This window comes from Gossypium arboreum, chromosome 12 (genome assembly GCF_025698485.1).
Source record: "Gossypium arboreum isolate Shixiya-1 chromosome 12, ASM2569848v2, whole genome shotgun sequence".
NCBI classification, from domain to species: Eukaryota; Viridiplantae; Streptophyta; class Magnoliopsida; order Malvales; family Malvaceae; genus Gossypium; species Gossypium arboreum.
Window position 1 is genome coordinate 3,692,633 of NC_069081.1, and position 58,986 is coordinate 3,751,618.

At 30.3% G+C, this 58,986-nt stretch overlaps 2 protein-coding genes and 2 long non-coding RNA genes across 5 annotated transcripts; 1 reads left to right on the top strand and 3 right to left on the bottom strand.

The window, feature by feature from the left end:
• Positions 1-780: 780 nt before the first annotated feature.
• LOC108479605 (uncharacterized) lies at positions 781-6,540 on the bottom strand. Of its 2 annotated transcripts, none has more exons than XR_008276010.1 (5): positions 6,293-6,540; positions 5,888-6,059; positions 5,263-5,775; positions 5,037-5,114; positions 781-1,203 (listed from the first exon to the last, which is right to left on the bottom strand). It is a non-coding gene; the product is annotated as an uncharacterized LOC108479605 (long non-coding RNA). The 2 variants fall into 2 exon arrangements; XR_001870484.2 differs by having other exon boundaries at positions 781-1,170; positions 6,293-6,539.
• On the top strand, positions 4,934-5,714 carry LOC128285552 (uncharacterized). Its single transcript, XR_008276011.1, has 2 exons — positions 4,934-5,182; positions 5,280-5,714. It is a non-coding gene; the product is annotated as an uncharacterized LOC128285552 (long non-coding RNA).
• Positions 6,541-8,116: 1,576 nt separating the features above from the next.
• On the bottom strand, positions 8,117-11,896 carry LOC108477810 (la-related protein 6C-like). Its single transcript, XM_053023527.1, has 10 exons — positions 11,369-11,896; positions 11,210-11,291; positions 11,026-11,120; positions 10,865-10,936; positions 10,717-10,796; positions 10,561-10,639; positions 10,426-10,473; positions 8,963-9,031; positions 8,750-8,878; positions 8,117-8,679 (listed from the first exon to the last, which is right to left on the bottom strand). Exons 1-10 carry the CDS (start codon positions 11,762-11,764, stop codon positions 8,458-8,460), a joined length of 1,272 nt encoding a protein of 423 aa, XP_052879487.1. The 5' UTR covers positions 11,765-11,896; the 3' UTR covers positions 8,117-8,457.
• An 8,425-nt stretch (positions 11,897-20,321) lies between these two features.
• On the bottom strand, positions 20,322-23,206 carry LOC108476954 (transcription factor HHO6-like). Its single transcript, XM_017779340.2, has 5 exons — positions 22,507-23,206; positions 22,001-22,263; positions 21,505-21,892; positions 21,053-21,129; positions 20,322-20,893 (listed from the first exon to the last, which is right to left on the bottom strand). Exons 1-5 carry the CDS (start codon positions 22,718-22,720, stop codon positions 20,606-20,608), a joined length of 1,230 nt encoding a protein of 409 aa, XP_017634829.1. The 5' UTR covers positions 22,721-23,206; the 3' UTR covers positions 20,322-20,605.
• Positions 23,207-58,986: the final 35,780 nt, after the last annotated feature.

Sequence of the window (58,986 nt, forward strand, 5' to 3'; positions counted from 1 at the left end):
ATTGAAGTTCGAAAATAGAATTAAACTAATTGGTCATTCGAATCCATTGGATATGGAAATTAAATATATTTTTCATAAATTCTCTTATGGTAAAGTTGTCATAACTTTAATGTAATTAGAATTAGATTGAGAACATTATTTAATTAAAAATAATTTAATAAATACTATTTATTTTGGAAAACAGAAAAACATGTATTGGATTAGATTAAATAATAAAATGTTAGGTTAAAAATCTAAGACGCACATATAATTAACCTCAATACAGGAGATGTCCAAAATTCCCTCATAATACATACAAAGGGTAGTAACCATAGTATATTTAACTAAGGTGTGTTGCCCCCTTCTCTTAGTTAAACTAGGAGACTAGTTTTTCAATCAAATAAGTATTATTTGTGCTCTACTAATTTAACTAGAATTCTCCTATCTCTCCTTATAAATAGATGACACCAGTAGAGTTAAAAACACACAACTTTTGAGATATTGTTATTTTTTCCTGAAAATAGTGAAATTTATTTTTTAAGTATAAATTATACTTTCTGTGAATAATAGTTCTACCAATTTCTATTGACAAAGAATTACTTTCCTACTAAAACTAAAAATTATTTTTGATTCTATGTTTGATCCATGATCGCTTGAGCCCATACTCGAAACGATTCGTGATACGAGAATAGTGAAGAAGGTCGTTCAATTGAAAGCCAAGAATGTCTAGGATCCATCTCGCTCGAAGCACAAGTACTTTTCAAGAAAAATTTATTACTATAAATATTACAAACCGACTCATTTTTCAAAATTTTAAATTTCCATTGTAATAGAAAACCATTTTTAAACTGGATTTTTTCCAACAATCTCTACCGACAGTGTACCAAATAATTTCTCATATAATTTTTATTATACTTTTACATATTCTATAATTATATATAAAAAACCCTAAATCTAATTTTCAGTGTCAGTCACGAATTCATTACTTATTTATTATTGCTGCTAAAACTTCTAAGAATAGAAAACCACAAAAAATCATGAGTTTAAGGTGAAATTGTGCTTTAGTTTGCCGCCTCTGGCACATTTCTGTCTGCCGCCTCTGGCAAGAAGTTTTAGGTTTTCTGTTGTTTCGCTTGGCTTTTTGTGATTTATATAGTCAGCGCATCTTGTATATCAGTAGTCTTCTGCATTCTAAAGTAAGAAAGCATAGTGTGAGATTTACTTCTGCAATTACGAAAAACGAACTGGATCAACTTTCAATTAATGAAGAAGAAGATGAAGTTATTCAAATACAACCAGATCTTAACAGAGAAAGAATGGGGGAGATTTTTCAACTTGTGGACTATTTTTTGACTGTCAGTATTATTCACTTTCCAGCAATGAAGAGTACTATGGTGAATCTGTGACATCCGGGTCGGGGCGTTCAAATCCGAGATCTGGGAAAGAAAAGGTATTTGTTCCAATTTTTTTCATAAAATGGATCTAGAAAGAGTTATCAAGGGTTCTCCTTTGACCTTTAATAATCATTTGCTGCTTCTTTATAAATTGAATTGGGGAGAGGATCCACTACAAGTACCCTTAGTTATGACTCCGTTTTGGGTACAGATATATTATATACCTATTTGTTTATTTTCTGAGAGTTTAGTGGTGCAAATGGAGAATTTTTTAGGGGCTTTTTTTGGAATATGATGGGTCAAATCTGGGTAAGAAAAATAGGAATTTCATGAGGATTAGAGTTTAAATTGATGTAAGGTATCCTTCAAAAAGAAAAACAGATTTCGTTCTAAGAGAGACAGTCGTATGTTAATTTTAAATATGAATGGTTATCATTATTTTGTTTTTTCTGTAGAAGATTGGGTCATGGCGACTCCTTTTGTGAAGCAAAGATGACACTCGGAGTAGAAGTAGCTGAAATGAGATGAGATTTATCTTTACAAGCTCAGTCTCGAAGAGCTTTAGTTATGACTAGCATATGGTTACAGGAGGATGGGGATGGAATAACAGGTGGAATTGGTGAAAATAATAGAGAAAGCAAGAGTGAGAAATGGACAATGGAAAATAAAAAAAGATGCGTTAAGATAGTGGATCCAATTCTTAGCTTCAACTTAGAAGGGGGATCATCAAGTTCTAGTCAATGGCTGAAAACTGTATTGACAAATCAGATTCATAATTTTATGGACCATGATTTGGAGGACACAACATTAATAAGTGAAGAGGGGAAGAAAAAATCTAGAGGAGAAATCGATGATTTTTCAGAAAATGATGAAATTAGCAAGATACTGTCCAGAAATAAGAGAATGTGGGAACAATATTACCTATCATCGGTAGTTGCCAGAAGGCAAGCCGACCGAGCGCAATGAAAATCTTAAGTTGGAATGTCTGTGGTCTGGGTAGACCACGGACAATACAGAGACTTCAGCACTCACTGAAGATCTTTAATCCCTAAAAGTCTTCTTTATGGAGACTAAACTTTGCAAAAAATAGATGGACAGAGTTGGAAAGAGCTGTGGTTTTGCAAATAGTATTAAAGTTAGTTCAGAAGGTACTAGAGGAGGATTGTGTTTGAGATGGAGAAACGATATTGATGTAAACCTTCAAAGTTTTTCCAAAAGTCATATTAATGTGATTGTGGAAGATACATATATTAAGGACAAGTGACGATTTACGGATTTCTATGGAACCCTATATGCTCAAGATAGAGAAGATTCTTGGGCTGTTCTAAAGAATCTTTATCAAGTTGAAGATATTCTTTGGTCTGTATGCGAAGACTTTAATGAAATTATGTATGGGTTCGAAAAAAAGGGTGGTCTGCCTAAAGATGAAAGAAGAATGGAATTGTTTCAAAAAGCATTAGAGGAATGTCAATTAAATGATGTAAGGTTCCCTGGCAGGTGGTTTACATGGGAGAGAGGAAATTTACCTGAAACAAATATACAAGAACGACTTAATAGGGGGTGGCCAATGTGAAATGGATGCTAATGTTTCTTAACATAAAAGTTCAACACCTGGTTCATTCTTTTTTTGATCATTGTCATCTCTTGGTTGTCACGAATAAAGAAAAGAATAGGCAAAAAGGAGATAATTTTAAATTCAAAGCCTGGTGGACATTAGAAGACTATTTTCATAAAGACGTCAAATATTTATGAGGACCGACAACAGGAGATTTATTGCAAAAGTTAGATTTCTTGAGAAAATGATTGAAAAGATGGGTTGGGCAATACGAAAGCATGGAAAATGGAGAAATGAGGTATTAACAACAAAACTATCAAAATTAGTAGAAGTTGAAAGGGATGATATGAATTTGGCTGAGATGATTGACACAAAAATTCAGCTTAACTTTGAGAACGAAAAGGATGAATACTACTGGGAACAGAGGGCTCGATTGAACTGGTTGAAATATGGTGATAGGAACACAGCTTTTTTTCATAGCCACGCAACACAAAGACGGAGGAGAAATCAGAATAACAAGTTACAAAATGAAAGTGGAAGGGAAACAAAAGATGTTCAAGAAATGAAGGGTATTGCACGGGCTTATTTTGAGAATTTATTCATAGCAGGGAAGACTACATTTAACAAGCATTTATTTTCAGGCATTAATCATTGTATTTTTGATGAAGATAATAGAAAGCTTGTAGCGCCATATAATGGACAGGAAATTCGAGGGGCTCTGTTCAAAATGAGTTCTACAAAGGCATCAGGGGAAGATCGGATTTGCAGCCCTATTTTATCAAAGATGTTAGGATATCATTGGGAATGATGTCGTTTCTTCTTTCCTACATCTTTTGAATGGAGATATGGAGGTTAGTTCAATAAACTCAACACATATTGTGCTTATCCCAAAAATCACCAGCCCTTCTAATATGACTCATTTTTACCGATTAGTTTATGCAATGTTCTTTATGAAATACTAGCAAAGGCTATAGCAAACAGATTTAGAGGAGTTATTGATAAATGTATTGATGAAGCACAGAGTGCTTTTGTGCAAGGAAAACTTATAACTGATAATGTACTGGTGGCCTATGAAATTTTGCACTTGCTGAAGCAGAAGAAAGTGGGGAAAAAGAGATACATGGCAGTCAAGTTAGGTATGAGTAAGGCTTAGGATAGAGTAGAATAGAATTTTGTTAGGGAAATTATGGGTCGAATGGGATTCACTCAAAAATAGATTGATTCTATTATGAAGTACATGTTTACTGTTTCTTATTCGGCTATGGTTAATGGTAATATTGGAGAAATTTTTTATCCAACAAGGGGACTTAGGCAAGGTGATCCATTAAGCCCGTTTTTATTCCTGATATGTGGGGAATGTCTATCATTCCTAATGAGACTGCAAATTAGAGAAGAATAAGGTTAGTAGAAGTGGCCCAAAGGTGTCTCATTTATTATTTGCTGATGATTGCATATTGTTTGGAGAGGCAACAGGAAGGGGAGTCTGTACAATCAAGCAGATTTTACGGGAGTATAGAAACGGTTCAAGTCAGCGTGTAAACTTTGATAAATCAGCTGTTTTTTTTTTAGTAGAAACACCCCAGAGGAAGATAGACAGTTAGTGGTTAATCAGCTAGGAGTTCGAAGTTCAAATGACTTGGAACGGTACTTAGGGCTACCGAGTCTAGTTGGTAGAAGGAAAAAAGAATCTTTTCAAATTTTGAAAGACAAACTTAAACAACGTATCGGCAATTGGAGTATCAGATTACTGTCTCAAGGTGGAAAAGAGGTATTCATTAAAGCTGTTTTACAAGCTATACTAACGTACTCAATGGCCTGTTTTTTATTACCAAAATCATTATGTGAAGAAATGGAAGGTATTATTGCTAAATTTTGGTGGCAAAAGGGGCATGGGAAAAAGGGAATTCATTGGTGTTCTTGGAAAAATATATGTTTTTTAAAAGAAAATAGAGGTTTGGGTTTTCAGAATTTTTGCCAATTTAATGTTGCGTTATTAGCCAAGCAGGGATGGCGTCTTATTAAAAATCTGAATTCCTTATTAGCCAGAGTTCTCAAAGTAAAATATTTTCCGTAATCAAACTTTCTAAATGCACAGTTGGGATCTTTACCTTCATTTACCTAGAAGAGCATCTGGGCAGCAAAGGGGCTCATTCATGATGGTCTTTGCTGGAGAGTTGAACGAAGGACTGAGATATCCATATGGACAGATTGTTGGATTCCAAGGAGTGCAGCAATTGGTTGGCAACACAGAGAGGTAAATGGTGAAGTACAATTAGTTTCAGATTTAGTTAATAGTACAAATTGAACTTGGAAACGAAAATTGTTCAGTAATACCTTTCAACTGGACATAGTCCAAAAGATCTTGCAGATCCCTTTGGCAGAAGCAGACCATGCAGACTTCCAAGTGTGGAAAGAAAAACCTTAAGGGGATTTCTCAGTAAGAAGTGCCTATAAACTATTACAATATAACAGCTTGTATACTAATAGCTATTTATTACAACCCAAAACTAAAAATTTCCATCGAAAATTATGGGATTTACAGCTACCATCAAAAATTACAATAACAATATGGCGAATCTCTTGGAACTATTTCCTTTCATTAGCTAACCTAAGTTATAAGAAAGTGACCGCCAACGATAGATGTTCTCGGTGCAGTCTCAGAGAAGAAGATAGCAACCATATCTTTAGACAATGCCCTGCAATCAGTGAAATATGGCAAAGCATCAACCTCTCTTGGGCTATAATTCATATGAATCAAATTTTCTGGGAATGGTTAACCTGGGTTTTCGAAATGAGTACAAAAGAACAGTGTCAGATCTTTTGCTGCGCTCCATGGTTTATATGGAACTCCCGGAACCAATATGTCCATGAAAGGAAAAACATTTCAGTTAGGGATATGGCACAGAAAATCAGTAGATACATAGCAGAATTGAAAGGGGTCCAAGAGAAAAAAACTCACCTCTATTATCGAAAGAGCTCATGGTCAAACAGGGGTGATGGAGGGTATTACAGTTCAGTTTGATGCAGCCTTCGACAAGAGAAATTCCAGATCGGCCTCAGGTTTAGTAGTTCGGGACCAGATGGGTGCTTTAAAAGCCTCAAAGACAGTTCTTCATGAAAATATTCCCTCCCTGTTTGCAGCAGAAGCCCATGCAAGATTAGATGCTATCAAGTTAGTAATAGAAATAGGGTTAAAAACAAGAAGAATAAAGGAAGACTCGAAAACAGTCATTAAAAAAATGCCAATCGACAGACTAAAAGAACCAATGTTCAAAAGGTTACTTTCGAGTTCATCCGTAGATTGGAGAATGTTCAAGCCCATAACCTAGCAAAAAAAGCTTTAGAAAAAAGAGAAGAATCATACCTGGTGGGGAAAATGATGATCCATAGAGCAATAGATCTGGAAGGAAGATGGAGAGAAAATCCGGATTGAAATCGTCTTGGGATGGAGAAGTGAGTAGTTAAAGATAACAAGTACATTGAAATCTTTGGGAAAGGTTATCTCTAAACAGGCGCAACTGATGGACATGAAAAGACGATGGAAGTAATAAATGGCCGGCCTGTTTGATTTGACTGGGAATTATCTTTTAGGTTTCCTTTTTTGTTTAATTTCTCTTTTGTTTAATAATCAATTTCTTGTTTGTTTTCACGAACGGGCTTAGCATAAAAAACAATAGGTATGCCCATTATAGTTTATTGTTTTTTTTAGTTATACGATTCTGAGCCCAAAAAAAATTTTTGGGTATTTGTTTTTTTAAATAATAAAAGCCAATGTGTTCTTTTATTATTATTATTGTTGTTGTTGTTTGTTGTTTGTTGTTGTTGCTGTTGTTGTTAAAACTTCTAAAATTTTAGTTATCAACCTTTCCTAGTTGGGTTTTTTTTTGATGTAATTGCACATTAAGGGTTGTAAAATACAAATAATTTAACATATGATTATGTTCAATGAAAATTGAGAGTGATTAATTCAAGGTTTAATTAGATTTTAATAAACATTTATAATTTGTAGATTTTACAAATTATTTTTAGATCAATATATTAATGAAGATTTGAAGTATAATTAAAAATTGTAAAATTGTCAAATAGTGTCTAAAAACCGTAAAATAAAGATAATTTTATCTAATTAAAGTTGAAAAGTTTAAATTCAAAGACAATTTTGTCTAAATAAAATCCAAAAGCTTAAAGCCTAAAAAGAATATGGAAACCTAGAACTTGAACCGAATTGATTTAGTATGATTCGATAATAATTAGTTTCTTATATCCATCGGTTCAATTTTGTTTGCAAAATTGAACAACTAAATACACTGGTTCGGTTAAAAATTGAAAAACTAAAACAATCTTATCCTAAATATTATTCAAATAACTGATCAAAGAGTACAATTTTTATTTTTAAAATTTACAAGTAAAATTATAATTACAAATAATACATATTTGAATTAATTATAATTAGAATCTTCTTGAGTACAATTAAATTAATATCGTAATATATGCAAAACCAAACTAGAATAGTTCTAAAGACTACAGTCAGATTAATAATCGTAATACATGCGGAACTAAACTAGAATAATTCTAGAGAAGATTTACACATAATGAAATTTAAGTTAAAATAATCTAAAAACAACGTACATGATTTACAAAAGGTGAGAGTCGAAATTGATATATCAATATCCTGGAGCCTTAGCTTTTGCTAACATTACCCCTAATTGGCAACTTTATATTTGAAAATAACATATTTTTTTTAAAATAACATTTAATAACTTTATATTTGAAAGGTAAAATCTATAACCCTTTGTATTTCTAATATATTTTATAAGAAACGAATGTTAAAATTACACTTGAAGTTTGATGGAATACGTAAAGTGCAGAGATACTCAGGGCCAAAAAATTTTCTATTGAAAAATTTTAAATTGAATTATTTTTTTTAAGAGTTAAAAGAGAAATTTAACTATTTGAAGTGAAGGATTAAAACTCGAATCTATCTTTGAATTTATCATATGAAAATTTGATTTTAATTTTGATTTGCTGACAAGAGTATTATGTTATAAGCATAAGAATTTAAATTCGATTTCAAATAATTATATCATACTGCCGTAATTAACATTAGATAGGCTTAGAAAAAGATAGAAACAGATTATATATAATCTTTCAATTATTCAACAAATTAGAAACAGAAAACTGAAAAATGGTGTTCCACTGCCTGGAGGAAACTGCTACTAGATTGCTTAAAAAAAGTAATACTAAACCTACATTACCCTCACCCTATATTTTCTGTATCCGTGTACGGTATATACCCATAAATGGTCCTCCAAATATAAACATATACATGTTGGACACATACACGAACCAAATACTAATGACGTGGAGTCAGAGTAACATAGAACTAAACCAAACCATACAACTTGAACTATTGGTAACATATTATAGACCAGACTATGCATCGTTGCTACTTAAATCATGTCCTGTTTTCAGGAGATACGGAGCCATTCAAAATACTATAGTTGGAGAAGAGAAGAAAGAATGTGTCATCCATTACTTCACAGAGGAAGTCAATGGCTTGCCTCGCCCCATGGTGAAACCCTTGGTTCCATCTGGCATTCTGGGGCCCTTAGAAATCTGTTTTGCAGATGCTTCACACTGGGATGCGTTGCTAGATTGAGGAGATAATGCATGCTTGTTGTTTTGAACACGCCCACGCCCTTTTCCTCGCCCTTTGGCCCTTCCTTTTTTGGATCCCGTTGCAGTATCCTCGGACTACCAATAGCAGCCAAATATCAATTCTCTAATGCTAAACGGTTGAATAAACATTCTTTAATGTGCTTACATTGTTCTCAGTTGATTCAGTAGTATTGTTTGGCTGAGAAGAATCGTCAGAGGTTTCATTAAGTAATGAATCATCCTCGTCCAGTATCCCATCGAATTCTGATTTTCTAGTTTTCAGAACAGATTTGGGCTGCATTTTTTTTGTTTCAATATAAATGCTTAAAGATCATAAAGTAAAAAAGCACAAATATTAAGAAAATGTAGTTTAGTATACCGTGAGTCCAAGCAGCAACCTTACTCTCAGACCCTTTCTCCAATTCCTTTCATCATTTAACTTCTCAACCTGAACCAATATATATATATATATATATATATATAAGCAACACTAACTACAATCTTATTTCAAGTATATGAACAAGTAACTACTAGGATTTGCAACGGGACAGGACAACTAGTCAATTTCTCGGGAAAGGACAGCCTTTATCTAAAATTGCTCTTAACCTAATCCTCCAAATCTATATACCTAGTAAGGTGCTTTTGGTGACATGCTTTTCTTTTCTTTTACATTTTCGAAAAATGGTTAAATTTTAGTTTTGATCCATTTATTATGTCTAAATTTGATACTTAATTTATATACTTTATTTTTAACATAATTTAATCATATATTTTTATAATATTATTAATACCATTAATTTTTTAATCAAAATATTACTTGATTCTATATCATTTAAATACCTTAACGCAACATTTAGTACGATGGAAAATAGTTGCTTTTCTTGAGAATTTAATTAGTTAGAAAGTGATTTCAACATTTGGTATATCAAATTTTATTTACTTTCCTTAGAATCTAACTTTCCCTTAAGAATTACTTTCCTATAAACATGACAACATGGTTTTCATGATAAAAGGTAGAAATGTTATTTTCTCACGTAGATGGGAAAGTTAGAAAATTATTAAGACAAAATTAACCTTATTTTATATTGGTTTAAGATATTAATCTATTAAAAACATTTAAAAAAAGTTATTATGTTCTTCCTTTGTCCTCCTACTTAATTCTCTTTATTACTTCAACTAATTCTTCGCAAGTATTATATATACAAGTTTTTAAATTTATTCCCAAATAAGTTTTATATATACACAATTTTATATATGCATTATTATATTTAGAAAATATATGTAAGATAAATTTGAAATAATTTTATTTTCAATTAACAATATAATTTAAAATTTAAAATTTATTATTAAATATTTAATTAACACCAAATGCTACATAAGAGTCTACAGATGGCTTTGTATATTTTTAGGTTTATGTTGTTTTTTATACAAGACAATGGTTAAATTTCAATGTTGGTCCCTAGATTATGTTGAAACTTAAGATTTAACCTATATACTTTGTTCTAGATATAATTTAGTCTCTTTACTTTTATAATATTATCAGTAAATCTAAATAGTTAATATTTTAATTATTTCAATCAAAATGCTAACTACAATTTTCTTAAGAACATAAAAAAATTATGAATCATAATGAGTTAAAGTGGGTATTTTAAGAAAAAAATTCTAATTAATTTTTTAATGTTATTTTTATTGTTACATCAACTAGTATTTTTCTTTTTAATTTTCAAAATGTAAAAATAGATTTTGATAAAGTATATATTTTTGAAAATTGGAGAAGGAGAATAGATTATGGTGATAGCATTGGACTAAGAAGGTGTTGATTTTAGCAGTGCAATAACTTACCGCTTTCTCAGCGATGTGAGGTGAATCATACTCCACAAGTGCATGTAGCTTAAAGACAAGGGAAAGAGAAAAGGAATGAACAAGGGATAAATATTGTGTAACCCATCTTTTAAACCCCATCTTCATACTTCATACCTTGTTACGGTTAAAAAAATCGGTTTTAGATTTGGAAGAATTGGATTCCTGGGGATGACATATTCGGATATTCTTCACACTGTATCATCATACCATTAGTATCTGCTGCAATACAACATACTACAAAACTGAAATAGAAATGTGATTAGAAACAACCTCCCTACTACATTAAAAATTTTGTCCAGGTTCTGATGAGAATGATCTTCAGGCAAATTCTCTACAATAACAGTACGAGCCTGCAAGCAAAAATAAGTTAATCCACTTGAGTAATTTAAGAAAATCTAAAGTCCCCCATATATTTTACCTGCACTTCCTCTCTGTCCTTTTCAGTGAAAGGGTGTTTACGTCTAACCTTCTTACCATCTGCACTCACAACCTTTCAGGCACATAAAAAGAAAAAGACTATTACATCAATGAAACTCAAGCTTTTCTGTCTGAAAAGAACAATGAGACTGAACAAATTACAAGCTTTGTAGAGGACCGAAGTGCTTGAGCCAGCAACTGGTTGGCATTGACGAGGGACTTGATTTTCTTTGTGGAAGCAATAAAAGATATGGGCACTAGAAAAATAGCCATTACATTTTAGTGGAAATTTGTTTTACATTGAAAACAAGAACAAACTGTTGGCAAGCACCAGAAATTTGTTTACCATATCCTTCAGGATCTTTACTTATTTGCTTTGACAATGATTCATTTGCTAGAAGGCTCATGTCACTTAACTGGTACTCCACCTGTTTTATACACACAAATCCCATCATGCTTGAACTTGATGAATCAAAAGATTAGACAAGGAAATCAGAAATGGGACCTGTTTGATGATCTTGATGCGGAGATCATCTGTGAGCACATTCTTGGAAGAACAATGGGGTATGGAGATATTAGGATTAGAGATCAAACAAGCAGCACGTTCTTGATCACCAACTAAGAACCAATCAGAGGAGCCAGCCGCAGCAGCAGCACCACCAAGGTAGTGGAAACAAGGGTAATAATAACCCGAAATGGGGATTTGGGTATGCGATCTGGGCACGAACTCCTGTGCATGCGCATTGAATTTGAAAGAAACACCGTTGTTGCTACCACCACCATTACTACTACTGCTGCAGCTGGTATTTGTTGTTACAGATGTTACCATGGCACCTTTGGCTTCAAACTTTTCTTGGGGTTCTTCAGGTTTTTCCTCGGCTTCAGCTTGTGCTTGTGCCATTGCTATTTGTTACTTTTTGATCTCAGGCTTTTCTATTTGGTTTGGGTTAATGTGTGTGAAACATGGATTTGATGTGTTGTCTCTCATTGTCTCCTGAAGTTTAGTAACTGTAAGTTTGATATGGGAATGAAATCCACCACGTTTGGCGCCCACTTACGGATAGAGAGAGGATTTCTTACAAATTACCGTTCTTTTAGTTGTTTGACCGTTTTTTCAAGGTTTAGAGTTTGCCACCACCACCCCCATCCCCTCTTTCTTTTCTCTCCCACTTTTTTCTTTTCCTTTCTTAATTTGCCATATGCCTAAATTATTAACTACTCCTTCAACTCTTTTACTTTTTTAATTAAATCCTGAATGAGGGATTACGGATTTACTTAAGTTAGAATTTTAATTTCTTTTTATGTCTAATAAATATAGGACTTAATTATATAAAATGATCAACTTCAAGCATAATTTATTATTTTAATCTAATCTAAATTTATCACGGTCTTGTCATCAATTCAAATTGGTATCGAGTTAATTTGTGATACCATCTCAATCAACAACATTATTAATATAATACTAGAAACTCTACCACGCACATATGCATTTAGAACACATATTTGTGTTTAAAAATGATATACAATAAATAATAAAATGTATGATTTGAAACCAATTAATAATAATACATGAAACATGTACTATATTAAAAATAAAAAATTAGATTAAATTGTAAGTAAAATAAAATTTAAAACACATGAATACATCGAATGAAGATTGCCAAATGAATATAATTATTTATCACAGTGTTGTCATCAATCCTAAATTAGAGTCGAGTTAATTTGTAACACCATCTCAATTAACAATATTATTAATATATACAATTAATGGAGGTAATCAAAGTATCCTCAAATCAAATAATTTAAATTAAATGCGAAGGGATATTAAAGTAATTTTCCTAACTGAGTTGGGACTAAGTTGATGGGTAAAGGTCTGTATAAATAATATAGATATACAATTGATGAAAGTAGTAAAATGTGATAATAAAATTTAAATGTATATTCTTAAGTGATAAATTGAAGGTTGCTAACCTAATTAGCATGGGTTCAAATCTTATTATACGTATATTTTATTATTTTTAAAATAAAATTAAAAAATTAAAGTACCCTTAAATAATATAATTTATTTTAAATGTGAAGGAACTCAATTAATGGGTGACATTAATTCAGTAAAAAGCTTTATAAATAGTAAATATAAATAATATATACAATAGATGGAAGTAATAAAATATGCATATTAAAACTTTAATGTACAAAAATAGCAAAATAGAACTTTTGTTATGTGATAAAATGAAGGTTTTGCTAACCCTAAAAGAAGAAATCCGAATTTGGCAGGGAGAAGGCAAAATGGGCTTAACAAAGGGCAGCCCAACTTAAGCCTGCAAAGATGGCTTTAATCCATACCAATATTATAATATTAGGGGTTGAAGTAGATTTAGACCCTTCATATTAGTTAAAGAGGTTAAATACTAGATTATGAAATGGGGAGGAGAAAAAGTAAAACATATATATTTAAAAGGGTATACTTGATGGTATAATTTTTTTAAATTTTATGAATAGGGTTAAAAGTTCGTCACATTATTTATAAAGTTTAAAAACTCTAACTGATAGTATACCAAGAAGTTTCTTGTGCTAAAAATGTAACTATACACACAAATTTCAAGTAGAAAGTTGATTTAAAAATTCAAAATCAAATTTATTGATAATTGTGAATAAAAAAATTATAACCTCTAGAAACTTCTTGAATATAAAGAAAATATCATTTGATTCTTCTATTCGATTTGACTTTAATCCAAGGGTTGTCTGATTTTATCTTGGATTGATGTGGATTGCTTCAAGTGTTGTGTTAACTTGCTCTTGAAATAGGTTTGGACATCCTTTCTTTAATTAATTTGGATCGAAAGGTTGTTTTCTTCATAAACAACTTTTGGCATCTTCTCTATGGTTGAATTGGATCGAAAGACAACTTTTCTTCAAAATGACTATGGTGTTCATCAGAATTTTTTTAAAATTCTTCAACTTCTTTAAAGAATTCTAAAGAGATCTTCTGAGCTTCTTGAACTTGTGAATATTTTGAATGGCGAGAAAGGCTTCTTGAACTTATGAATATATTGAATAGTAAGAAAAGATTGTATGAAACTGTGATCCTAAATCATCCCTATGCCTTTCCAATAGAAGAATGACAAATTAGATTTTTCCTCTTGATTTTCAGCTTTTCCGATAAGGATGATGTGGAATCTAGTTTCATACAATCCATTCTCATTGAATAGCTTGGGATGACCCCTTTTCATGGAGCCAATCACATGAATAAGACAGAGTTCTAATAGAATTTAAATGTTTCATTTGATTATTCTACAAGAACTTAAACTTTTTTATTTATTATTTGTCTTTTATTAATTTAATTAATTAAAGATAAAATAATCATTTGATATTATCAATTAATTAGTTTATTTTAATTAGTAATAATACAAAATTTTTAATATATATCTTTTAATTAATTTAAATTAATTAAAAAGTAATTATGACATAGATATGATGTCATCACTTTCACCACGATAATTTTGACTTGACACATGACACTTTGCAACAAGCATTTCTAAATCATCATTCTAATGGCCTCAACCTTATTACTAGAAATTGAGAAAAAAAAAGTTCAAAATCTTTTTATTTAATTTTCAATTACTATCAATAAAGTGAAAAGTGAGACACAAATAATTGACTCTTTGCAATGAAGTCCATGCATGAGTAATTAAGCAAACTCTCAAACAATAACTCCTCAGAAATTGTTTAAATTTACCCCTTTCATCTAAATACGATTGATGAACATCCCTCATCACAACAATTTTTTTTCATAATAATTACATTTAGCCTTTCTTAAACCCCCATCGGTGACAATCTTAGTGAAATGAGATGATTTTTCTTTTTTCACCATTCTCATTTGTTTGGCTTGAAGCTTCACTTGTCAAATTTTCAAAATATGTTGAAGTAGGTGTAACACTATCCTCAACAAATATTAGTTCACTAGATAGCTACAAACATAAATTTGATATAACAAATTAATCAACATAGCATTCAAAATTCAAAATTACAATGGTAAAATAATAATTTTAATTTGAAGTTGACATTTTTTTTAGAGACAACAAAAAGGGGGGAAGTACCTATTTACTTATACAAAAATATATAGTTCAAATTTAGAGTTTTTAAAATATTAATTAATATATATGTATATCATTATCAAGAAATTGATATATTTGTTGGAAAAGGAATTAGTTTATGATAACTGTTGAAGTGAAGTTCAAAAAGAGATTGAGAGATTTGTGATATCCCAAAATAAAGATGAAAAAAGAAATAAAGTTGTTGAGTTGAAAATCAAAAGAATGTTCTCATAATATATATTGGGCCCATCTAATGCATTCATCTATTTATAATATATTATTATTAATTTCTATTAATCAATTAATTATTCAATTTTGAATTGAATTAATCAAAAATCAAAATTTTAAAAATCTTTAATCGATCCTAATCAAATTAGATTCAGTAGATTTATATATAGGTCAATATGTTATAAATAGGTCAATATATTATATAAGCCAGTCAATTAGTAACTCTGATGAATTGGCTCGCCAATTTGAATGGCATCATTTCTCCAATATTACTACTAAGTCGCAACAAATGGTCCAATACGACGATGCCAGAGTAAACAACTAACAATTCCAAGTGGTCGATCTAATAATGCACAATCCAAAAGCTAGTATCCTTGTAAGACAATAAGGAAAAATGGTTGCTATAATTGGGAAGAGCCCTACGAGGTTAATAGATAAATAGGGTATAGTGCATTTTGGATACCTAACCTATCCCTAAGACATGGAATGTCAAACATATGAACAAGTATTACGTATAATCTCAACAACCAACTAGGCAAGTAAGAATATGAATGATAATATCTTTTTTGTAAAAATCTAAAATGTTTCTAAAAAAGTCACCAAACTGGACAATCTCAATTCTAATGGCCTTTTGTGGGCCTCAATTTTTACTTAAAGAACCCTTATAAAGCCCTAAAAAGCCTACAGGATAAGCTTTTCAAGAGCCCTAATGTTTGGAAAAACTTTTTAAGGCTCCAATGCCCCAATCAAACGAGGCCTCTTAAGGCCCCAATGCCTTTTTTGGTGTAGGCCTTCTGAGGGTCTGAATGTCACACTCGAAGAAGCTTCTTAAGGCTTTAATGCACCATTAGATAAGGCCTTTTAATGCCTCAACTCACTAATAAATGACTATTAGTAATTGGGGCTCAATAAAGCCTCTTAATAATCCAATGCCTTAATAGGCAAGGCTTCAATGTCGACTATAACATAGGCCTTTTGAAAGCCTTAATGCCATACTTGGAAAAATATCTTAAGGCTTTAATGCCCCCATCAAATAAGGTCTCTTAAGGGCCAAAATCATTATTAAACGATTATCGACAAAACAGTTTTTCAAAGTTTCAATGACCTTCTAAGGGCCATAATACCATGCTTAGCATAGCCTCTTAAGGCTATAATACCCCCATCAAATGAGGCATTTTAAAGCCTCAAATACGGCCTTCCAAAGTGTAACACCCAACCGATAGGTCAGACGACTAGCCCTTCAAGATTTCAACTATTAGCGTTTGCAAAATAACTTAATAATCATTCAACAGTTCCATAATGTGTTGCCGTGAAATAAAAAAACAAACTTTTGATAATATTAATCTTTTATAAAAACCTATCAATTTAGCCTTGTGTCTAATTACAATTCGAACTAAGTTTAAAGAGTTCTTATCCATATACAAAAACATGAGTTTAAGCCTACAAGTTGCCCCGATATCTACACATGTTACAAAACGAAAGATGACATGCTCATGCTAGACTTTGAAGACTCTGGCTTAGTTCCATTTCTCCTATGAACAACAATTTAGAATACATAAAACAGAGGAGAGAAACATGGTAAGTTCATAAAGAACTTAGTGAGTTCTATAAGAAGAATACTTCCCTTTTTGTTTCAAAATTAAGATTTCGCCACAAATTTCGCTTAGACAAAACTTGTGCATTCATATTTTGCAGCTTATGCTTAGGCTTGAACAACACAGAGGCACAATACATAATGTATGAGAATTCATCCTGTGAAAGATCATGAAGCATATATTCTTTTCGTACAGAATTGTTGCATATAATCTTAGCAAAAAACCCATCAAGTGGAGAGATTCATTTGGATTAACTTGGTGGACAATCCTGCAGACTTTTACGTGCGGATTTCTAGATGCAAATTTTTATATGCGAACTCGTAAAAGAAAATTCATAGATGTAGAGAATTCATACATGTGAATTCATAGTAGAAAATTCATAGATATGGCAGACTCATACATGTGGATTCATAGATATAGTGAACTTATACATACAAATTCATAGATATGGCAAACTCATACAAATGGATTCATAGATATAGTAAACTCATACATGCTAATTCATAGATATGGCGAAATCATACATGCGGACTATGTCACGGACTTCGTATGGTGAAGTCCTACATATAACTGATGCAGGTCTCAAGGCACAATTTCACTTTGATAGAAAACTTAAAGAACAAGTCCGGTAAACTTTCATAACTTTCATACTTCATGGTCATGGACTTGCTTATGAATGTGAGGCTTTAAGCCTTAGACTCCTAACCACCTATAAACGAGTTATTGTTTATAGTAAAAATATAACACCAAAAATATAATAATTGAGAACGACGGTGCCCACAAATGCACGAGTCAAATTGTAATATAGCTTGTACAACAAAATACCTAGAAGTATTTCGAGAATCGTACCCAAGGAAATATGGAATAAATTATGAAAACTTTTTTACAATAATAAGTCTAAGTGGTAGTAATTAATCCTAAATTATAATAAACCATAAAAGAGATAATTGAAATAAAAATAAATAATTAAGAAAAATAAACAAACAAATTAAATCAATAAACTAATCAAGAAGATTAACTCGTTTCAGGGTTTGTAACTAACTTCAGATTAAGATTTTAGGGTGGATTAGCTATCGATTAACCACTTATTACCTCCTAGCCTCTAATTAACTGGTTGATTGGTTGACACTTATCTCTTGATCTCACTTTCTCAACCAGGATAAATTACGATTTACTCTGTTCGGCTTATCTCCTGTCCTCGTCTAGCCTATGGTAACTTCCTAAGGTTGTCATCCTAGCAATTTAATCACACGTAATTCATACCAAATAATCCCTCTTGGGAAACCCTAAATTCTCTATTAATCACATCCCCATCCACTTTATAAAGCTTTATTCGACAACTAAGTGGAGAGGCAATTGTTATACCCCTGCGCCACAACACTTCCCCCCCCTCGCCCTCCACATGGCACTTACACCCCCAACAAAGCAGTCATGGCAAGCGACAAATCTCTCAAAGCTATCACATTAGATTAGCATAACGGCTTGAAGCAAGATACCTAACTAAGGTGATGTTGCTCTTCGCATCTAACACGATGTGAACTGCCATCTCAATAACAACTCTCTACACCTCTCGTAGTGTAAACCACCATCATTGATCACTTAAATCTTTGTGTTGAAATACCTTTTTTTTAAGTAAAAAAAAAAATCTTGGACACCAAAGATTTGTTTATAAAATAAAACATTTCACTTTAGATTTCATTATAATTGAACTCAATGTTGTTTCCTCAAGCCTGGACAAGGTAAATAATGTTAATGATGATTACAACTCAGTAAAAAAAAAACACTATCGATTTCCTAGCTGGTTAGAATTCAAAGTAATATTCTGTTAAGCTGGTGTTCTTGGGGTTTGCTTTTTGTCACCAAATACTTCCCTTTCCAGTTAAAACTTGCATCATTATGCTTTCTCAAGGATCATAACCTATAGCTGGTCTTTCAAGGAATCTTTGATATGAATAGTTTCCCTTTGTGGGACCAAAAACAAATGCATGCATGTAATTTTGTTAAGCTTTGCCATGTGAGACTGAATTAGGTAGCTTAATGTGCATATATTCAATCCGTTGTCTTCTTCTCTAAAAAAAAATTAAGTACTATATTGTAGTACTTATTTTGTATTTCTAAATGTTATCAATTAATCCATCCCCTAACAATATATGAATATAAATGCCTTAGTTAACCCTGTTTAGAAAGGAAATTTAATGACTAACTTCCATCATTTCCATTCTCTCCTACCAAACCTATTAATACCATATATAAATTACCTGATAAATGTCTCAGATTCTTTTGGTTTTTCATTTCTAATATTGAATATGAAGTTATATATGATAGTGGAGCTCTCTTTGTAGGGTCCATTTAATTATACATTGTCGACAAGATTCTCTCTATTATTTTGGGGGTGAGAGGGACTCTTTTGTCTTGATCCTTTAGATAAACATTCCAAGTGATTGTGTTTTATAGTGGGATATGAGTGGCTTAGGTAAATAAACAAAACACCTTGGCCCTTGGGTGTTTTTGAACAGTTTGACTAATTAAGACCATGTTTTGGGGCCACACCCATATAATTACATGATCAGCTGCTTCAAACTATGCATTAATAATTTAACGCCTTTACAAATCATACATGTTTTTCACGTAATTTCTCAAAACATAAGTTAAAATTACCGTGTTGGTAACTATATAAAATAAATTACCATACAGGGTAAAAGAAATTGTTACTTTAATTTATGGCAGTCAGCACCTAATTATTGATTAAAAGCTAGGTTAATCAACAAGTAAATATATATATTTATGGCAGAAATTGAGTAATAGCTACAAGTTTTTATCGGCATGAAACTTGTGTTTGCCAAACAGTCTTGCAATTTGAGAATTTTGGTCACTTTGCAAAAAATCTGGAAGAATATGCCAACCACTTATCTTTTCAGAAGAAGAAAAAAAGTGCATTTTAGAATAATTTTGAAACATATTTTGTACGTAACCATAAGACACAAGTAAGGGAATATTAACCCTAAAATCTTATTCCCAATATAAGTTGGGATCTTCCATTTTCTCATTGTATTTACCAAATCACAGAAATTAATAAAGGTTAACAAATGTTGTCTATCCTTATAGTAATTTATATTATGAATATGAATATATAGATACATTAAAAGAAGTATGATTTACTATATATATATATATATATGTATCTTTTTAAAGGTTGATCATATGAAACAACCTAACAAAACCCCAGACTGGTGATGCAATCTCTCGTATCAAATATGAAAAGCCACCTGTGGTGGCATTTACCAAGCCTTCATCTTTCTCCTTAAGAAAACACTCTCTCAAACAAGTCTCGAGTAAAAAAAGGACAAACTTCAAAAGGACCAGACACATGAATCAATTGTCTATGGCTTAAGTTAGGATTAGGAAAGCCTTGTCAGACAAAAAGAATACTGCAAAACAAAAGCGACTTTTGACAACAAACTTCTAAAACCTCAAAACAGTATCAAACGCACTAGCACAACAGAGGTTCAATGTAATAGAGCAAGTAAAGGAGAAGCTAAGCTTTATGATATCGGAATACTGCAGTGCTCATATTTCTTCCAATGGTTAAAACATGGATGATATATAATTGGAATTCTTGTACTGGTTTCGGAAGAAAACCAAAAAAAATAAACTTGATTCGATATTGAAGGAAAGCTAATCCTGCAAAATTTTCACAGCCTCTCTCATTTCTCAACATCCTTCTCCTTTTATGTATAATATAGTAATAGTGTATTGTAATTTTTATGATCGCCAACTCCTCCCATGTATACTTTATATCTGCAAAATTCATGGTGGATAAACACTCTATACATCATCTTTCCCAGGTTTGTGAATATGGCTTTTCCAGCTATAGCTTTCAGATTTTGCATCTTCATCATCTTCCATGCTGTCACCTCCCGGATTGGAGGTCCCCCCGGTGTTTGTGGCTAGCTGGAGAGGTCCTTGAGGAGAGCCAGACTGGGAACTGCTCCCCTTCGAGGATTCTCCGTACTGATCCTGGGACATCCACAAACCACTCCCCAAAACAACAACTGATTGATTCGCGGGACTGGTTGTGGAAGCTGGAAGTCTTCTCGTGTGAAGTCGGTATTTCTGGAAAAGTCACAGGAAAATTCTCCCGTCAAATATTCATCCATAAAAAACCTTCATATAACCATTAATCCTGGAAAATATTAAGACACCAAACATTCTCTTTTTTCCTTTCATGAGATCAAACCACCAAGAAAAAAATATATAAATCTAAGAACCAACCTGCAAATGACTCTTAACTTCATCATTGGTCAAGCCATCTACTTGCATAAGTTCTCTAATCTGCTTTGGAGTGGCCACTGCAAAAAGTTTAAGAATTTTGATTCAGAAACTTTGAAGTAAAATTATCAAAGAGTGAATTGCCATGGAAAAAGAACACTTCAATCCAATGATCCCAACAGAATCATACAGATATTACTTAGCCAGATTTGAATCTATACTTTCCACCTCTAAAAATATAACCAGACTGAGAGATAAATGAACCGAAAATCGCTACAAACAAGTGCTGTTTCTAGCAAATATAATCTTCCCATTGACCAAACTTCTAAATTCTCATCTAAGATGACTAGAACAATATATAATCCAACTCAAGACAGGGAAAAGAAGATCTAAGAACAACAAAATCCAAATTGTCACAATCTAAGTACATTACCAATGGAACATCATTTGCTCACCTTGAGAGCCTCCTAATTGCTGCAAGGCATTGACAAACCGGCGATGCAACTCAGGTGACCAGCACCTCCTTTGCTTCCTAGCAGTCTGTTGTTGTTGTTGTTGCTGCTGCTGCTGGTGATGGGACAGCGGCTGTGGTACAGAGCGAAAAGTGGACTGAGCATTGGGGGCAGAAGAAGAAACTGCTCTGCTACAACTTGTCCTAGACCCCGTAGAACATGATTCCTCTTTCAGATTCTTGATTCCAGGAGTCAAAAGCGTTAATCCATGAACTGGTATCTCCTCTTTCTCTTCTTTCCTCACTGCAAAACCCAAATTCATCTTGAATGGCATAAAGGCTGTTGCTGTTCCCCTGTTTTTACATCCTTGAGATGAATCTCCGTCCTTTCTCTGTTGCAAAACAAACAAATAATATTCAATTTTTAGCACTGTTATTTCATTATAGACTACAATTCTTTAGCTTAAATGTGGTTCAATCTTCTCTTTACTTTGAGGTACCTTAGAATCTAGTTTGTGACTAATGGAACTATAATCATCATCAGTGTTCCAAAGCTGAACAGAACTCATCCAGTTTTTCTTGTCCTTATTATTATTGCAGTTGTTGTTGTTAGAATCTTTTTCTTTTTTGTTGGTGATTAAGGCACCATCTTCTTCACTTTGATTATTCTCCTTCTTGTTCTTCAATGGAATGAACTCTTCTAAAACTGGTTCAACATTTCTTGACATACATTGCACTGACTCCTCTTTTAAAGCTACAATGGCTGCAATCAAACAGAAAATCAAATTTACATTTGATAGATTAATTAGAGTCCCAAAACAACAAAAACCCAAGTTATAGAACCGATCAGAAAACCAAAAACAAAGCTAAAGACAAACGTTTTTCAATTGAAACTCGCAACCGAGAGCTGGGTTTTTTTCTTTAAAAAAAAAAAGGGAAATCAAAAGAGAACCCATTAACAAGGGGGAAAAAAGGGGTGTGATTTATATGGATTGAAGAAACGAACCATCGTTGAGAAGGAGCATGCAAAGAGGAAGTTCACGTTTAAAAGCATCGATCTTTCTCATTTCTTCTTCCAATCTTTTAACAAAAGCATCGAGTTTTGAAACCTTGTCAGGAACGTTGCCGATTAGTGAAACCTCCTTGAGAAAAGTACTGATCGTTTTGGGTACAAAAGTGGGTCTAAAATCCAAGCTCAGTTCTGGGGGAACCGAACCCATTTCTTATCCTTCTGGGTTTTCCTCTCACAAGCCTACCCTTTTGCTTCCTACGGTTTATTTTTCCTTCTGATTCCTTTATGGTATCTGTTGAAGCTGAGAGAAAAGGAGGTGAAATGAGAAAGGAAGTGGCGAGATCTATGAATGAATATATAGAGAGAGGGTAAAGGGAGCTATTTCTTAATTAAATTGCTTTATTTATATATTTCGAAATAATGAGATGTACGTGAAGAGTGAGAGAGAAGTGATTGTTGTTTGGGGAGAGAGAAAATGAAGGAAAACAAAATTTGGGTTGCTTGGAGAGGGAGTCGGGTGAGAAAAGGGAAATGGAAATTAAGAAGGCCAAGATTCTGTTTGCGGTTTTTGAGTTATAATGTCACTTTCGCGTCGTCGCATATCCTATCTCTCACTCACTCTTTTCTCCGAGTTCACTCACCTTTCTTTTTTCCTAATTCTCTCTTTTAAGCCTTTTATTTCATTTTTTGCAATATATCTATATATATAGTCTTGAAGAGGTTAATTCTAGCTTTATTCCAAATCCCAAATTTAATTTTATTTTAAAATCAATTTATCTTATATTTTCTTCAAATTAATTATATAGATATAAAAATCATGTCTAAAACTAACCATAATCTCTTTAATTTCGTGGTTTAAGTCCCATTTTAAATATCAATTTCTTTCATTATTCTAAAATTTAATTTCTATATTTAATTTGGTTAAAAATATGTTATAAGTTTGTGTATTCTTTAAAAATTTGGAATCTAATCTATATACTTTTATTTTTAGGATTTAGTCCTTTGACTTTTAGATGTAAAATTCAAGTTCAACTATTAACATTGTTAAAATTATTTTGTTAATTATAAGTTCATTACTATGTCTCTTTTTAGTTACATGCTACCAAGTGAGTTTTTTTATTTCAAAATATAACATCAATAAATTTAACAAAAAATTAACAACGTTAACAACTAGATTTGAATTTTGAAATCTAAAATGTAGAAAAACTAAATTTTAAAAATAACGGTACATGGGCTAAATTTCAAAACTATACATGAATTTTGATTTAATATGCAATTACGTATATGAACTTTAATTTGGTGCAATTATACATGTGAAACTCTAATTGTGGTTCAAATGTATACTTGAAACTTTAATTTTGATTTAATCATACATATTTAAAGAAATAAATACATCAATTTATTTTTATATTGCATAGATATGATTATTTTATATATGCAATATATAAACATAAAATGATGTTATATCAATAATTATGTTAATAATTTACAAGAATCGGATCAAATCAAAGTTCATGTATATAATTGCACATTAAACCGTAGTTCATGTATATTTTGGTATTTATCTCCGTTTTAAAACTTTTAATTTCATTTCTAATCCGTCTGTAATCATTAAACTCGGCAAGTTAAAATCATTATTTTCAAATATCAATATGCTATTCTTACATAATACTCACGAAAAGGCACACCATATTAATTAATAAATTTAAAATTATCATTTGAGGCATAACTAAAATTTTAAAATTAAAAGGTATTAAAATTAAATGATCAAATTAGAAAATAATGACTAAATCTAAAATTACACATAATTTTACATATATATTGTCGAAACCATTTTCAAATCGTGGTGTTGGAAAATGGGAATCGATTTTAAAAATGAAAACGGGAGTCGCCACCAATCTTTTTTTAGGTGTGATTGGATCACCTTTAAAACATTTTGTTTTAAAATCATTAGTTTTGGTCCACGAAGTAAAAGAACGGGTTCGAATCGGTTACGTACGAGGAAGGATTAGCACCCTCGTAACGCCCAAAAATTGGTACCTAATTGATTATCAAATATCTTTAATGTCGAAAGAAAAAAAATTTAAGATGTAGTCCTCTTTAAAATATTTTAACTTTGAAAATTGGGATTCACTAGCGTCAAAGTATTAACATTAAGTTATCCCTTTTTGAAATTCCTATCTCAAGCAAAAAACGCTATATCCAATAAGTTAGGACATATTGCTTTGAAATTCCAAGATCTTGGCTTGCATTTAGAAAACCTTTAAAAAATTTAGAAGGGTGCCTAATTATTCAATTCAACGAGAAAAGTGGCAACCCAATAAGTTAGGGCACTACTTTCTCGAAATTTCCAAACACCAAGCATCGCCTTATTTGCAAAAAAATCTTATCTCGAGGTAATAAGATGTCATATCCAAGTGAGTTAGGACACAACACCTCAAATATCGAGAGTAAGTATTTTATTTAACACTCAGATTATGATTTAAAAGAATATGTCGTTATTTAGGTTAAACGTGAGAGAAAAAAATCGAAATCCAAGAAGTTAGGGAACGATTGTCTCGGATTACCAAATACGAAATATTTACTTTAGTGAAAGAATTACTATCGGGTTGGATAAAACCTAAATTGTAATGAAACGAGATAATAAAGAATGCATAACAAATAAAAATTGATAACCATAACAGGATAAACATAAACACAAATATGAATACTAACGATAAATACGAAGGTAAGATAAATGAGTCGAATAAATAATAAGAAAGGGAAATAATGAATAAGCTAAATATTTGAAATTATTTAAAAAACTATAAATAGAATAGATGATGAAATAATAATAAAAGTAATGATATGTAAATAAAATAAATATGCTAAAAATATACAGTTATCAAATTAGTTAATATAAAATAATAACGTATAAGTAAATACAAAAATAAAGGAAAATATAATAACAATAATAGAAAAATACAACAATAATAATAGTAAAAGATATAATAACATAATAATATAATAGTAATAGTAACAATATGACGATAATAGTAAAAATAATATATTAAATAATAGTAATAAAAGTAGTGCTAATAATAATAATAATAATAATAATAATAATAATAATAATAATAATAATAATAATAATAATAATAATAATCTATTAAGTTATAATGAAAATAATGATAATGATGATATATTAGATAATAATAGTAAAATAATAAGTAACAATAATAAATTATAATAATAGTGATGATAATAACAGAATAATAGTAGTAATAATATATTAGTAATACATAATAGAGGTAGTAAAAAATATAGTAGTTATAGTAATAATAATATAAACAATAGCATATATACGTATGAAAATAATGATAGTAAAATATAATAATAGTAATAATAATAAAGGAATGAAGGTAATAATAATATTAAAATAAAGTAAACAAAAATAATACTATATATTAATATATATATACATATAATGCAAATACACACTACCATATTATAATAATAATAATAATAATAATAATAATAATATAGAAATACAAAGAGCAAATAAAATATTAAATTTAAAAACAATACTATATATAAAAGTATATACATACATATATGTACATAAAATATACACTAATATATAATAATAATAATAATAATAATAATATTATTATTATTATTATTATTATTATTAAAATGCGAAAGTAAATATGATATAATAGTAATATTAAAATGACGTAATAAAAATAATACTTATATATAGAAATGTACATACGTATATATATAATAAACATACATTAATTAATAGTAAAAACAATAGAAGTGCTAATAATATTAGTATTAGAATGAAATAAGAGATAAATGCAAACATAATAATATAAATAAGGCAAACAGAAACAAATAAAAAAAATAATAGGAAGAACATAATCGAATCTGAGAGCAATATTTTGGGGCAAATCCGTAATAAATAAAAGAAGAGGGGATTAATTCGCACATGCAAATAACCGGGAAGGACTAAAACGGACAATAGCCCTTTGACCCAAAACGCGCAGCTTTGATTCTATCCCTTATTTCTTACTACGATTGGAGTGAATATAATGAAACCCTTTGAACCTTTTTGATTGCTATTGATATACTGATTTTTTTGTTCTTGAATCTCAAAAAAAAAAAAAAATCCCCTCTTGAATCTCAAAAAAAAAAATCTCTTCTTGAATCTTAAAAAAATTTCTTCTCTCCAAAATACAATAAATTCCTCTCCAATCCCCCCACTTTTTACATTGAGATTGTGGCTTTTTATAAGCTTTTACCACTTGTTCTTCTTTTTTTTTTTTAATTTATTTGCCTTGTCCATTGTAGGCAAGTGGAGCAAAATGAGAGTGGGTGGCTAATTATGGTGGTGGAGTAGATGAGATTAGGTTTTTTCTTTTTCTGATTTTTTTTTTTGGGGGGTTGAGTTAGTGTTTTGGGCTAAGTTTTGGGTTTGTATTGGATAGTTGAGTTATGTTTATTTGGGTTTGGTTTTATTGGGCCTCGGGCAAAATTTGGGCCATACATATATAATTATATGCGACTTTAATATTATCTCACATTATTATAGTTTTACAAAATCTAAATTTAAATACTAAACTACACCTACTGAATTCTTTTATATATATATATATATATATATATATATATATATCAAAGTTTACTTGTTGCCACAAATTGATGGGCTATAAATTACAACTGTTGGAAAATAAGCTACCGTGAAACAAAATATGTTAGGATTGACTGGAAAATAAATAACAAATTAAGAAATAAAAAATTTACTGTACCATGTTAAATTACTACTTTAGAATCGAATTCGCCCTAATCAGTATAATCTTATAGTGGATGTCGTTCTCCAAGGTTAACACAATACTTCAATATTCGTACACCCGAATAAGGAAGATGGAACTCGATTATTGTTGCTCTTCTCAGGAAAATCACAATAGGATCAATTCCCAATAAAGTTTGAAGCGGTCATAGCTGATCTCGCTTAAAACCCGAACTCTTAGAAAAAAATTTCTCTAAAATGATTTAAGGGAAAAACTGACAAAGTGTTTAAGAAAATTGGAAAGGAAGAGGAGGAAAGAGTTTTTCAGAAAGTGTTGTGTTTTCTTTCTGTGTGTAAAACATGAGGAAATCAACCCTCTATTTATACTAAAAATGGAAGGGCAAAATAGAAATCAACACACGATACGTGTCAAAGACATGAAGACGGAATGGGCGGGGGGTGGCGACGCGCGTTGTTATAGGTCTATGCCCCAATTACACAATGAAAACAAGAAGTAAAGCTATATAAAAACTCTTTTGAAATATTGTACTTAACCAATGTTGGATATGCCTACTAACATCAACCGTTTGCATTACCAACAATCCCCCACTAATGCAAAGTAATTTGGAGATTTCGAAAACACAAGGAAAAGTAGAGTTTTTTTTTCTAATTAAATCGTGAGAAGAGCAATAGTGAAATTAGTTGCTTAAGCACTAATATCTTGTGGATTTGAACTAGTAAACAGTGAAATAAGCGATTCTTCTCTTTAACAAGTGAACGAATCTTGAACTTGTTAAGATAGGAGTTAACTCATGACACACAACTAATCTCGAATCTAATTGATATTCCATGATAACTTAACAAGTTTTAGCCAATGTACCTTAGGATGCTGGTAAGTGCTCTAGAAAAACTGCCCAAAATGGTTTTTCGTAGAAGGTGTGTAATGGCCTAAATTCAAAATTATCGAAACAATGGTTTCGTAACCATAGATCCGATTTAAAGAGAAATTTATTTCAATATTTTTGCTTGAAAATTTATATGATAGGAAAATCGTATGAAAATATTGATAGAAAAATTTTACCAATTTAGTGATTAGTTAGAAAAAGAAATTATTGAAGAAATTGGGTAAAATAAGGTATCGGGACCTCTATCTCGTAAAACCGAGTCAAAAATAATTTTATAAATATTTATGAAATGTTATTAATGTGGTATTAAAATTTCGTTAGGAAATTTTAATGTTTGGGTAGTCAATTAAATGAAAAGGACTGAATTGTAATAGGTGTAAAAGTTGCTAGAGTGATTAAATAGCTTATTAGTCTAATGAGAAAGGATATAAAAGGAATTAAACCCAAAAGTTATTTGGGCTGGACGGCAAGGGTATGAAATCAGCAGAAAAATTGATAAATTAAGGGTAAAATTAGAATATTGCAAAATTAACTAAATAAAACTAGGACTAAATAGGAAATATCTATATTTCTCTTCATTTCTCTTCATTTCTCTTCAATTCCAGCAGATAAAAACGCCATAGGAGGGTTCTCTAAGCTGGTATTTCATAATTTTTGCACCAAGTGAGTTAATCCTTGCCTTTTTCTTGTAATTTTTGTGTTTCTAAGACTTTTACAACTAGATCCTACTATTAAATTCATTAGTTTTTGATTTCATGGATGAAATTTAAAGTCACCATGGTTGAGTGCTGTAAGTTTATGATGAAATAGAATGAAATTAAAGCTTTAATTTGTTTATGAGATGATTTTATTAGGCAATTTCAATGGAAATTGATTTTTGGGACCTAATTGTGAAAATGTTTGGAATTAAAGTCTATTGCTGAAATTCTGATTTCTAAAGGTTGTAAACTAGTTTAAGGTGATAGAATAAAATGTTAATTGAGAAAATCAGCTCAATTGAGAGGCTAATTGAGTAGGGACGAAATTATCATTTATTAAAAGCTTAGGGAAAAATGGTAATAAACAGCTTGCACTAAAGCAGTTTGGACAGCAGCAGTAGACTAACTTTGAAAAATCACCAAAATTGTAGGAATCGAATTAGAAGATGAAAAAATATGGAATTAAAGCTTATTGAGTCTAGTTTCTCATAGAAGAAATATTGTAAGCAATAGATTTGTAAATTTTGAGATATAATGAATTTTGTGAGACAAGGTCAGAATGAATTCAGGTTCCCTGTTCTGACTTTGAAAAATTATAAAAATTGAATAAAAATAATTAGGGACTTAAATTTATATGTATAGAATTCTGAATGAGTCTATTTTAATATAAACAAACAAGAACATCATTTGAATTCTGTATAAAGAGATAATTTATTTTTAGTGAAGAAGGGTCAGAACTGTTAGACAACAGAACAGGGTGACTTTGAAGAATAAACTGTACTGATTGGCTAAACCAAAATTCTGAAAATTTTATGGTAAAAATATGTATGAGTCTAGTTTCAGGAAAATTAACGGATCTTAATTTTAAGTTCTGTAGCTCAAGTTATAAATAATTTAGTGACTATGACTCAAGTAAACAGCTTTGAATGAACTATAAATAATAGTTGAATTATAGAGAATGTTGCATATGAACATGAAATGTATTAAATTGATAATTAAATTTATTTATTTAGATCCAGAAGATTCAAATCTGAAGCTAGATCGAGGAAAGGAAAAGTTCGGGATTAATAGATTTTTACTGTTTACAAACAAGTATCAAGGTAAGTTCGTGTAACTTGAATTATATTCTTAAATGCTTAAGATTGTATGTTATTGATGTGAATATGATTTGAGTGTTCATTGTATGAAAATTAATGAAACATTGATATATTTGATAAAATGGGAAGAAATCCCGGTTGAATGAAAGGAATATTCGATGGATCTCTGAAAAGGAATTGACGGTAAAAAGGATCTAGCTCGGACGGGTGATCCTATCTTGATATAGCCCTCCCGAAGAATATGTGTAAAATGGATTTAGCCCGGACAGGTAATCCGAATTAGGGTCTGAATTTAGCCTGGACTGGTAATTCAGATCCAAGCTCATTAGAGTAATTGTTGTTGCAGGGGATTTAGCCTGGACTGGTAATCCCGACAATACTCTATGAGTTTATATTTGTAACACCCCTAACCCGTATCCGCTGCCAGAACAGGGTTTCGGAGCATTACTACCATTTACAGATCACTAAAAAAAATTTAAATACTTACCGATTCAATGCATCATATAAATAAATATATTACCATTCAATCAACAGTTTGACAGTTGTATAAGCATCAAACAGCAACATTGTTAGTATACTTGCACATATCTCATATAAATTCAACACTGATATATCTATTTTCTCGACATATCGCACTTGAGTTTAATAATAGTCTCAATTACATAATTTCCTTGTATCAACATATCAAAGATAATCATATATGTACATGTCATGAAACATATCATGCTCTTACCGTTTCTTCATAAGCATATATCATTCATTTCATTATATCAATATTTCATGCTCCATCATTTCCATATATTTTATGTATATTTATTCCGTAATAGCTTATATCAAACTTAACATAAATTATATTTCATGTACTTATACTTATTTCGTTTATCTATCTTCATAATTATTTCATATAACCATTCGTCATCTGATACATATTACCTGAATATCAATTGTTCAACAGATGCTAGAGCGTCTCCCATCCACGGTCTTATTTATCTTTGACATGATGCCATAGTGTCTTTCAACTATGGTCTTACTCATTTTCTGTCATGTTGCCATGGTATCTTTCAACCATGGTCTTGTTCATTTCATATCACGTTGCCATGGTATCTTTCAACCATGGTCTTACACATTTCATATCAGGTTGCCATGGTATCTTTCAACCATGGTCTTACACTCAAAGTTGCCATGGTATCTTTCAACCATGGTCTTACACATTTCATATCAAAGAGCACACTCCATGAACCTCATCCTTGCAAATGGGATTACCATCGAGCTAAATCCTCGCAATATAAACTCATAGAGTATTGTCGGGATTACCGGTCAGAGCTAAATCCTCGCAATATAAACTCATAGAGTATTGTCGGGATTACCACCAAGCTAAATCCTGCAACGACAATTACTCTAATGAGCTTGGATCTGAATTACCATCCAAAGCTAAATTGAGACTCTAATTCGGATTACCCGTCCGGCTAAATCCATTTTACACATATTCTTCGGAGGGCTATATCAGATAGGATCACCCGTCCGGCTAGATCCTTTTACCGTCAATTCCTTTTCGAGATCCATCGAATTTTCCTTTCATTCAACCGAGATTTCTTCCCATTTTATCAAATATATCAATGTTTTATAAATTTTCATACAATGAACATTCAAATCATATTCACATCAATAACATACAATCTCAAGCATTTCAGAATATAATTCAAGTTACACGAACTTACCTCATTGATTGCTCGTGTTTATTATTTCATTATTCTGATATATTTTCTTTCCATGATCAAGTCTCGTATTTGTGTCGTCCGGATCTTTATAAATAAATTTGATCATCATTTTCATTCATTTCATATTCTAATACATTTAATTAATGCTCTAGGCAAAATTACCATTTTGCCCCTAAACTTTTAATTAATGACGATTTCATCCTTAGGGACAGGAAAGTAAAATTCTTGCAATTTAATCCTTATTTCCAACTATTATTCTCATATATATTGATAACAGTCCATGAATTCTATAAAATATCAAAATTTTCCATAATTTCAACACTTTTCAATTTAATCCCTAAAACATGTTTTCCCCCGATCTTGAACTAAATTGATAATTTCGTTAAATTTTGTAATTTAAATAATAAAATAATCTATTTCATGCAATTTAGTCATTTCTGACATTTTTACAAAATTGCCCATAAAATTTTACTTTTATTCAATTTAGTCCCTGAGCCTAAAACATGCAAATTAGCCATGCTAGATGAATATTCATACATATTTTCCTCCTCCTCCTCTCCATTCCACATCCTTAATTTATATAACATACAACAAGTAACATTATCAATAATTTCACTATTTACTTATATGTACATTCAAAACTGTCCATTTGCGTCATAGTCACTAAATTATTTATATATTAAGCTAAAGAACTCGAAATTAAGATCCGTTAATTTTTCCTGAAACTAGACTCACATGTATTCTTATCATAAAATTTTCAGAATTTTTGGTTTAGCCAATTAGTACAGTTTATTCATTAAAGTCACCCATGTTCTGCTGTCTGACAGTTCTGACCCTTCTTCACTAAAAATTAGTTATCTCCTTTTACAGAATTCAAATGATGTTCTAGTTTGTTTCTAATAAAACTAGACTCATTCAGGATTCTATAAATATAAATTTAAGCCTCTAATTATTTTTCTTAATTTTTTTATTATTTTTCAAAGTCTGAACAGGGGAACCCGAATTCATTCTGACCTTGTCTCACAAAATTCATTATATAACAAAATTTACAAATTCATTGCTTACAATGTTTCTTCTATGAGAAACTAGGCTCATTAAGATTTAATTCCATATTTTTTTCATCTTCTAATTCAATTTATAAAATTTATGGTGATTTTTCAAAGTTAGACTACTGCTGCTGTCCATAACTGTTTTAGTGCAAGATATTAATTACCATGTTATAACACCCTTATTTTCTTTTTCTACACCATTTCTCATCACTTTCTCTTATTTTCTCTTCACTAACATATCAAGAACATAGGACCTTATGTAATAAAACTCTACTATAACATTATTTCCATGATTTATCAACAATAACAAACTTAAAAACGTATTGAAATCTTGATGTACTTACCTTATTCTCTTGATACCAATCTTTAACTTGATTTTCTCTCCTCCAGCTTCTATTTCTTGAATCCAACTTGATATTCTAACTCCCCATGTTCTCCTTAACATTTCTCTCTTGGTAGCTATGGAAATTCATTTGATTTTTGGGTGAAAATGGTGAATTTTTGGTAAAAGGACCAAATTGTAAAGAAAGTAAAACTTTCTTTCTTCCCTCTTTCTCTCACGTTAGTTTGCATGGAAAGGAAAGATGATGAAAATTCTTCTTCTTTCTTTCCTTATATACTAAATAAATAATAATAAAATAATATTAAATATCTCATAAAATATTAATAAAATAATATTTATCTAATTAATTAATTTAAAATATCATTAACATAATCATTACATTCTAGAATTCTCTCTTACTAATTGACCATTTTTCCCTTCATGATCTTTTAGAATTCCATCCTTGAGTCATCATTTAATTTGGTAAAATTGCAATTTAGTCCCTCATAGTTCTTCACTTATTCAATTTGGTCCCAATTCATCCATTTTCCTTAGTTTCTAGATCATTCTACCCTTAAAATATTTACACTATTGGTCCTTCAACTTTTTCATATTTACACTTTAACCCTTTAAGTCTTGAGTATTTACTCTTAGGCAACAAAACTTTTCTAACTTTTACAATTTAGTCCTTTCCGAATCAAGATATCATAATTTACTTCCCAATGTTGCCATAACTCAAAACTTCCCTTTTTATCACTTTATTTCCTTATTTTATTATATCAAGGATAATATATTATCGTAAAGATTTTCGTAGTATTACAATATTGCGGGATTTAGCTCGACTGGTAATCTCATTTGCAAGGTTGAGGTTCATGGAGTGTGCTCTCTGAAATGGAAATGTGCGCACATGAATATGAATTGACGGACCGAATTGTACACTAAAAGTGTACCTCTGAAAATCCATCGAAATTCGATAAATTCAACGGGATAAATATGAAAATAATAAGGAATGAAAATCATGGTATTGATGAGTACATCAATCATGGTGTATATATATATATATATATTATTGATACATGGAAATTATTGTACTAACTTGAATGTTGAGTTTGTGCATGTTAGGGTAATAATGCATTGAATGGATATATGGATGTTTATTGTATTGTATTGAAAATATTAGGTAAGTATAATTCTTGTTATATGAGCTTACTAAGCACAAAGTGCTTACCCGCTTCCTTTTTCCCTGTTTTGTAGTGTTAAGAGCTCGGAGGTCGGATTTGGTGGGAGACACATCACATCATCAACCTCGAGGATTTCGGTATATAAAGAAACTTTATTTTGGAAATCAATGGCATGTATAAGCTAACAAAGTAAATGTTAACGTGAAATGAATGTAAAGTTAGCCATTAGTATGGTTAACAAACCTGGTTATAGATATGTGATGACGTTATCTTATATAAATGCATGAATCTATCATGAAAATATGTTGAATTGAAAAAAAAAAAATTAATTCGTAAACTCCGGTAATGCCTCGTACCCTATTCCGGCAATGAATACGGGTAGGGGTATTACAAGGTGGCTAGTCTTTCACACTTATATAGGTGATTTCATCAAGTCTATCTCAATATAGACTACTTGAATTAGGGCTATGAAATCATTAAAAGCTTTCATTAAGCTCATCCTCTCAAATTTAAGTTCGGTGAATTTATCAAGTTTATCTCAATAAGACCACCCAAACTCTCGGGATATGAACTCATTAAGAGTAATAAACTCAACCTCTCAAGTTGGTGAATCCACCAAGCCCATCCTAATAGGACCATCCAAATTCTGGGCTATGAATTCATTGAGAGTAAAAATTCATCCTTACGTATGTACATCATTCGCAATAGGGATAGGTAAAATGTACACACGGAGTCTTTCCATGGTTTCGTTTGACCACACTGAACTTAGAAACTAAATTGGGTATCCACCATGAATTCCTCAACCACTGGGCTTAAGACTCATCCCCTTGACAAATTAAGAACCATTTTCCAACTTAACCATTTTGTTAGTGGATCAGCTAGGTTCCTTTCAAACCTCATGCACTCTAGAGCAAGTACTCAATTCTGTATTAAATGTCTCACAGATTCATATCTTATTCGAATATGTCTCTTCTTATCATTGTAAGCTTGACTCTTAGCAACACAAATTGCAACTTGCGAATCACATAATAAAGATATGGAAGGTACTGGTTTTTCCCATAAAAGAATCTCTACAAGTAGATTCCTAAGCCACTCGACCCCTTTATCGGCTAAGTTTGACTCCATCATGGAACAAGCAATACAGGTCTGTTTAGAAGACTTCCACGAAATGGCTGATCCACCCAAAATAAAGACATACCCAATTATAGAGCTTATCTCATCATTATCAGTTACCCAGTTTGTATCACAATAGCCTTCAAGGACTACAAGGTACTTGGCAAATTCTAATTCCTAATTTATAGTACCTTTAAGGTATTTAAGCAAACAATTTAGAGCATTCCAATGCTCATTGCTTGGATGATATGTTATCTATTTAGTCTACTAATTGCATAAGCAATGTCCAACCAAGTGTAATTCATCAAGAATATAAGACTTCTAATAATCTTAGCATACTCTAATTGAGAAACACTATTTCCTCTGTTCTTTATCAGTTGTATGATAGAATCATAAGGAGTTCTCACAGGGATTACATCAAAACTATTAAACATTTTTAACACTTTCTTTATATAATGAAAATTACTTTTCTGATTTTGTAACTTTAATTCCTAATATTACATTTACCTCTCCCAAACCCATTCATTTCAAATCTGGTAGATAAGAAATTTTTTATTTTATTAATGGCTTTTATATTGGAACTGAAAATTGACATGTCATCTACATACAGATTTATGATGACACAATCAGAACTAAACATTTTTTAATACACACATGCATTTGCACCATTAACTGTAAAACTGAAACTAAGAATAATTTTATGAAATTTCTCATACCATTATTTTGGAGTTTGTTTAAATCCTGAAGGTTGCTCCATATAGATCTCCTCATCCAAATCACCATTCAAGAAGGTTGTCTTTAGGCAAGTGTACAAATTCCCAAGTGTAACTAGACATAATAGATTCAAGCTCATTATTAATAGCATCTCTACAAGAACAAGCATATGTTGAATTTATGACTTCATCATATATTTTTGGGTCTTCATTTATCAAAAAAAAAAAAACATGAGCAATAGAATCTTATGGTCCAATTACTCAATAAGAGTAAGAAATAAAGCTATATAAAAATTCTCTTAATAGTTTATACTTAACCAATGTAGATTATATCTACAAACACTAGCCATTTGCATTACCAACAATAATGACTTTATACTTTACAATAACTTTTTATTTTACAAATCTGTGAAAATTCTAATGAGTTATATGTATATACACACATTTGGCTTTTTTTCTGTTGTTTTAGATTCTCAAGAATTTTAAATTGTAATTTGAAATATAAATTAAATCTATATATGAGATTACACATGCCACCAAGAAAATGTTATTCACGCAGCATAGCATATCAGAACCACCCAGTTTAGTATCTTATTATATTATATGATTACTTGAATGCTTTTGTAAAACTAACATATCGACTAGGAAATGGAAATATTACAAGTGATTACAGTCAAGAAAGATGGAAACTATGAAATTAACTAATAATAGTCGTGTAGTTTTAAAAGTTGTAAAAATAATTATAAATAAATTCCAAACTTTGGATAGGTGAAGTCTCAAGAGAATCAATTTGGTCAGCGGGAGAAACAAAGGCCAGTCATTATGGAATTTCAAGGCCCTACTCTTTGTCCACACAGATTCCAACACCTCTATAATCTTTTCTTCACCTTATAACTTTACCAATAAAATTTTAGTTAAAAGTAATAAAATGTTTTTATAAAAAAACTTTCAGACAATTAAATTAAGACTTGATTGAAAAGCAACACTAATTCAATAAATCCCGAAAATATAGTATTCTAAGAAAAAAATTTAATATTAAAATTAATATTTATATGTATAAAAGAAAATATCAATTGAGTTATAAATGGAGCGGCGAGAGCTTGGGAGGTTGGGATAGTTAACAGATTGTGGGGGTAACCCGGTTGCCGAAGTTTTGGCACGTCTGACAAGTACTTTGACATTGGAACTCATGTGTTCAACACGCCACCTTCTGAAATTGTCGAGCTGCTGATTTTATTAAATAAATGGAGTACTAAAGTATTTACATATTTTTAGTTTTATTTAAACTATTTATAATTATCTCTGTAATTATTTTAATTCTCACAATTTTCTTAACAATTAAAGAATATATTTGGATGTTCTATTTACGTTCAATATAGCGAGACCTACTAATTATAATGATCAACCAAACATGTCACGCATATGTAATTTACATAAGAAAATTTAAAATCAAATTATTGTATATAATATGTTAATCAAAAAAAGTATTTGACAATACGGTTACTTATAAATTAATAAGAAAAACAAACATCTTATGCAACTTTATCTGATCACTTTAGATATTTGTTGGGTTATTCTCTCTTTAACATTAAATATATACTCATTGTTATCATTAGAGCTGATCATGGGCTGAGCGGCCCGCCCAAAAAATGGGAGGGTTTGGGTAAAAATATAGGCCCGAAAAATGAGCTTGGGCAAAAAAATGAGGCCCGTTTAGAAAACGGGCCGGGCCGGTCCCGAGTCTAGTAGACGTGCCTAAAAATTTGTATGGGCCCGGCCCAGCCCGACCCATGATCACCTCTAGTTATCATCAATTAGTCTTTGGCCAAATATAAATAATTACTAACAAATACTTTGTAATTTCGTTAAAATTAGTATAAATAATTTATAATAAATACTATATAATTTAGTTCATTATTTAGTAGTGAGAAGTAATCTTTTGTCAATAAAATTTTCATATTATTTAAATGAGATTTGTAAAAACCATATAATTATATTTTAAAAATAAAATATATGTTCTAAAACTAAAAACAACTTTTTAAACTTAAATTATTTACGAGAATGTTTAGAAAGCTATAAAGTAATTAGATTTAAGTGTAATTATTTATAACTATCTGCGTAATTATTTTAATTCTCACAATTTCCTAACAATTGAAGAGTATAATTGGATGCTCCACTTACGTTCAATACAAACCGAGACTTACTAATTATGATAATTAACTAAACATATTTGCATAAGATGATTTAGCATAAAATTAAAAATTAAATCTCTAAAAATATTTAGTTAATTTAATTTAATTTAATGTATTATCAAACAAGACCGAAATTGCATAAGATGATTTAGCATAAACCTGTAAGATGCTTTGGTGGATTATTTTATGATTCAGATATCAAAGAGGAATCCCTTACTTTGAGACCTCATCTAAATTAATTAGTGGATTACAAAATTTAGAATTTTTTTTTGGTTGATGCCATAACAGGCTACCTTATTCCTTCAAAGGTCCTCTTAGCCACCCAAAGGTATATTTTGGGTTTTATTCGAAAAAAAAAAAGAAAAAGAAGAAAAGAAAGAATTTTATCCCTAACCCTAAACCACTAAACCCAACCAGAAATCCATTTTTGAGCAGTGTTTGAGTACTTGAAGAAGTGGTCTCCATAGTGTTGGCAAATCATATCTGTCCAGAATAGTTTATACATCCAACTAAGGTTTAATGTGAGAGCAAATCAACCAGAATATTTCAGAACATCAAATTAATTATATTAATGTATGGGCTTATTTGTGTCTTTTAGGAATTTAATCTGATTTATAAAGCAATAATTTAATGAATTTTGAAAATTTTCATATTCAAATATCTGATTTAAAAATTAAATATCAATCGATAACACATATTCAAATTTAATAGAAGTCAATTAACAATATTTCTAACTCAACTTCAATTTTAACAGTATAGAGACTTAATTTCTAGTAGACATAATAATTTATTTTATCTAAATCAATTTAGAGTTAAAATTAGAGACAAAAGGACATCGATTGAAACGAGAAAATAATTAAAAAATTTTTTTATTCGTTTGGCATAGGTTCAAACTGTATTACCCAAGCTAAATAAATTTATAATATTTTATCATAAAAAGGTACAAACATGAACAGAGGTGTAGCTAGGGGGCTTGCAGGGGCCACGACCCCCCCTAAAATGAAAATTTATTATTTAGGCCCTTTAAAAAATTTTAAAATTTTAAATTAGTAAAGGTAAAATTACACTTTAACCCTCCTAAATAAAAATTCGATTTAATCCTTTAAAAAAATATAAAGATATAGACTATAAAAAGTTAAAATTTCATTCGCCCCTAAAAAATTGTTCTAGCTTCGCCCCTAAACATGAAAACACAATTTTTTTTTCCTTTCTCAATTCCCATCCTTTATTTCTTTATCATTAAATTAAAGTAATTAATGGAATCTAATTTTTCCAACAATTGTAGAAATAAGATCAAATTTGAAGTTGGATTATGATTCCTTCAAAAAGTAATGTTTTAATGAGAATCTAATTTTTGTTATGGTAAATAAGGGCATCCATGAGTTGTTCAACATAGATTATCCTACCTTTCAGATCAATAATCACAATTGAATAACTAATGAGAGGGAGATGACTGTGTCATCAATTGGATTCTTGTTTTAATAACTCAATAATTTCCTCACTAATTAATTTTAATAAAATAAATTTTATAAATATCCACACTTTTTCTTAAAATAAATTTAAATCTACCTCATATCTCAAAAATTTCTATACTTCAATTCAAATTAGTTGAATATTGAAATATTATTTTTTTAAACTATAATTGGGTTTACTAATATAACTAATAAAATATTTAACTAATATTTTTACAAAACCATAACTACAATCCTCCAAACAACTATAACTAGAATGAAATCAATACATAGCATAATTAGACTGACATTTGAAATCAATCTGTACAAAACCCTCACATGGTAGACTTAAATTCTAATTAAATCTATAGGATAATCCACACTAGCTAGGGATAAGCGTTCAATCGAATCGAGCGAAAAATTTCAAGTTAATCGAGTTGATAAGTTCTATTTTATCAGTGAAATTATTCGAGTTAAAGTAAAAATTTAAACATGTCAAATTAAAATCTTATTACATAATAACTAATACCATGTTAAGGCACATAAATTGGAACCATATATATCTGGAAACTTTTCTCAAGCAAAATAATAAAAAAATACTCTAGTATGATAAACTTGAATCATTAATTAACTTATTTAGGTCCCAAATTATTCTAGAAAATTTTAATTTATTAACTTTGTTTATATATTTTTTAGAATTTTAAAAAAATATAAAATATGGAATATTTATAAATATTTTGAATTTTAAGAATTATTTTGAATTATTTTGTAATTTCTATTTAGAGAGAGACCAATTTGCTTATTTTCGACTTCGACAGGACCAAAAGGATATTTATACCAATCTATTATTTGAATTGTAAAATTCAATTATATTTAAACTTAAGATTCCAGTTGACTCGAATAATTCAAATAACTCGATTCTATTAACTCGATTTTTTTTATTTTTTGAATCAAATAGATCTAAGTTTTTTTAATATTTTATCCGTACATTTAAGTTTCTTAGATCTTGACCTCTATCCTTATAACATTATCCTTAGATGAAATCCGTTTTCTTTCCGACTTAAACCAAAAATTTGGTTGAATTATTGGAAATTTTGATCATCTAAATTTAAATCCCATCTTAAATAAATGTGTAATTTTTAAATTTATTTTAATTAATTATTTTAAATTGATTGAAATCATAGATAATTTTAAAATAAAAATAAAAATAACAACCTTAAATAATAATAAATTTATCTTAAATATTCGTTAAAAATATTGTATTTTAACATTACAGACTAATTTTCTAAATATGTTTTACCAATAAAATGTAATTACACATACATAATTTTAAATTCTAAAAAGATATTAATTATAATAAAAATTATCAATAATACTTGAGAAAAAATTCTCTAAACAAGTAACAAAATTTAAAATCAAATCATTGTACATAATACGATAATTTTTAAAAAAAGCATTCGCGATATGGTTACCAATAAAATTAACAATAAAATAAATATCATAAGTAATTTTATCTAATTACTCTTAACATCGTATATTTGTTGAATTATTCTCTCTAGCATTAAGCATATACTAATTATTATGATCGATTGATCATTAACCAAGTGCAATAATCTAGTTAAATTTGGTAAAAATAATGTATAATATATCTTAAAATTAAAATTCTATTATTATTGTAATAAAACGACTATAAGTATAGTAATTTATAATTAGTTGTATAAATATTTTAATTAAAGATTTTAATTACACTTAAATTTAATTATTAAAAATCACGCGAGGGTAAATGTTAGAAACATAGAGATGAGGAATCTTTAGAGGATGTGTTGAATGGACCCAACTTGGGATTTTAGTTGTTTGTTGCAACTTGTCTTCTAAGAAGGAAAGACAGTGAAAGATGCTGGGTTAAAAGGACAACCTTTTACAGCCATTACATTCTATTTCTCTTCCATCGAATTCAGAATGTCAATATACTTTCACTCTTTTCATTTCAACATTATCTGGTACATTTGTACCCTCTTTTCTTTCTTGCAGCCTCATAAATCAATTATTTATAATATTATTTATTTGTCAAAATCAATTTATGTTAATAATAAAATATATTAAAATTAAAATTAAAATTAATCTGAATAATAATAAAAAACTCGAATATAATAAAATTAAATTCAGAATAAAATTTCTTAAACTTTGAACCTTAGCATATTATTATTATTATGTATTTATTTTTGAATTATGTCTGAAAACGTGCAGTTTGGATTGGATCCAACTCCGGTCTCTCGCATCTCCATCGGTTTTGTCGGATGCTGTATTCTAACCAAAGATTCTATTTATGTCCCTTTTTTTCCCTACGTTACCAATATTGCCCTTCCATTTTCTCAATTATATTTTGGGTTAACTACACATATAGTCATCTAACTATCAAAAGCTTTCATTTTAGTTATCAAAAAAAAAAATTGTAATTTAAGTACCCACATTACATAGTTTGGTCGTTTTGGTCACTCCTGTTAAAAACACAAATGGCAAGCTAATGTGACAGTTAAAAAATTTAGTATGACAACAAATTTAGCCCTTAACTTTTACATATTTTATCAATTTAGTCATAAATTTGAAAAATTAACTCTTAAAATTTACAAATAGTCTCAATTTAATCCTAATTCTAAAAATTTAAAGAAATATATAAAAATTAATATTAAATAAATATAAATATATTAATATTAAATAAAAATCCCCCGTCCTCCCTGCCCCATGAACCCTTAAATTGATCGGCAACATGGAATGGGAGGAATATATGCTTCATCATCAATGGTTTGTATCTGTTGAGGGAAAAAAGAAAATAGGAAAAAAATGATTTCTTTATCTTAAATTGATTGCATAACTTTTGGCTAATATTTTCTAGGTTTTTATGTTAATTCAAAATTTGAAAATCATTTTCGACAAATTTGTGTTGCTCTTTTCTGTGTCTTTGGTTTGATGGTCTTTTTCTTCTCTTCTAAATTTTAAAGCTAGATTTTAGATATAAAAGAGATATTCTAGAATGAGATGCAAAGGTTTTCTCAAACGATGAAAGATGATGTTTTACCAGTATCCTACTTTTAGAGATTGAACTGTCTATATATTTTCAGTTCTTTAGAAGACAAAGGGGGAGAGGGACAGGTATCGGGACAGGAAGAATTTTATTTAATATTAATATAACATTTAAATTTATTATTATATTTTTTAAAAATATTTGTATTTTTATATATATTTTTGAATTAGGATTAAATTGAGATAATTTGTAAATTTTGAGGGTTAATTTTTTTAAAATTATGACTAAATTGATATAATATGTAAAAGTTGAGGGCTAAATTTGTTATTATACTAAATTTTTAACTGTCACGTCAGCTTGCCATTTGTATTTTTAACGGAAGTGACCAAAATGACCGAACTATGTAACGCAGGTGGTTAAATTGTTTAATGAATCACAACCTACCATTATACATCTTATTCTTTAAGTCTTCATAGGTAGGTCTATGAGGTGACTTGATGGAACATGGACACAAGATACATGAGTCACAGGTGACAATGATGTTGTCAAGTAATGTAACACTCCTAACCTATCTCCATTGTCGGATTAGAATTATGGAGTATTACGACACTTAACAAATCAGATGGCAATAAAAAACCATTCAAATATTAATTTAAATATAAATATTCAAAACAAATCGTCATTCATAGTATATATACAAATACTGGCATTATATCAAGCTTACAGAACCTAAACATCAATTTGGAAACAATTAGGGACTAATTCGAATTAAAATAAAAAAATGTAGAAACATCGAAAACAGGGATCACACAGCCATGTATAGAGCCCATGTCGTGTGGCTCAAGAACATGGTCATATGGCCAAACCGTATACAATTCAAAAATAGGGTCACTCAGCCATGTCACCAGGTCGTGTGCAATTCAAAATAGGGTCACATGATCGTATAACAACATGTGACCATGTGGGGCAAACCTACACCAAAATTAAATAGGCTACATGGCTATGTAGTGTGGTCATGTGTGGCACACGGTAATGTGACAGCCCGTGTCCTAGGCCGTGCGCACCTAAAATGGCTTCTAAGTGATCAAGTAGCAAGGATAGTCAAATTGTATACCAAAATGATTAGTATTTTTCATACTTTTAAATGATCAAGGTAAGTATAGTATTTCCATTTGAACTTATTAAGCATTTGTATGCTTACTCTAGTTGTTTCTCTACTTGTAGAACATCACCTTACGAAACTTGCCAAGTCAACTTAACGTGAAGTATACACTATCAAAATACGGTAAATTATATTCATTTTGAGTCCAAATATTAGGACATGAATATAAGGGCACCTTAGTGAGCAAATGGTCATTTTGAGCTAATATTTATGTGGTAATTGTAATGATGGTTGAACTTGTATGTTTAACATGGCATATAACCTAATTGATGCATGATTTGGTCAAGTTTGATGTTATTAAGAATGATGATCTTAAACTTGTGTGGTTTGGCATGTTAAAGGTTTCAAAAAAGCTAGTTGGAAAGCTAAGTGATAAATGGTTTGAGAATGGAATATTTCAATGTTAAGCATGAAATGTAACTTTGTGCATGCCTTGTTGATTCATGCTAGGGTTATTTAAGTGCTTGGCTTTTAAATTGCATAATGGTATGTTTGAATTATAAAATATAATAATTTGGTATAGCTAGTAGTTAAAAAAATGAATTTGTTTAAATGGTGAACAATTGTTTCTGTGCTATATTAAAGGGTTGGTTCAAATAATCATACCCTTGAATTGGGTTAGTTTGATATGAGATAATGGTATTTGGCTTGTGGAAGTTGAATGAAAGCATTTAGGTATTAGTTTGAAAGCATATGAATAGGTTGTGATTTTTACCTGTAAAAACTAGAATGACGATAATGGCAAGAAAAGAGAGAAAAATAGAACTCACAGATTTTGCATGGAAACCTTTTCGGGAAAAAAACCACTGTAGAGGAGAAGAAAATTAATTATGTTGAATTCGAATGACTACAAGGAGTATAGATTGCGTCTATTTATAGGTTTAGAAAACCTTATTCAAATCAACATCTAATAGAAGTAATGTAGTAAAGTTGAAACACCTTATTCAAATCAATATCAAATAGAAGAACTAAACTTTTATACGAATTCTTCTTGTGCAGCCTGTACCGTACCCCAAGGGCCTTCGGTTGCGACCCCAATCCAATATCTTATTAGGGATCCACGATGGGTTGCGGCCTTCGCCCTTGTGGATCCCCTTATCTGGCCACTTGCATTTTATTTTAATAAGAATTTGGGTCACAAGTCTAACATTACCAAAACAATGCAACATCGCGACACAATTTAGTAGTGAGTGACATTCGACGTTGAAATACTTGAAGTCACGACGTAACTCACTGACTAGCAATGTCAAAACGTGGAAGTTATGATGTCACAACATTGGCTTGAGATTTTAAAAACCTTACAATTTGGTCCTGATTCGGCTTTGGGTTAGTAAAGGGGCTTTTGTAAGCTCGTATGGGACCTGAGAATGATCTTGTAGGATAGTATGAATGTGTATAATACTTAAATGCATGCTTATATGTTTGTACAATGTAAAATTGATTGTAGTTACTCCAACAACAAATGTAGCATCCTATATCTTGGACCCGACGATTGAGTCGGGCAAGGGGTGTTACAGTTGGTTTAGATATAGTGCATAATATTTGAGTAGTGGGTAATTTGAATATGCATAATAGTATCAGTAATGAGGATCGTAGGGATTGTAAGGGTCATAAGGGCAATTTGCATACCATTTGTGAAGGTGTTGATGTTAGCCTTGACTTACCTGGGGTGAAAGTTATTTGTTTGGTTCTTTTGCTCTCGACTCGAAGAGATATCAGAGTTGGGTTGATCTATGGAGGTTTATGCTCACCGCATCATCGTTGATGTATTGAAGTGTGTATGAAGGTTGTGGACAGTTCACTCGGTGGGCTAAGAGTAGTTTATGTTTACGATGGAAACCATTTGGTGTGTTTAAGCTTCAGGGTAGGTAGAGACTAAGAGAATTGTCCTTCGATAATTTCTTTTAAGGGTGTTTAAGAGAAGCTCTCCCTTAATACCTTAATAAACCACGTCTCCTCCAGTGATCCATGGATTTCCACTAGATGTCTTGTTCTTTAAATCTCCTTAGGTAGGTCTATGATGTCACCTAATAAAACATGATCATAGAATATAAGAGTGACAGGTGACAATAATCCTGCCGAGAGAGATATCCTACTTGGTGAAGTATATTGGGCGATGAGGCATACTTGGTGTTGAAGGCCAATTTTGGCCCAAATACAACCCAATATCTAACCCAAACCCGCATGGCCCACTACAACCCATTCCAACCTAATACCCACCCCAATTTCATCAGCCCAACATCATCAAAGCCCAATCACATTCAGCTAAACCCAATTACCCATTTGCCCATTTTTAAACCCCAAACCCGGAAGCCCAATTAACCTACCCCAAACCCATTTACAACCAGACCCAAACCCATCAGACCCACTAACCTAAACCTAGCCCACTTACAACCCCAAACCCAAACAGAAACCCTAATCAACCAAACCCCCCACTTGCCCCCTACTTGCACCGCACGCCTCTCAACCTTGGGCACCACGCCCCCAAGCGTCTAACACTGCTCCACCTTGTCGGCCACCACGCCCCGCGCATGCTGAGCCATCACACACTCCACCGTCCATGCCCATGCCCTGCAAACAAGCAAAACAGAAGCAAGAATAGAAAATAATAATAAAGTATGTAAAAATTAAGCTATATAAAGCCATCCAAATAACAAATGTAGGGTTCTGGATTCGGCAGTTGGAAAAACATAAGAAATAAGAAAATATTTCAAGTCCAAAGCAATAATAGCAATTGCATCAGTATTTTAGATACAAAAATAGCATCCAAGCAAAGAGAACATCACAGATAAAAAATCAGAAGTTAAAGGAACCAAGAAGGTGATTCTTTTTTTTTTATTTCTATTTCGTTTTTTTTAAAAAAAAACCTGTTTTAGTCTACCATACATATTAAAATACAGTAAAATAATAAAATAAAAATAACAAAAATAATAAACAAAAAAAATAGAATTTTTTACCTTTTTCGCCATCACATGGGTGGCAGGAGCCAGCAGCCGTGAAGGTCCTGATCGGACCGACGCCCTCCCCTCTGGCCGGAAATCGCTCCGGGCCTTCCCTCTCCCTCTTTTCTCTCCTTTTTTTTTTTCTTTCTTCCCCTTACAAATGAATTTTTTTTCTAAATTTAGGCCTATTTATAGCCCTCCAAAACGACGTCGTTTTGGGGGCTATACTTGAGCCCCAAAACGACGTCGTTTAAACCTAACCTGACTGGATCCGACCCGCTCCGGACAAGGATCAGCGCGTTTTTGCTCTAAGGGGTTATTTGCGCAATAAGTCCTTCCGCATTTTTGATGTTTTAAATCAGGTTTATATGTATTTATGAATTGGCCCTGAACTTTGTCGCGCTTCTCCATTTAGTCCCTGGCCAAGCGCAGCGTTTTAAAGGCTTGGGGAAAATTACTTTTTTGGCCCCCACTGTTTGCAAGCGCATTCAAATAGATCCTCTGGTTTATCTTTTATTTTAAAATTCGCCCAAAACTTTGTTTTTAATTCGAATTTAGTCCTTTTTGTCATTCTTGCTCTCAAATTAAATTTGTAATATTAGTTTTATTTAACATTAATATTATGTTTACTATTATTTTTTTTAAATATTAGTGTACTTTGTATGTATATATTATTATTATGTATATTTTAATACGTATATATATATTTATGAGGTATTATTACTAGTTGTTTATAGCATATTATTACTCTTTAATATATTATGCATATATTCTAATACTATATTATATATATATACATTTTATTTTATATATATATACATACTTTTAATATTATATTCCACATGTATATTCTTAACATCATATTATTATATATATCATGTACAAATTTTTAATACTTTATTACATATATATTCTTATATATTATATGTATATTTTAGTACCATGCTTTATATATCTATGTCTTATTTCATACCATACTATGTATATATTGTTTATATTCATTATTAATATTAGTACATATATTTCATTACAAGTACATATATACTTTTTATTAGTATTATTTTGTATATCGTATTATTCATTATTATACATGTATATATATATAGATATTTTAGTACTTATTATAATATTTTTCTTATTATTTATATACGTTCTTTTAAAATATCATAGTATTCATGTATTTTATTATATATGTATATTGTATATGTTCATTTTAAATATATTATATATATATATATATATTTCTTATATACGCTATGTACATACATCTTTCAACATTTATTATTATGTATATACTTTAACATTACTAGTTATATATTTTCATTTCATATATATAGTTCAAATAATATATATATATAGTATATTTCTAACATTATTACTACTTATATATAGGTGTGTACAAAATATATCACGTATATACTCTTAATATCCTTTTTATATATATGTATATTCATTGTTTTCTCGTATTTGATACTATTATTACATTTCATCTTGCATGCATTGTTATTGTTTTCTTATATTACTGTCATACTCGTTATTTGCTTCAATGTATTTCTGGTTCCTTTATTTATTTTCATTTCACATCAATTTGTTTAGCATTATTTCGAAAATCTTATTCTTGTTTTTTAATAAGTGAGGCAATGTATCGATTTAACATTAGGCCGTAAGTTTCATCGCTATGTTGGATGGAATTTTTAGGCTCGTGTTTAAACGGTATATCCTTCTAAAAAAAAACCAAAAAAAAACTAAGGTTTCTTGTCTTTTCAATTGAATCATGACTAAATATTAAATTGAACTAGCATTTTTGAAAATTAAGACAACACATGTTTAAAAGATACCAATTTTGGGCGTCGCGATGGTGCTAATACCTTCCTCACGCGTAACTGACTCCCGAGCCCTACTTTGCCTCTGATTTTAACGTAGACCTAAACTCAGCCTTCTTTGGTTTTAAAAATAAATTTATTAGGTGTCCGATTACACCTATAAAAAGGATCGGTGGCGACTTCCCTCTTTATTTCCGTTTTTCAGTTTATGTTTCAAAAAAATCGAACTTCAGTTTTCAAGTTTTCAATAAATTACCACAATTAGTGACCAAGGAAAACTAAAATTTTTTACGTCGCTACACTTAGGAGCTGAGTTCCTCTTCATTTTCCCTCAGTCATAAGGCAGCTGACTTGGTGAGCCACGCGAGGTTCAATATAGGCGTATGGTTTATAAGAGGGAGCCAATCAAATTCAATTAAAATAATAACAAATATATTTTCAATAATGTTCTTCCACTGAGGTGGAAAGAATATATTGAAAAATAGGGTTCCTAAGTGCCAAAATGATAGGAGAACAGTGTGTTTGAGACGTATGATTAGATTTGAGTCTGAGATGGACGAATGGCACTCCATTCTCAAACACAATGCCATGCTTTGCTCCTCCTTTTTAAACATGCTTACTACACTAATTACTATACCATACAACTGTCACAAAATCATTTTAAACAATAATGACTTAAGTAGAAAACTGAGTTATAATTAGAAAATATCTTTAATTTTGTTTTTTATTATAACTTATATTTTTTAATCCCAAGAATGCATAACTATCATTAAAACTTGATCCATCTGCCATTGATTTTCTTTTCTTTTCCCCATAAACTAGTCATGAGAAATGGAGTCTTATTTAGGTCTAATTGGGTCATCGTAATCTTAAGAGTGAGCAAAATTCGATTCGATTCGAAAAATTTGATAAAAGATTTAAATTTTGAATTAAATAGTTCGAGTTATTTGAGTTAATCAAGTTATTTGGATCAACTTAAATAAAAATAAAGTTTTTCGGTTTAACTCGAATATGAATTACACAATTTGAGTTATCCGAAAATCCGAATAAGAAAAGATAAAACTACGTCGTTTTGATAAATGTTTACTCATTAAGTTAAAAGACTAAATCATTATATTGTTCATGTAGTTAAATAATCTTGTACTTCGTCTATTAGTTAAATAATCGGTCCATCTAAATACAACATTAAGTATAAATAATAGGATTTGTTAACTCGACTCGATTTGACTCGAAATTTTTTGACTCGATTCGAAAAAAATTCAAATTGAGTTCGGTTGCTAAAATAGGATTTGTCAACTCGACTAACTCGAAATTTTTTTATTCAATTCAACTCGACTCTATATCGAATACTCACCTCTAAATCATTTTGCATGTTTAAATTTTGTAATAAGAAAATTAAATTAAAGATGTGTTTATAAGTCTGGTCGACATTAATGTTTACGTTTATTAAAAAAAGTGTTTATATTTTTTTTTTTGAAAAAATGAATCAAGAGTTTACATTGTCTGATTTTCCTCTACATTGAATTGCTAATAATTGAGCGTAAATTATATAAATAGTTATCCAACTACATTAATGTTGTTGTTTTTGTTGTCTAATTTTAAATTATTTTTTTTAAATTTAGGTATTAAAGTTTGAATTGCTTCATATTTTAATTATATGTACGGAAGTCTTTTTCTAATTGGTACAATAACACATTTAGTCCTCAAGACTTACTTATTCTATCACTTCATATTAATTCTAAATAATTCAATAAATTTAACCCTTCACATTTACAAACCCTATCAATTTGATTTTCAAATTTCCTAATCAAGGCTTTCAACTTTTAAAACAAAGGTATTCCACATCTATTAATTATTTTATTTAAGGTTGAAATTATCCAATTCGATACATAACCCTATTTGTTTATATTTTTAAGAAGTTAGAGTTAGAAATTAACTAAATACCATTAAAAATAATAGAAAATACAAATTTTAAAACCATAATATTAAATAAAATTATATAAATAATTTAATATTTGTAAAAAATGATTTTTCACTTTAACAAGCATAACTTTAGTTTTTAATTAATTTGGTAAATAATTTGATACTAAATCAGATTGTTAATTATATATATTGCTTATTATGGATTTAGAAAAAAAAAAAAAGAATCCCCGTGTGTTGGTCTGATGGTTAGGGTGTTCACTACCTTAGGTGTGACCTAAGTTTGAGTTGCATTAGTCGCGTTGTTATTAGGGCTTTGCCCTCTTCTTGTACAAAAAAAAAGATAGAACACATAATTACTGACAATTGGAATTTTCAAAGTCATAGTTTTTAACTCTAGATTTAATTTCCAATTTCAAGAATCAACTTGGAGGACTAATTCTATGCTCCTTGAAGGAAATATCATACAACTAACAACAAGAGTAAATTTAAAGTGTTTTTTTTTTAATTTTTTTCATTTTCTTTAGCCAAAACTTTATCAATCAAAGAGTTATAAAATATTACATTTAAAAAAATAATGAAAAAAATAAAGTTATACACATTCATTATTAATGTATTTACAATAAATTATATATATTAAAATTATTTTGATTTATAACAAAATTTAATAAAAAGTTAGAATAAAATTAATATGACAAATTTAGTGGGACCAAATATTTTATGAGTAAAATTGGATGTGAGGTGTATGAATAGGCTACTCAAAAGGTAGATGTAGAACATCATATTTATTAAGTTCCAGGAAAGGTTACAATCATAGAAATAGTAATAAATTTATTCTTCAATCTAAATGAATATTTGAGTGGTCAAAGCAGAATATGATTCCAATGCAAGTCATGATATCTAATTAAATGTTTCATTATTTTTATAATTTCCATTAATAGGATTTAATACTATGATATTTTATATTTATAATTACAGTATTTAAATTTTCAATTAATGATTGTAGTTATGAATTATATCTGTTTTTTTTTTTACTAATGACACTATCTAATTGAAGTACTTATTTATATTTTGGGTAAATTATTCTTTTACTCTTCGCCTTTTATTTTTGAAGTTCCTACATGCATTTTATTTTGAGTAAATTTTTCATTAAATTTTTTCATATGTCAAATATAAAGTTGATTTTAAATTGATTATCTATTTATTTTAAGATTTTACTTAATTTAATTAAAATTTAATGTTATAATATTAAAATTAATGAGTATTAAATTATTATGCTTAAAATATAATTTAAAAAAAACACACGTATTGATAACATGTATTAAATTAAATTTATTTTTTAAATATAATAAGAGTTAATTACATTCATTCATTAAAGTAGAGTAAAGATAATTACAAAATTACAAAAATTTGAATATTAATAATTTTAACATTAAAAATTAAATTAAAAATATAAAAATAATCTATAAAAATATTAATAATATTATTTAAATTATAATATATTAATATTATTATTCAGGACATGATATTTTTTATATTATTTAAATATTAAATATTTTAGAAATATTTTGTAATTACATCACATTTTTATTTATTAATGATTTTTGAAGAAATTATTTAAAATTTTAAATAAAAATATTATAAATTTAATATACACAATCAACCCTGTGCATCGCATGTGAATACAAACTAGTTAGCTTATTATGTATGATTTATGTCTTGTTTACATTTATTTGAGTTTTTATTTAGTTTATACTTTATTTTTATAGGATTTTGATATTTAATTAAGTATTTTGAGGCTTGAATTAGGATTATGGGAACTTAAGGTTGGAGTTTAAAGACTGTTAAAAAACTAAAACGAGGGGAACGGGGCACGGTAGAAAATGAGCGACTTTACCAAGTCGGGTGCCCTTGCCCCAACCCAGTGTAGAACTTGATTTTTGTCAACCATCCCCAACCTACAGTACATTCTCTTTAAGCTCACTAAACAAACAAAGGGTCATGACGTACGTCTCATAACTATATGTGCTTAAGTCTTCCACATTTTGGGTCTTTTACACTTCGGTTTTAACTTGTTTAAGAGTGAAATTACTCATGTTTTAGTGTTAAGTTGATGTTTTAATGTTTAGGGTATAATATAGTTTAGAAATGCATTTCTTTTTAGAATTTAAATAAGTAGGGGTTATTAGAATTAATTTGGATGTAGGAGGTATTGAAGGAGCCCACACTTCGGGGCCAATGTCGTGATGTAGTTTGATTTTGGTGAAGCAAGGATGCAAACTCCAAGTTGGACGTTGCAACGTGATAGAAGTGATGTCGGACCGTCAATTTTAAAAGGAAGCCAAGTCCGATAAATTACATGTTTAACGCTGCAACGTTGGAGGGCATGTTGAACCTTCGAGGCTACATCATGATGTTGAGGAGGCTAAGTCGTGACGTTTTGCAGGTAACTGCTGTGAACTTGATGGTTACTCAATGGTAACTTATGGAATTTTGCAGTAACGCCACAACATAGCTAAGCTTAAGTCACAACGTAGTGAACAAGTTAGAACTTTAATGAGGGGTTATTTCATCTTTTCCCCGCTCTGAAGCTTTTAGTATAAATAGTTTTGTTTTAAAAAAGTTGAGGGAGTTAGACTATTTCTTTTCAAAGCTAGGGACTTTTCTTTTAAACTCCTGCACAGAATTTGAACTTTTCCTTTGTAATTTTCTTTTTCTATCTTGTACTTGCTGATTCTTGATTAGATTTCTAGCTTGTTTCTTTTATATTTGAATTGTAAACTCTCAAAAGTGATGGAATCTTCAAGTCTTTGCATGGATTTTGCTTCGGCTAGTTGAAACTGGAAGTTTTGGAAACGTATCATCTTTGAATGAGTATTTCTTCTCCTTTAATTTTAATTTCTGTTTTGATTGTATAAACATGTTGAATGCTCTCGAGGTTTTAGGCTTGTAAGATCTTGGGCTCGTATGTGCTCAATTTGTAAGGTCATCCTCCAGGGGGTTGACTCGTGAGTTCATAGCCACACAAGGTATAAGTATATCAATTTCCACTTAGTTAAAAGGGAGGTTATAAAGGGACCTCTCCTAAGACATTGAGCTTCTGGTATCTATCATTTGGGGTGGTGAAGATTTATTTGAATATAGCAATGTGACTTGTACTGTTGCAAGGTACTTGATGTTTTTAGGTATATTATACTTATACCTTGCGTGCTTGTGACATCGCGAATTAATTCATTTTTACGAAGAAGGACTGACTTGCAAATTGAGGTATTTGTGAGCTCAAGCCATCTGAACCACATACTTAATATGAATAGGACATAAGTTATTCACACGACACATATATTCGTTTCCTTAACATGATAACCTAAACATTAGGAATTGTTTAGACAACCTACAAAAACAAGACATCAATAGATCAACTAACTTGCATAGAATCTAGAACCAATACTAAGCTAGTACCTTGGTAACTATTAGAGAACCCTCATAAAGGCTTTCGAGCAATTTTTTTTTAATCGGATCAATGATCAATTCGTTTAGACTTGCTCAGTTGATTTAAAGAAAATAAATTATTAAAAATATAAAAAAATAAAATTCAATTCAATTAATCCGTACCAATTCACGAGTCAATAAATTTTATACCTCTCATCAAACCAATCAACGGTTTGAATTTTTGTCCAACCACTTTGATTCAAACAACATTGCTTTCCAGCAGAGACCAAGACTCTAAACTCTTATCTTCTTTTAACTAGACTTTCAACCTTCTCCCCTCTTCTCTAATCCTTTAACATCTGCATTCCAATCATCTTAATCTTTCCACGACTCTCCGTCCAATAAGTTAACTGTCACTATCTCTTCCTTATATCAACAATATATATTAAAGACTATACGTGTTGAACTTAATTTTCTTTTGGAATTAACAATTTTAAGAAGTCGAGTGTATGATGTTAAGTTGGTATAGTCAAAATCTAGCTAGGCAACAATTGTGCTTATCCACGACAATTAAAAGCAAAGATAGAATCTTTTACTGTAATGAAAATGGTGGGTGTGTCTGCAAATTTTTCCACGAGATTCACTGAATTAACCCATTTCCTTTCACTCTCAAGAAAGTTAGAAAAAAAAAACCTACAAAATTGAATCCGAAGAACAATTTAAGATACCTTGTTTAAGAAGTTTTTTTTTTTTTTTGGAAAAAGACTTAAATTCCTTATAAAAAATCCTTTCCTCTCAAAAGCATCTTTCACGTGAATGACAACAAGTTCCATTGTTTTCATGGCATTTTTGTGACCCTTCTTCAGTAGGGTATCTTTTGTCCCCATTATTATCATTATTTTTTTTTTGTTATTCTCCCACTTTAAAAAAAAAAAAAATTCTTTTCCCCTTTGTCAAGATGGAATCTTTTCAAATAATGAAAAGATGTTGCAAAGATTGAACAACTTCTAGCCTTCTTTCTAAGCCTGGTTTTGTCATTTAGGGTTTTGGTGTCTTTGTCTAGTTTAAAAGGCGTTGTTGTGTGGCATTATTGGTTCTTCCTTTCTCCTTCATAGAATCCACTCACACACTATTACATCTGACATAATCATGTTTAAATATGTTTTATAAAATTTTCATACATTCTATTATTTAGATAGTATAAATATCATATTTTTTACTTCTTCTTAGTAGGTGAATATTTTTCCCTCACCCCCCAAACATTCATTTTTATACTAGTAACCAAACCAGGTATTATGTATATACCAATTGAGTTTTAGTTTGATTAGTATCAACATTGTTACTAATGTAAGAGCTTGTGGATTCGAGTGTGTTGAAATACATTAATTCTCCTATTTTAAGGACTAAAGAAAGATTATACTTAATTTTAAACATTGTAAAAAAAACCACATTTCATAATTATTTTAGTTATTTCTTTATTATATAATATTGTCTTCAAAATTATCAATTTATACTCAAGTTTTATGTTTATTAAAGCATCAATGTTTTAACCAAGAGGATTCAATATAATTATAAAAAATCTTTTAAAAACATAAAGAAAATCAAACATAATCTAATCCAACATATACTTATATTATATGTTGACACCTAAATTAAAATTTAGATAAAAAAAAAACCTAAACTAGCCATACATTTCCTAAGTAGTAAAATGATTAAGAGCAACAACAGTTGGTGATTAATGTTTTTGCATTTGTGATCCACCAATCCATCACACAGACTGGACCACACTTCAATTTGAATCTCTTCCCCAAAAAAACTTAAATTTGGCTCTTCTTTTTCATGCCATCATTGTTAATTTCAAATAAACTTTGCCCATTTTAATCCCATAACATTATAAACAAGATTTACGCATCATCAGCTATATATTCACTGTTGGTATTTTAGTCATACATATTGCATATGGAAACTAATTTAGAATCAATGAGGAATGAGGAAGTGAATAGGCCCAAAACAAAGCTCGCCCCTACATAGAGTGCGTGGCAGATGATGGATGGAATCGGTTCGCCGCATTCTTTTTTAAACATTTCCACGGTGATGGCCCCCATTCTCCGCCATATTCTGTTCATTCTCCATCAAAAATTACAGACCGGGAATTTTCTACCAAATTAGAGGTTTTTATCAAAATAATAAAATAATTTCGAAAATGATAGGGCTTCAAGATTAAATACAAATATAATGAGTTGTATACGATGTTCCATACATGTCAAGCAAGTAATTGTTACCGGAGTATTTCTTTCAAGTTGATACTTGAGTTTTTTTTATCTCAATTAATTACTTGAGTTTGATTTCAATGTTCAGTTTTGTACATGAGTTTTTTATGTCCCAATTTAGTGCTTATTTCTTTTACTAGAGCATACATATCAAACATTTATTTGGTCTTATGATATCATTTGGTTTGAACACTAAATTGAAAATTGAAGTCAAACACCCTACTTTTTTATTTTCCATGCGAAGAAGCTACTATAATACTGGAAAATGTAATTTTAATGATCAGTCTTCAAATTAACAAACAATTGTTAACCACATACAATGCAATTTACCTGTTGCCATTATGTCATCAATTGTTCAATGTTATTCCGAACGAAGAAAACAAATTTAATGGGAATAAGGTGAAATTCACATAGTTGTTAACACTAAAATCAACCCGATGATAATGAAATTGTCAAGTAGAGCTTAGATGTTATACGTTATAGGAATGACGTTGTTGCTAGAGAACTCTAGCAACAAAGGTTCATTGCATGTATCCAAGTTTATTGTCAAATTTTCATTTGGCCAATACATTCAACTAGGGGCAGCAACTCTAGCATTCCTCTACAAGGCACTTTGCAGGGCCACTTGACATAATATCGGCGAAATAAATAATGGTTGTCTGCTTTTGCGAACATGAGAGTGGATATATATCTCAATTCCTTACTATTTGAAGGTAAAAATATAATTCTACTTAATAATTTTTTTTATGTATTAAATTATAAATATTTGACATTTCCCTTACATTTAATATTTAAATTTATTTAAATAATTTTTTTAGTCACTTGAATCATGCCAATTATCTGACATACCATAACAGGGTGTAATGAGAAATCAATTGATTATACTAAAAAGGGTATATTATTAATATATTTGTGTTTATTCAATATAATTAATTGCTTTTGCGACACAAGTCGAGATAAAATAGTTTTAAGGCAAAGAGTAGTACTGAGCAAAATAAAGAGAGAATCAACATATGATATTTATTAAGGCTGTTTAGATTCACCAATCCTACGTCTATGGAACATCATTCAAAGAATGATTTTACTCAACAATTTATTCGGTACAACTATTGACTTAAGCCTAAACTACCCTTCCACAATGAATAATTGTAACCCCAAAGTCGAACCCAAATTCTAACAAATTACAGTTTGATTTTTCTACATCTGCGGGGTCTTACCTAGAGAGATAATCAATTATCTTAGCAACTTGTACAACAAGTAATTACACTTTTAACACTCACCAGTGTCTAAGATCTAGACAATACTCCTCTAAGTTTTTCCTATAAAAACTTAAGACGTTAACCAAGTAATACACTTTAAACTTTTTACTCACTGCACTTAAAAGAAAAGTTCTTCAATGAACAAGAATAAGTGTTCTCAATTGAGTACATTACCTATACAAGTCTTTTCAGTTTATAAAGAATTAAGACTTGCTAACATACTATATTAATTACAATTAATCTTCCCATCAAACAAGCAAGATATTAAGTATAAAGAATATTTTCAATTAGCTTAGGATAAGTGTTGAATCTCCAGGATATACTTCCAAATTTCACTTGATTCAATCTGATCTGCTAAACTTGGAAAGTCAATTAACTTTATCCAAATCTAAATCAATCTTCAAGGTATGTTGCTAATGTATAGTTTAAATATCAAGTATGGTTGTTTGTCGTCCAATCAGCTAAAATAAAAACCAAAGACTTTTGTTATCAAAATTTATTAACTTAATCATGACAAGTTTTTGAACAGACAATATCGGATATCAATTGGTATTGATACATAACACTAATCAAAAACTGTCTCAACAATTCACCTTGTTTGTCCCTAAAAAACCTGAACAAAAAAATAAATAATAAAACCGGCTTTCTAGATGCCCACATCTCATCTTTCCACTTTCTACTGCGTCTAAGAAAACATCGAGCGGTGCCCTCCGATGCGGACTATGTAAAGAAGGTAAACCCCGCACTCCCAACACCTTTTTCCCCCCCTCTTAAACCATAATGGCCCCCCAAGTCCTACCCAACCTAAAGGAGACAAAAAAGTAAACTTAAAACTCAAACCAAGAAATATGGTGAGGGTAAAACATAGGGGGAAAAGCCACAGGTATAGGCTATCATGAGGGATAATAGCGGAAAGTTTTTTAATCAACTTCCTCAAATATGCTGCTTCCATTTCTAGGACATGTTAATAAAGTAACAATTACCAGTTGACAACACTAATTTCATCATCAACCAGAATTGTCCACTTCTTATGGGCTTAAAAGAGAACTCACTGTTTTATTTTGATGAAATGAGTTTGTTAGAAGCTTCGGGATAGCCAAGCCATTGAAGGAGTCCAACTATTGTTCCTTGAGCCTAATAAAATATAAATTATGAAGCATCACAATTACAGTATCTTACTTTCTTATCTGCCACAGTTGTATGCATTTAGTGACGCATAGTTAAGAGGCTGAAAGAGAATCTTGTCATCCTTTTGAAACAATTGGAAATGATTCAAAAGAACGATGTCAAGATGAGGAGCAAAAATCCCGTGAAATACATTTATCATGTTGCCCAGGCTCAATTTCAGATTTTCAAAGAGTAGGGAAGAAATCAAACACAGTGCTGATAAGCCGATGGTTTTTCTAACTTCAAAATCATCATCAGAAAAGTAGG

Bases quoted from the DNA above. Each gene is read 5' to 3' on its own strand.
- LOC108477810 (XM_053023527.1), bottom strand. From the start codon at position 11,764: ATGGCACAAGCACAAGCTGAAGCCGAGGAAAAACCTGAAGAACCCCAA. The intron at 11,292-11,368 runs GTCCCATTTCTG...TGTATAAAACAG, and splicing joins GCATCAAGATCATCAAACAG to GTGGAGTACCAGTTAAGTGA. The intron at 8,879-8,962 runs GTATACTAAACT...AAAAAAATGCAG, and splicing joins GGTTGCTGCTTGGACTCACG to CCCAAATCTGTTCTGAAAAC.
- LOC108476954 (XM_017779340.2), bottom strand. From the start codon at position 22,720: ATGGGTTCGGTTCCCCCAGAACTGAGCTTGGATTTTAGACCCACTTTT. The intron at 22,264-22,506 runs GTTCGTTTCTTC...GTTTGATTGCAG, and splicing joins CATGCTCCTTCTCAACGATG to CCATTGTAGCTTTAAAAGAG. The intron at 21,130-21,504 runs GTGAGCAAATGA...AACTTTTTGCAG, and splicing joins GCAATTAGGAGGCTCTCAAG to TGGCCACTCCAAAGCAGATT.